The sequence below is a fragment of the Cajanus cajan genome, chromosome 5 (genome assembly GCF_000230855.2).
Source record: "Cajanus cajan strain Asha chromosome 5, NIPB_CcT2T_4, whole genome shotgun sequence".
NCBI lineage: Eukaryota > Viridiplantae > Streptophyta > Magnoliopsida > Fabales > Fabaceae > Cajanus > Cajanus cajan.
Genome location: NC_138521.1, coordinates 169,907 through 241,995, shown reverse-complemented (window position 1 = coordinate 241,995; position 72,089 = coordinate 169,907). Strand labels below are relative to the sequence as shown.

At 35.7% G+C, this 72,089-nt stretch overlaps 3 protein-coding genes across 4 annotated transcripts; 1 reads left to right on the top strand and 2 right to left on the bottom strand.

Annotated features, from left to right (window-relative positions):
- Nucleotides 1-19,611: 19,611 nt before the first annotated feature.
- Nucleotides 19,612-24,682, bottom strand: LOC109807669 (protein STRUBBELIG-RECEPTOR FAMILY 5). Of its 2 annotated transcripts, XM_029273308.2 has the most exons (16): nt 24,429-24,682; nt 24,212-24,344; nt 24,028-24,099; nt 23,860-23,925; nt 23,144-23,215; nt 22,985-23,056; nt 22,348-22,419; nt 22,201-22,266; nt 21,727-21,792; nt 21,366-21,643; nt 21,015-21,286; nt 20,678-20,946; nt 20,475-20,595; nt 20,253-20,389; nt 20,026-20,182; nt 19,612-19,941 (listed from the first exon to the last, which is right to left on the bottom strand). In XM_029273308.2, the coding sequence occupies exons 1-16, from the start codon at nt 24,517-24,519 to the stop codon at nt 19,813-19,815; spliced, it is 2,073 nt and encodes a 690-aa protein (XP_029129141.1). In that variant the 5' UTR covers nt 24,520-24,682; the 3' UTR covers nt 19,612-19,812. The 2 variants fall into 2 exon arrangements, with proteins under 2 accessions (XP_029129141.1, XP_082930787.1); XM_083074661.1 differs by lacking the exon at nt 24,429-24,682 and having other exon boundaries at nt 23,860-23,930; nt 24,212-24,244.
- Nucleotides 24,683-42,309: 17,627 nt separating this feature from the next.
- On the top strand, nt 42,310-45,130 carry LOC145957682 (uncharacterized). The gene is made up of 6 exons (XM_083074100.1): nt 42,310-42,945; nt 43,031-43,144; nt 43,328-43,420; nt 44,067-44,179; nt 44,380-44,875; nt 44,948-45,130. The coding sequence occupies exons 1-6, from the start codon at nt 42,310-42,312 to the stop codon at nt 45,128-45,130; spliced, it is 1,635 nt and encodes a 544-aa protein (XP_082930226.1).
- A 5,117-nt stretch (nt 45,131-50,247) lies between these two features.
- Nucleotides 50,248-70,073, bottom strand: LOC109807671 (uncharacterized). The gene is made up of 6 exons (XM_020370247.3): nt 69,831-70,073; nt 67,892-68,036; nt 67,139-67,399; nt 53,892-53,973; nt 52,026-52,222; nt 50,248-50,638 (listed from the first exon to the last, which is right to left on the bottom strand). Exons 1-6 carry the CDS (start codon nt 70,010-70,012, stop codon nt 50,375-50,377), a joined length of 1,131 nt encoding a protein of 376 aa, XP_020225836.2. The 5' UTR covers nt 70,013-70,073; the 3' UTR covers nt 50,248-50,374.
- Between the last annotated feature and the right edge of the window lie 2,016 nt (nt 70,074-72,089).

Below are 72,089 nucleotides of genomic sequence, written 5' to 3'. Positions count from 1 at the left end.
TGATTATGTTTATATATATAATTATGAAGTATGTGTATGTGGTTTGGAAAAGTAAATAGGACTGAGAGGAGTAAGGTTATGGATGGGAGGTCTCTTGGTGAGATCAGGGATATAATCTTTGGAGAAAATATGAAATTTCGGAATCCCATTGTGAGGATTTCCAATTTGGAACTTCTCCAAGGATTATATAGTAAACCACTTCAGATGTTAGGTGGATTCTGAAGTACTCCTCTAAGTATCTATTTGCTACCGGTATGGGTCTGGGTCGAGTCATACCGATGGATGAGGTGACCCCACCAGGGTTACGTGACGACGTAATCCAACTGTATACTTTCCATGAGAGGTTAGGCGTGACACATGGGTTGCTGACATGTTTCACCGTATCAACACTTGGTTTGGATAGGTGTTGAGGCCAACATTTGGTTTGGATGTGTTGGTTACATCATGGATTATACGGTGGTGTGACTTTGCTTTGGATGTGGATTATGTATACATATGGTATGGATTGTATACTAGGGTTATGGATTTCTTTAATTAATATGTATGCTATTGGTTTATATCTATCTTGGAAATACATGTTGGTTTGAACAAATAATTGTTAAATGATATTTATACTATGGTTGGTTTTATACGTGCTAACCCTTATGTTTCCATGTGGTGGAACTGTGATGATCTCACTATGTGGGGGAGCAGATCAGGTGTGAAGCCATAGGATAGCAAGGAGTCTTCTGGGTAGCTGCTTTGAGAAGTGGCTAGGCTTAGAGCTTGACCAGCACCTAGGGTGTTTTCTGTTAATGGTTAATGTTAATATATTTTGGATGACTGTATGATTTTACTGAGAATGACTAATATACTTATGTTTGCTATTATGAAAACAATTTTTACACTCTAGCGTAGCTGGCTTTTGCTCTATTTTTTTTATTATAAATGCTCTTTTATTTTGGTTGGTTATTGATGTGATGACCTAAGGTGGGTCGTTACAAATTACATCTAGTTCCTCATCCAAAGTAGGTAGAGCATGACTAATCACAATTTGTCATATATCATAAGGAAGATAATTTTTAAAAGCCACATCCATTGATTCTCATTCATTACTGTTATCTCCCTTGGCAAGTGTACCAAATCGTATAAGTAGTTCAATGAAAGTATGAGTATCGTCTCCAAAGAGACTTGCGCAACACTTTACAATTTCACTTATTATACTAACTAAGTTACCAAAAAGCAATAAGAGTTTGATTTGCTGCAGTAAATAATGTAAACAAGCAATAACAATTCTTTTTGGTATTTTGGTAAACACTTAGAGTGCAAAACTTGATTCTAATGCAATACTAATAAATTGTTGGGGTTTGACTTCACTAAACCTTCCTCTCATGCTTATCACTAAGTTCACAATAGTTATTATTCAGAATTTATCAATCACTCTCAAAAGTAACTAACCCTAATCTCTTACTGTCGCAACCCGAAAATTTCCGATCTTGCGACTAATGGTTTAAACATCCTTTTAAAGATCTCATCAATTAGGAATGTCCGGACACCAGACTAATCCTTAATCAATGGTTTTGAAAATAGGTTATATGGAGTCGCCACCAATGTTTTACTCAAAACATTGGAAAAAGAAAAGATTTTTAAAAGATCCAATAATGGCCTTGATAACCAGAATTGGGTTCGGGAGTCGGTTACGTGTAAGGAAGGTATTAAGCACCCTTACAACGCCCTAAATCGGTACCCTATGATGAAGTTAATGCGATAAGAAATAATAAATTAAATATTATATCCCCTTTTATTGATGATTATTTACATGATTTAAAATTTAAATTAACAATTGACTCTAAAATATCTACATGATTGCTCTTATTATAAACAATATTTATCAAATGTAAGAAATAAAATAGAGAGAAGAAAATTGATTTGAATACCTCTTGAACGAGCTCTATTAATCTTCAAAGATGGAGATTTGGGTGCTTTTTGGCAACCTTTCACACTACAATACCTCACAAAAATCTCAAGAAATACAAAAAGAGAGGGGAAGAGAGAAAAAGAGAGAAATTTCGAGCTATAGGAAGTCTGGACGAAATTTTGGAGTCCGAAAAAATGAGCCCCAGCTGTCTATTTATAGGCTTCGGGGAGGGGTCCAGAACGGCCCGTTCCAAAACCGGAACGGCCATTCTGGATATGGCCGTTGTGCCTAAATTTTGTACCCCAGAACGGCCCGTTCTGAAATCGGAACGGTCTGTTCCGGCAGGGACCAGAACGGCCCGTTCTGGATTCAGAACGGCCCGTTCTGGGGGCAGAACGACCCGTTCCAAAATCGGAACGTCCGTTCCGGGGTAACCAGAACGGCCCATTCTGAAATCAGAACGGCCCGTTCCGGGGGAACCAAAACGGCCTGTTCTGAATTCGGAACGGCCCGTTCCGGGCCCCAAAAAATCCATAATTTGTCTTTTGGGTCCCTGACATCCTATATTGTTGTTTTGTACCTCCCGGACGAAATTGGGTGTCTACAGCTGCCCCTCTTTACTTGTCCTTTGGAATAATTGTGTTACTTTTCCAAAGGCAAGTAAAGACGTAGACATTTTGTCCGGGTCTTCTCTTTGTCTCTTTGTGTGATGCTTCTACGTTGCTTCCCTTGGATAGATGTATTTGCTCGTATCATCACCCTTTAGAGCAGTTGCATACTCTTGGGTAACAAGGCTGACAAATTGTACACCTGATCTTCAGTCTTCGAGTAGAAGCTCCATTGTTTTTCTTGTGATAGTGAGGTGAAAATTCGGATCTTCACTCTTGCTTTGACAATGGATACCTTCACATTGTTTCCTTTGGGTAGACGGTGTTCCCTATATCCCTGCCCCTTGGAGCAACTAAGTGTTAGGTTGTATGCTCTGTTGGGTGTTAAGGATGGTAAACCGAAACATCTAGCCTTCAAGATCCATGTGAATGCCCCATGTCGCTTTCTGTGTCCGAGTCCTCTCCTTTACTTCAGCAGTGTAGATGCCCCCACATCATTCCTTTCGGGTAGATGGTGTTTACCTGTATCATTGTCCCTAAGAGTAACTGAGTGTTGGTTTATGCTCCGTCGGGTGATAAGGATGGTAAACCGAAACATCTAGGCTTCTGGTCTTGATATAGTCGCTTCCTACTACTTCTGCTTGTCTCATGGTAGTGTGTCTCTTTATTTGTGGCTTGTTAACGAGGGATTATATTCTGAGCTCAGCCTCTCCAAGCTAGACTGATATTTAGGGCTTCAGCCGGCCCACTCTAAGGTCAGGTAACCCACTTTGTTGTTGAAGTAGTTTTGTAGCTCAGCCTCTCCAAGCTGGACTGATATTCTAAGGCTTCAGCCGGCCTCCTCTAAGGTCAGGTAACCCACTTTGTTGTTGAAGTAGTTTTGTAGCTCAGCCTCTCCAAGCTGGACTGATATTCTATGGCTTCAGCCGGCCTCCTCTAAGGTCAGGTAACCCACTTTTTTGTTGAAGTAGTTTCGTAGCTCAGCCTCTCCAAGCTGGACTGATATTTAAGGCTTCAGCCGGCCTCCTCTAAGGTCAGGTAACTCACTTTGTTCTTGTACTAGTTTTAGGGATCTAGCAACCCTTTCACTAAGGTCAGGTAACCCACTTTGTACTAGTTTTGGGGATCTAGTAACCCTTTCACTAAGGTCAGGTAACCCAATTTGTACTAGTTTTGGGGATCTAGCAACCCTTTCGCTAAGGTCAGGTAACCCACTTTGTACTAGTTTTGGGGATCTAGCAACCCTTTCTGTGTTTGTACTTGATGTCTTCTTGTTGGTGTTGTGAGATGAAAGTCTGCCCCTAGGTGGATGGGTAGGAAATGTTTGATGTGCCCCTATGTTGGTGGGCAAAGATAGATGGATGACAAGGATTCTAGTGTTTCCCCTGCCATGTGAGTATTATGATGCCTCTCCAGGCGTCTTCATTGTGGGATGGTTGGTAGGAGTTTGGTTTTGTTCTTGTCAAGGTGAGTATTGTAATGCCTCTCCAGGCATCTTCTTGTTGTAGGTTTTTTCTTTTCATTTCTTTGTTTAGCTTCGGCTTTTTCACATTTGAAGCTTGCCTTTTTCTGCTATTTTCATAAATTGCTTCGGCTTTTTCAACATTTGTGAAGCTTGCCTTTTTTTGATGTTGTTTTTTTTTTTATTGTCATCATTGGTGGAGAGATCTATCCCCATGATGATGTTATCTGCTGAATCTTTATTGATGAGTATTATTTTGGAAGCCACTCCTGGCTTTGGTAAGGAAACCATTCCTAGTCTTGGCATTCTCTTGGATCATCCTTCATTTAGTTGAGGAGTATGGCGCGATGGCCTCTTCATGCTTACAGACTTGCTTGTTTGATCGATTCTATTCTATTCTACTGTTGATATGTCTTTGCTTAGTAGGCACATAGAATCACTTGGGGTTGCCATTTGACACCGCTTTGACTCATGCTTGGCTATTGAGCTTTTACGAGTGCTTTGTCCTGATAAGTCTTCTTGACCCATAGCAAGTATAATGCATGGATGCATGGATGCAAAGAAAATGCAAGACAAGAATGATTCTTTTATTTTTTTTTGTGTAATGCCCTTCCATATGCCCCTAACTCATGCATGCGATACAGTTTATGCTTGTGTTTGTTCCTAAAGATGCAATTCATTTTTTTTATATCGGGAAATTAACCTGTACGTGTTAAGGTTAATGATGACGATTCCTTTTCATTCATGTTGTTTATGATAATTGTTGGGATATGTTCTTTTGAACACGAGCTTCAGTGGCTCCTTGACTATCCAGTCGATGTGTGGTCAAGCGTCTCTAACCTCTGTTTGAGAACATCTCGGCCTTCCCTCTATGAGTATTCACTGTGCATTTTCCGTGTATCTTTTCAATGCTATTTTAATGCCATAAGGGTCAAGAGAAAAGAAGAAAAAGGATGTTTGTTTTTTTTTCAAAAGGTTATTAGAAGGGATTTTTTTTTCAAAAGGGGTTTTTAGAAGAATGGCTGGCCAAGGTAGGCTTTGGTGTTTAGGGTTATTAAACAAAACGTATTTGCTACAAAGAAGCTATCATTGTGTTTAGCCTTTTTGGAAAGTGAAGTGATGACTCGGGGTCGTACTTTAATTGGATGATTCTTCTGAGCCGCCTTTGAGTTTTCAACTCAGGTTGCTGTTTTAACGTCCTAACTTTTGCCTAGGTCACTTGAGATGTGTTTCCTAGCGGACATTTTTCTTTTAATCTTTTTCTTTTGCCTAGGTTACCCATTTTTACTTGTGGATTGCCTAGCAGATCTTGCCTTAACTTTTGCACAACCCCCTTAGTGGGTTTCCTGCCGGGCCTTCTTTTTCGCAGCATTTGTGTGGGACGACTTTATTTTTATTGAACCCTAGTCATGTTCGGTTTTCTGATTGTTCTTTTGTTATCCTTTCCATGCTATTTTCGAGTAACATCTTTGTCGCAAATATATTTTGTTTATTAAGGGTTGATGGATGAGGCCTAGAGTGAATATTTTAAAGGGAGAAGAGAAATGAAAGAATGTTATGGCATTTAAAACAGTACTTCCAATTTACACGTGCCCCTTTAGCAAAGCTCGGAGGCCCGGGCATGCCCCGAGTTCGTGATTCATACACAGAGAGATTAACCGAGGTTGCCCCCTAGAGAGGCATGGTTGACGATTGGTTGAACTGCATTATGAATGCATTCCCACTTGCTTGAATGTGGGTGTTTCGACTTCGGAGTAAAACCTTTATGAATTCTTTCTTTCTAAAGGGAATACTCAAGCCGCCTTTCATTTTTTAACTCAAGTAGGCATTACTTTTTATTATTTTTTTTTTTTATTTTTATGTATCCCTAACTTTTGCATAGGACGTATCCTATCGGGATTTTGATTTTTTTTCTTTACCCTAATTTTTGCCTAGGACACCCTTTACAGGTTTTCATCCTAGCGGGTTTTTGTCATGCAATGCCTTTATTCTTCAATTGAGTTTTGTTGTAATTCCCTAGAAGCAAGGATTCATTCATTCTTGATTGTTCCTCCTATCCCAACAGTTGTCATTTCCGCATGGGGAACTCTTGGTGTTTGAATCGTCAATTTGGGCGTGTTATGCCCCCCAGTTTTCTTGCACAATTACTGGTTTTTAAGTGCTTTCAATTTGATGTATCAAGTTTGAACTTGACTACCAGTGATCTCATTATTTGATTAACACGCACAGGTTAGATTTCCCTTTTTATTCTTATTTATTATTTACAAGGAAGACATATTATCTATATGAAGTGCAAAATAGGATGCAAAGATGATTGAGAAATTCAACAAATATCATTCTCATTGATTTATTTGTTTAGAGAACATTCTTTGTACAAATCTTTTGGTGCACTTTGATGATGTTGTTGAGGCTACAGAAGCTCATGCTTGAATGATGTCCCTATGGACATGCTTGCTCGTTCGTTAATTTGCAATTAGTTCTTGTTTCTTCTCAGATTCTCTTCTTGTTATTCCCATCAGAAGTAACCATCAATAGGATCTTCAAGTTCACCACTATTTTGGTGATTGCCAAAAATTTCATCTTTATTGACGAGGTTGATGAGTTAGAAAAGAAAGATGCAATTTGGAGTGATTTGATAACGAATTGGAGGATTAGGGGAGCTTATCATCAAATTTTTTTCGCTTCAATTTCTTCTTTTTTTTTGCGTGCCTTCTTTTCGAAATTTTAAATAATCTCCTATTTGAGTTGAGGAATGACATCTTTTTAAATCGGAAGAAGTCTGAGAAGATGTAGACTTTGCCTTCTATTGAAAGGATGACGAGAGTCCAAAGCCTAGTAGGCCTCTTTAGTGTATGCACACGATTCTTGTACTTTAGAATGTTCTCCTTTCTAAAAAATCTTTACATACTATGTGTCTTCCATTTTCTAATGAATGTATATGCTAAACTAAAAGATGCATGATATTTGTTTTCTGCCTAAACTTTATCATTCATTTTTTTTACTAAAAGGAAATGATGCATGATTTTTGCTATATATTTATCTTTTTTTTTTTTTTTGAAATAAACTATCTTATATGATGCTTTGAAGTTTGGGTATATAGAAGGGAGTTAAAATTTTATCATATTTTTTATTAATATTTATTTGTTTGTAATTCTTATCTATTTGAAATAAATAAACACAAACAAATGCAACACACATATGCTCAAACAAATGTACACCCGCGAACAATCACGTTTAAATTCTTGGTTTGTGGTCCCTACAAGAAAAGTGCATTGTATAGGATAGTTCTAATCTCGCTGGTCTTAAGGCCCCCAAGGTGCCCCCATTATAGGGACCCAGTATCTCTGTCGCCGTCACCTGGCAAACTCTAAGGTTTGTCGCAGTATTTCGGGCTAGAGTAACCGGTTATCACCTTGAGTGTGATTTCCGACAAGGCTCGCAGGCTCCAAGGCCAAACTTGGGCCGGTCGTACGTCAACCACTCCCTATGTTTATTACCCTCATGCCCCCGGGTGTAGGGAGAACTGTTGTGTGCAAAGGATTGTGTATAATTTTTATTTCAAACAAATGCTGAATTTAAACAGGCAAACAAATATTAAAGCCAAACAAATAAAGCAAACAAAGTAAAGGGGAAAATATTTAAATTATTATTTTTATTTTATTAACTTCATCAATTAAATGGGCCTGACCCTTTTTAAACGTCCCCAGTGGAGTCGCCATCTGTCGCAACCCGAAAATTTCCGATCTTGCGACTAATGGTTTAAACATCCTTTTAAAGATCTCATCAATTAAGGAATGCCCAGACACCAGACTAATCCTTAATCAATGGTTTTGAAAATAGGTTCTATGGAGTCGCCACCAATGTTTTACTCAAAACATTGGAAAAAAAAAAGATTTTTAAAAGATCCAATAATGGCCTTGATAACCAGAATTGGGTTCGGGGGTCGGTTACGTGTGAGGAAGGTATTAAGCACCCTTACAACGCCCTAAATCGGTACCCTATGATGAAGTTAATGCGATAAGAAATAATAAATTAAATATTATATCCCCTTTTATTGATGATTATTTACATGATTTAAAATTTAAATTTACAATTGACTCTAAAATATCTACATGATTGCTCTTATTATAAACAATATTTATCAAATGTAAGAAATAAAATAGAGAGAAGAAAATTGATTTGAATACCTCTTGAACAAGCTCTATTAATCTTCAAAGATGGAGATTTGGGTGCTTTTTGGCAACCTTTCACACTACAATACCTCACAAAAATCTCAAGAAATACAAAAAGAGAGGGGAAGAGAGAAAAAGAGAGAAATTTCGAGCTATAGGAAGTCTGGACGAAATTTCGGAGTCTGGAAAAATGAGCCCCAGCTGTCTATTTATAGGCTTCGGGGAGGGGGTCCAGAACGGCCCGTTCCAAAACCGGAACGGCCGTTCTGGATATGGCCGTTGTGCCTAAATTTTGTACCCCAGAACGGCCCATTCTGAAATCGGAACGGCCTGTTCCGGGGGGGACCAGAACGACCCGTTCTGGATTCAGAACGGCCCATTCTGGGGGCAGAACGACCCGTTCCAAAATCGGAACGTCCCGTTCCGGGGGTAACCAGAACGGCCCATTCTGAAATCAGAACGGCCCGTTCCGGGGGAACCAGAACGGCCCGTTCTGAATTCGAAACGGCCCATTCCGGGCCTCTAAAAATCCCTAATTTGTCTTTTGGGTCCGTGACATCCTATATTGTTGTTTTGTACCTCCCGGACGAAATTAGGTGTCTACACTTACAAGTTGGAATCTAAGTTGCTAACTTAAACTATCAATCTCTTGCATAGTTTAACCAAGAAACTAACTTTAAAAACAAGAGTTTAAGAAAGACCAATGGCATTTACTCTATCTCTAGCAATAAGCACCATTAGCTGCTCTATTTCATTTCAAAGGTTTAAAATCATTTCTCAATCTCTTAAAAACCTCAAGTTCAAGTTAAGGGTGATCAAGCCATAACAAGCATTATGCACAGAAATAAAGCAATAAAACTAAATAACAACTAACATTGATCACTTATAGTTTACACATGAGAATGGGTTTAGTTACATCAAACCCCAACAAGGGTGACTTTAGCTACACATAGACATGTAGAACTCTACAAAATGATGAAGAAAGGAAGAAGCTTGATCTTGAAGGTTCCAGAGCTCTCCAGTCGCCACACAAACTCCAAGAATGATCCTCCTTACTTCTCTCCTCGAAAATCCCACTTTTATGTCATAAATTTTTTTGTCTTATGTGAATAATGACATGTCAGCACAATCCATGCTAAGCGTGAGAATCCATGCTAAGCGTGAGAAGCCACGCTAAGTTTGAGGATAGGTCTGGAGTAAAACGAGGTTCTGGGACTCCCACGCTCAGCCTCAATTCCACGCTCAGCGTGAGGATTGAATTTTTGTTCCAGTAATTCTTTGCCAAGCTGAGGCTAAGCGTGGATCTGAGGCTTAGCCTGGGGACTTAACAAAAAATTCCTTCAACTTCGAATTCACCACTTTGTGCTTGACTTCCTTCCTTATTTCCTAGCTTTCTCCTAAACTACAAAACAACAACCAAATACTTGTAAGTTACCTAAAAACATGATTCAAAGACAAAATGTGATCACCCAACAATTTAGATATGTTTTGAGTTAAAAACAAGGTATAAAGCAAGGAAAATTGATATAAGTGCTTCAAACTAGGCCATAAACCTAATGAAATCATAGCACTTATCAATTACTCACATAATCTACTACTATATAATGAAGTTTTCCCTAAGGAATATCATTCATAGAAAGACTTGGTAGTGGTGGTAATCTAGTAATCCAATGATCAAGCCAAAATTTGACCTGCCTACCATCAACAATCCTCCATATCGGATTAGACTTAAAATTATACCATACAATGCACATTCTAACAAAGTTATGGAAAAAGAATCGTGTGTGTCATTCTATTGATCAATAGGTAATTATATACAAGTATATGACAACTACAGATCTTAAACTACAGGCTAAATTATCTCCCTCATATCCTTGATATGATTTGGCATTATTCTGCAATAAAGGAGAATTAAAACAAACAAAATGTAACGAACAAAATGTATGCCAAAATTAATTATTCCAATTGATGAAATAATCCCAAGAATTGTGCATGAGAGCATAACCCGTATAGTATATCCCATATTACCCCCCTCAAGGTGGAGCATGAGGATTACGAATGCCCAGCTTGTTAAGCAGAGTTTGAAATTGATGTCGTCCTAAGGCTTTTGTAAGGATGTCGGCAAGTTTCTCTGGTTGAATGGTGCCTTGGAGTATCTCATTACGAATGAAATGATAATCCACTTCAATATGCTTTGTCCGTTCATGGAAAACTGGATTTTTCGCTATATGTAAAGCAGCCTAACTATCACAGTGGAGGTGCATAGGTCCTTTATGAGAAATGCCTCAATCAGCCAGTAAACTACGAAGCCACTTAAGTTCACAACAAGTAGTAGCCATACAACGGTACTCTGCTTCTGCGGATGAACGAGATATAGTATGTTGTTTCTTGGTTTTCCAAGATATAGGAGAGTGACCCAAGAACAAAAACCACCCAGTAGTTGAACACCGAGTTAATGGACATCCGACCCAGTCAGAACCATCCATGCAGTTGGAAATCAGATGTGCTTTTAAGGAGAATTCCTTGCTCAGGACTTCCTTTGAGGTATCTCACAATTCGAATGACTGCATTCCAATGTTCTTCACGCGGTTGTTGCATGAATTGCAACATGGTATGGACACAGTAGGACAATTTTGGTCTGGTGAAGCACAAGTATATGAGGCGCCCAACAAGGCGTTGGTACCTGTTAGGTTGATCAATGTAGCGTCCAATGGCTAGTCCAAGTTGATGATTCTGGTCAAGAGGTGTAGCCACGGGTTGTGCACCAAGTAGGCCTGCTTCTTGAGTGATGTCTAATGCATATTTACGCTGACACAAAAATATTCCACTTGAATTCCTTGCAACTTCTACTCCCAAAAAATATTTTAAATGTCCCAAGTCTTTCATGTGAAAGCACTTACTAATATATTCTTTAAAGTGTTGAATTGCAACGGAATCGTTCTCACATATGATCAAATCGTCTACATATACCAGAACCATCATTTGCACTCCATGGACAAGAAGAGTAAAGAATGAGTGGTCACAACCCGATTGACGGAATCCAAAGTTTATCAAAGCAGATGATAATTTGGCAAACCAACAACGAGGAGCTTGCTTCAAAACGTATAAAGACTTTTTCAATTTACAAACATAGTTCGGTTGAGAAGCATGAAAGCCTGGAGGAAGCTTCATGTAGACATCTTCATGTAGATCACCATGAAGGAAAGCATTGTGGATGTCCATTTGATGCAATTCCCACTTCTTTGTCGCTGGAACAGCAAGAACAAGGCGAACTGTAACCATTTTGATAACAGGGACAAATGTCTCAGTATAGTCAACCCCTTCTTTTTGATGATTCCCGAGAATAACCAGTCTCGCCTTGTATCGCTCTATCGTGCCATCTGAATTATGCTTGATCTTGTATACCCATTTACAACCAAGAGGTTTCTTCCCATCCGGTAGAGTTTCTAGAGACCATGTTCCATTGGTTTCTAGTGCATGAGGTTCTTGCTGCATTGTAAGCCTCCATTTGGCATCTTGCACTCCTTCAGCATAATGAGTGGGTTCTCGGGCTAGAGTAATAGCAACAACAAACCTGCAATGCTTTTCAGAGAAATTTTCACAACTTATATAGTGAGATATAGGATAAGGAGTACTTGAAGAATACTGTGAAGTGGATTAACTTGGAGATGGACTTAACTTCTTTATGGTGTGAGTTACATACTCACGTAGCTTCACGGAAGGCAATTTGGTATGATTACCTCTTCCTAGTTCCTCCAAACTGCTTTGACGAACAAGTTCTAGTGAGTCAACATTAGGAGTTGAATTATTTCCTTTTTCTACGAGCTCATCACTTCTCTCACTGTCTAAGGCAACAGTTCCCCCCTCACTTTAGAACCTGCAACTACCTCAATGAGCGTATTTTCTCCCATCCTTGTGTCATTATCCAAATCATTATCATCATCATTATGCAATGCATCGTTCATTAACGATGAACCCACAGATAAATCATATTTGACCCAGCTGTATGTGTGAAAGGAAACTCTGTTTCAAAGAACTCAACATCACGAGACACAAAATAACATTGAGTATCTAAATCAAATAATTTCCAACCCTTCTTCCCATAAGGGTAACCCACAAAGATACACTTTCGACTTCGACTAGCAAACTTATCACCATGTCTATCCAAGTTGTGTGCGTAGCATAAAGAACCAAAAACTTTTAAATGATCATACATGGGGGCTTGACCATGCAACATCTGATATGGTATTTTTCCAGACAACACTGGAGTGGGGGTATGATTAATCAAGTATCCAGCTGTTAAGACACACTCACCCCAAAAAGAAATAGAGAGATTACCTTGAAATCGTAGAGCACGAGCAACATTAAGAATGTGTTTATGCTTTCTTTCTACTCTTCCATTTTGTTGTGGGGTTCCTGGACAAGATGTTTGAAATACTATTCCGTGTTCATGAAAGTAGTTTCTCAAACATGTAAATTCAGTACCATTATCGCTACGTAGAACTTTAATCTGTTTACCAAATTGTCTTTCTATTAATGCAAAGAAATTCAACAATGTACGTGACACTTCCCTTTTATCAGAAATCAAATAAATTCAAATAGCACGAGAAAAATCATCCATTATTGTCAAAAAAATATGAAACACCACAAGATGAGAGAGTTCTATAGGGCTCCCACAAATCACAGCGTATTAATTCAAAACTACCACCAACATTATTTTTACTTAATGGAAAGACATCTCTAGCTTGCTTAGCCCGTAAACATACATGGTTTGTTCTTCAAAATACCACTATCACACCTCATGTTAGAAGCCAATTTAGTGACCTTGAAAGAAGGGTGCCCCATGTGTTGATGCCACAGATTAAGTTCGCAAGTTCCATTAGCTTTGTGTGCTTTCTCACTTCGGATTCCTTTAAAGAAGTAAAGCCCATCTCGTTGTTCACTCACTCCAATAAGCATCTTCGAAGTGCAATCCTGCATAACACATAAGTTGTTAGTGAAATAGACAACACAATTTGTTTCATTTGTCAATTAAGAAATAGAAAACAGGTTGCAACTCAATGTTGGCACATAAAACACATTTTCCACATTCAATCCTCCATCAAGTGTCACTGTCCCTTTCCCTTCTTTATTTGCCATTAGTTGTTTTCCATCTGGAAGTCTCGCTAGACACCCAACTACGTCTCTCAGCCCACATAATAAACTCAAGTTTCTTGTCATGTGGCTAGAGACACCTGTGTCTATGATCCATTCACTATGTTTATCTGTTATTTTGTCACTTGTGGTTCTTTTGTGATTGTTCAACAAATTCTTTAGAGTTTGTCATTGCTCATAACTCAGTCCACTCAATGCATTTACATTAGTCCCATTTGTTTCTCCATTCACTTGCATGCAATCAAATTTCCTAAATTATCGTTTGCATGCAAGTCATATGGTGAAGGTATCTTTTTCACCAATTCGGTCTTCTTCTCGATCTCAGCTTTATCCATGAGGAGAGTTTTGTCACACATTCTCACCGAGACTTTGTACGCTCTGATACCATAACAAAGTTATAGAAAAAGAATCGTGTGTGTCATTCTATTGATCATATACAAGTATATGACACCTACAGATCTTAAACTACAGGCTAAATTATCTCCCTCGTGTTAGGCAACTGGCATTAAAAGAGAGAATAAAAGGATAGAAGAGAGAAATAAACAATACTAAGAGTATTTGTTTTTGGTGTATCTTAAACCTTACAAGGTGCCTCTAAATATATAGCATAAGGAAGAGGCAAGCATTACAAACTAAGTGATGTGGGACTTAATAAGTAAGTTAAACTAAACAATGTGGGACTACTTCAATTTTAGAACTTAGACTACACACTTAACAATTCTCCCACTTGGAGTCTAAGTTCTAGTTAGCTTCCTTGTAAGCATCGAGTTCATATGCTCCTTCGCCTAGTGCAGCTTTCTTTATCTTCAATTATCCCTGAAGACCAGCTGAGGTAATGCAGAGCCTCAGTTTGTCAGTTGTAACAGTCTTAGTTAGCATATCTGCTGGATTTTCTGATCCTGAAATCTTCAGCAGAGATAATTCTTCATCATTTATCAATTCTCTAATGAAATGATATCTTAATTAAATGTGCTTGCATCTAGAATGGAAGACAGGATTCTTCGCAAGACATATAGCACTCTGACTGTCACTGAACAATGGAGCGTTCTTTTGTTCTTTCCCTAATTCACTGAGAAAGTTCTTTAGCCAGATCATCTCCTTGGCTGCTTCTGAGATAGCTATGTACTCAGCTTCGGTAGTTGAGAGAGCAACTCTATTCTGAAGCTTAGACTTCCAACTCACTGCAGTTCTCCCCAAGGTGAAAATGTAACCAGTGGTGCTTTTTCTAGTGTCCAAATCTCCTCCCAAATCTGCATCAGAGAACCCTTGTAAAGTGAAATTACCTCTTTTGAAGAGCAAATTTATTCCTGAAGTACCCTTCAGATATCTTAATATCCACTTTACACCTTCCCAATGCTTCTTCCCGGGATTCGATAGGAATCGACTGACAACTCCAACAGCATGTGCTATGTCAGGTCTGGTGCACACCATGGCATACATTAAGCTCCCAACTGCTGATGCATATGGTACTCTTGACATGTGGTCCTTTTCTTCAACTGTCTCTGGAGATTGCTTCTTTGAGAGCTTCATGTGAGTTCCCAAAGGGGTGTTCCTGATTTTGGCATCTCCAACATTAAATCTGTCAAGAAGCTTTTCTATGTATTTCTCTTGAGACAACTTCAAGACTCCTTCTAGTCTGTTTCTAGAAATCCTCATGCCAAGAATTTGTTTAGCTGGACCAAGATCCTTCATCTCGAAGTGGTCTGTCAATTGCTGCTTTAGCCTGTTAATTTCTGTCATATTTGGCCCTGCAATTAGCATGTCATCAACATATAGAGCAAGGATAATATAACTGTTAACATATTTCTTAACATAACAGCAATGATCCATGTCACATCTGCTAAATCTTGAGTTTTGCATAAACTCATTAAATTTTTTGTACCACTACCTTGGTGCTTGTTTCAAGCCATACAAGCTTTTATGAAGCTTGCATACAAGATTTTCCTTGCCTGAAACTTTAAAACCTTCTGGCTGAGTCATATAAATATCTTCATCTAAATCTCCATGCAAGAATGCAGTTTTAACATCTAACTGCTCCAAATGAAGATTCTCTGCAGCAACAATGCTCAGTATGACTCTGATGGTAGTCATTTTTACAACTGGAGAGAAAATTTCTGTGAAGTCAATTCCTGGTTTCTGCTGAAATCCTTTGACCACAAGTCTCGCCTTGTATCTTTTTCTGCCATCAGATTCTTCCTTCAGCCTGTATACCCACTTGTTTTGTAGAGCCATCTTTCCTTCTGGCAATTCAGTTAACGACCAAGTACCATTCTTTTGAAGAGATGTCATCTCATCCTTCATTGCTAACTCCCACTTGACAGAATCATTCCCCTGTATAGCCTCATCGAAGTATTCTGGCTCACCAGCATCAGTCAACAATAAATAGTGCAATGAAGGAGAATACCTTTCTGGTGCAACTGAAACTCTGCAGGATCTTCTCAAAGGAGGAGATGCTGGTTCTGATTCAACCTCTATATTTGTACTCTGGCTTCTGTTGGTTATGTCGCTTTCTGAAATTTCTTCAAGTTCTACTTTCTCAGAAGGCTCTGGCAACTTGTCTGTATCAATAGATTCTGCAGAAAATCTATCCTTATAAAATAGATTCTCATTAAAAGTGACATTCCTGCTTCTGATGATTTTCTTGTTTTGGTCATCCCAAAATCTGTAGCCATACATGTCAGAACCATAACCAATAAAATAACACTTTTTGGCCTTGGGATCCAATTTGTCTATACTATCAGAGTCTATCAAAACATATGACACGCAGCCAAATACTCTTAAATGTGAAAGATTTACCTCCTTCCCAGACCATACCTCTTCAGGCAATTGATAACCCAAAGGAACTGATGGTCCTCTATTTATGAGATATGCTGCTGTGTTGATTGCATCTGCCCAAAACACCTTAGGCAAGCCCGATTGGATCCGCATGCACCTAGCCCTCTCGTTCAATGTTCTATTCATTCTTTCTGCAACACTGTTTTGTTCTGGTGTTCCTGGTATTGTCTTGATCATTCTGATCCCATGTTCTGAACAGAAGTTCTTGAATTCGTGGCTATTATACTCTCCACCATTGTCAGATTTCAGACTTTTCAACTTTAAACCTGTCTGATTTTCAACTTCTGTTTTCCATCTTTTAAACACAGAAAACATGTCAGATTTATTTTTGAGAAAATAAACCCATACCTTTCTCGTAGCATCATCGATAAAGGTGACATAATAGCATGAGCCTCCAAGAGATTTCACTGGAGCTGGCCCCCAAACATCTGTATGCACCAATTCAAGCCTTTCTGTTTTCAGTGTCTTTTCTTGCCTTGAGAAACTAATTTTTCTCTATTTTCCCAAGATACAGTGTTCACAAGTGCCGACATCTACGTGCTTTAGTTTTGATAACTTACCCTTTGTCGCCATTAGCTTCATTCCTTTCTCACTCATGTGCCCAAGTCTTTGGTGCCACAAGAATGAATTATTGGCAGTCTCAGTAACTGCTATCATGTTCTCATCTGCAACCATGTAAAGTGACCCTCGCTTCTTTCCACGAGCGACAATGAGATTGCCTTTCTTGACTTTCCATGCTCCATCTCCAAAAGTGGTTTCGTGCCCTTCATCATCCAGCTGCCCTACAGATATTAAATTTCTTTTTAAGGCAGGGATATGTCTGACATTTTTCAGTGTCCAATGGCTCCCACTTGAGGTCCTGATGGCAATATCTCCTTTTCCAACAATATTCAGAGGTTTGCCATCTGCAAGGTAAACCTTTCCAAACCTTCCAGAAACATAGTTAGTCAACAATTCATTAGAAGGAGTGGTGTGGAATGACGCACCTGAGTCCATAATCCATGACTCAATAGGACTATCTAGGCTGCAGATTAATGCATCGTCTATCTCGTCAGTTGCTGCATTTGCTGATTCATCATCGTCACGTTTCTTGTGATTCTTGTTTTTCTTCGGAGCTTTGCATTGATTGGTAAAGTGACCTCTCTTGTCACAATTCCAACAAACAATGTCATTCCGGAATTTTGGTTGACCTTTAGCTCTTGACTTTGATCTTCCTCGGTTGTTGTAACCTTTTTGAGTGGTTCTTCCTCTACTTTCAGTATTTAATGCTGAACTGGAAGTAGAACTGGAAGGTTCCTCGGAATCTCTCCTGCGAACATCTTCGCTCAAGATCAGGTCGCGAATGTCGTTGAGCTTCAACTTGTTATCCCTTGCAGAACTGCTGACTGCAGTAACAGTTGCAGCCCAACTTTCCGGTAATGATGACAATAGTATCAATGCCTTCACCTCATCTTCAAATTTGATTTGTACTGACTCTAACATAGCAAGAATAGTGTTAAAATCATTAATATGATTAATCACAAGGTTACCTTCTCCCATCTTAAGGTTGAACAACCGACGCATTATGTGTACTTTGTTGGCTGCAGATGGTTTCTCATACATGTCTGATAGTGTCTTCATCAGACTTGCAGTTGTCTTTTCATTGACGATGTTGAACGCGACATTCTTGGCCAATGTCAGCCTGATCACGCCAAGAGCCTGTCGATCTAGCAAGTTCCACTCTTCCTGTTTCATATCGTCTGGCTTCTCCCCTATTAAGGGTTGATATAACTTCTTTTGATACAGATAATCCTCTATCTGCATCTTCCAGAAGCCGAAGTCTTTACCATCAAACTTCTCTATCTTCACCTTCCCTTCTTCTAATACCATTGTTCTGCTGCTGAGAAAAGCTCTTGCTCTCTAAACTGAGACTCTCTCCTCTTAAACTGAGGAATTCTGAGAAAAGCTCTCACTCTCTAAACTGAAGATTATTCTTTTCTATTGTGGAAGATCAGATAAAACTGCAACCACAGAGCATACTAAGAATACTCTCCTCTCACTCTCTAAACTGAAGATTATTCTTTTCTGTTGTGGAAGATCAGATAAAACTGCAACCACAGAGCATACTAAGAATACTCTCCCGAACCTAGAGCTCTGATACCAGTTGTTAGGCAACTGGCATTAAAAGAGAGAATAAAAGGATAGAAGAGAGAAATAAACAATACTAAGAGTATTTGTTTTTGGTGTATCTTAAACCTTACAAGGTGCCTCTATATATATAGCATAAGGAAGAGGCAAGCATTACAAACTAAGTGATGTGGGACTTAATAAGTAAGTTAAACTAAACAATGTGGGACTACTTCAATTTTAGAACTTAGACTACACACTTAACACCTCGTATCCTTGATATGATTTGACATTATTCTGCAATAAAAGAGAATTAAAACGGACAAAATATACGCCAAATTAATTATTCCAATTGATGAAATAATCCCAAGAATTATGCATGAGGGCATAGTATATCCCATATTACATTCCTTTCCATATAGATCTCTAATTGTGTATTAACAACTAGATTAATCGTGAAATATAGTATCTTTAAAAATAGTTTCTAAAAGAATTAAATTTTATGATCTTATTATTTTTTTTCCATATATATATATATATATATATATATATATATATATTCTTTTGAGATAATATTATTCAAGATATAATTGGTAAAGGTAGACAACAATTTTAACGAACATTTAAACCTTCATTCACCATAAAAACTAATCCTTTAATTAGACTTGATTAACCCTAACAGAAAAGATTTTTGCTTATAAAAACTGGATCAAAACTAAAATTTTATTTCAATTATGTTAGGCTATAGTGACATTTCACTTTTGATCGCCTAATGTGCTTCTTATCCTATCTTAAGTGTGACATAAAATTTTGATAAACTGCGTTATAAAAAATAAATGAAAATTATAAACTAATGACAATATTTTGATTTTTAAATACATTAATTATTAGTCAATACTTGATACTAAATTTTACATTTAAATTAAAAAAAGTTAATGCCTTAAATATTTTTTTTTCAATTACGTTTTAAAACTAAATGTTTGACCGTGAAAGTCACACTCTTGAATGTAAATTAATTCATAATTATCAACTTTAGAATACTATGTGAATCATATTTATGTTTATGAAAAAAAAAGCACAAAATTGTGTATCTTTATCCACATAATTGTTTAGGCTTTTATTTCACAGTGAAAAATTATTTTTTGTACTTTTCAATAAATAAATTAAAAAAAAATGTTCCAATATAAATTTTATATTTGACATTATTTTAGACAGTAATATTAAACGAGTAAATTATTCCTGTTAAATTCAATAAACAGATTCTAAAAGTAGATCATAATTGATCATAATCTGTAAACGGATAAATTTTAAAATAAAGGTGGATAAATAACGTAATATAAACGGATATATTTGTGGTTAAAAATGAAGTTGGAGAAGGGAAGGTTGAAAATTTGAAATAGGAGTAATGGAACAGGAAGAAGAAGTGCGTATGCGAAAAGCATATTTTGGTGTAAAAGATAGACTAAACATTACAAAAGCTTTTGTTGTACAAGCTAGAACTAGAAGTTGAAAAGAGTGAAATTTCTACGAAAAGTACATTCTATGGTTATTAGCATAGTGAATTAATATATGTAAGAATTAATCATCAAAGTCATCGGTCCGACCAAAGGCTCCAAGATCCTCCTTCATTGTTATAGTTGAATGTTGAACTAATCGTACCAAAGCCTGGACTAACTCTGACACAGGTGGCCGAAATTCAGGCTCAGTCTGTAAGAATATGAAAAGGCATGTTATGTTATGTTATGTTACGTCAAGTTATGTTTAATGATATCGATCATAAGTATAAGTGACCTGGACACAGAGGGCGATGATATCAGCAAATCGGAAGAGTGACTTAGGAGGGTAAAGACCCCGCAAGGCAGGGTCAACCATTTTCTCCACCGCAATAACGTCATGAAGTAGTGGGGTGGCCCAACGAACCAGACATTGTTCTGCTTTTGGCTTTGAACTAACAACATACATGAAAACTCAGTTATGTTATCACTTATGGAATATATATTGCAATCGTCGTACAATACCTGTCAAAAGGCATTCGACCTGTCAAAAGCTCCAGCATTACTACCCCGAAACTGTATACATCACTCTTCTGGGTAAACGCTGAAGGTTGTGTGCATTCTGGTGCATTATATCCTGCCCCAAGATTTTGGCTAGTACGCTACCAACAAATAACACTCATTATCAACACCACAATAATCAATTGCATTAGTAAAGAGAAGGAGCCTAAATCAAGAAATTAAAACCTGGTGGAAGGATGCCAAACCATAATCTGCGAGACGAGGATTCAGATCCGTGTCAAGCAAAATATTGGAGGACTTAATATTCTTGTGCAATAAAGGAGGAGAGCAAATTTCATGTAGGTACCTGAAAATTAAGATTAAAAGAAAATTATACTACATATGTTGACTGCTGGTACTATGAGAAAATGCAAGAGATTCAGACTAACTCAACAGCCCGAGCTGTTCCCAATGCAATTCTGACTCTGGTGTTCCAAGTTAGTGGTTTGCTGAAGTCGTCTGATAAGTGTAAAAAGTGATGGAGAGAGCCATTTCTGAAATAATCATACATTAACATGTGCTCTTGTTCTGAACAATAACCGACAAGCTCAACAATATTTGGGTGGTGAATTCTGCTTATGTTTGTAACAATGTGAGAGAATTCCTCAGGAGGACCACCATTGAAAAGAGAAGATTTGATTTGTTTTACAGCCAATACCTGATAAACACCAACATAGGTATTTGCATTATGAAAATTTCATGCACATACAGAATGTACGTACGTACCTTTCCATCAGCATATTTAGCCCGATATACACGTCCTATGGATCCTTCACCAAGAAGTCGGCCTGAAGCAAAATTAGCAGTAGCAGCCTGCAACTCTTGCAGTGAAAAACTAGTAACACGGCTTGATGCACTTCTTTTAGAATTTAGACGAAGTGCAAACTCATTGTCATTAAAGGATTGCACACAATCCGAGACTGACGAACTCACACCAATTGATGGAGATTTTTGCAAAGCCTGTACGTCTATTGAAGTCGAATCCATTGACTTAAATCCTGTCACCAATATGCCAACTGAAATCAATTAATTGGAAAATCACTTCAACTTCAATAACACAAGCTATTGCAAAACCACCTTTGTTGACATCATCTCTTGGTAACTCCTGAGATGTAAAAGATTTATGCTTGCTACGCCCCTCTTCTTCGATATAATGTGAAGAAGGTCTTGATGACCTTCTCTTACAAAGAGCAACAGCAATTATAATTACTACTAGTATGCCAAAAGCTATGCCTGCTATAGCTACTCCACTGAGAACAGATTTTTTCTTCTTTTTCTCCGAATGCTTCTTCAGAGGGGGAGTACCAGGAGGCGGAGGAGGTGCTGAACCCTTTGACCAAGAATTTCCTCCAGTTCTTTGGAGTTAACAACGCAAAGTTAGAGAAACAACCTAAGTACCACAACATCCTTCAATAAATGAGTGCTAAAAAATACTTACTGCAAGTTATTTATATCCTTTAACTCCTCAGGGACCCAACCGGTAAATTTGTTGTTTTCAACGTTCCTGTTAAAATTAAAATAGCTACTATTTGTTACTATCTCGGTACAGTAAATCCAATTCACTGTCGAATTCAGGTACATCAGTTCTTCAGGTACTTCACTACTAATTCACTTTTTCAAAACTAAATAATTCATCATTAATATTTTTTGTCTTCACCAAAGTGATTCATAATTTTACTACACAGCGTTGACATTTTACTTCCTCATAATGAAAGGCATTGCTCATGGTATTTTGCAAATAACGGAAATGGAATGAATAGGTGACCACGTTGTCATATATAAATATGATATATATGCATATCTAGATGATCCTAGAAATAGTGCACTGCAAACATTGACACAAATATATTAAACATTTTATAAAGGGGATGGAAAATCTTTCCATGCGCAAGGTGGGCAAACATGAACTTACAAATCTTCAAGTGGAAGTTTGGCAAGGACATTTACTGAACCAGTGAATTGATTGTTTTGTAGATGCCTGTACAAGGACAAACAGAAGTTTACAGTGAAGATGCGTGTGTATATTATACCCTGATAGTGCTAATGATTGTGTTCTTACAACTTCTTGAGGTTTTTGAGTGATTTGAGACTCTGAGGTAGGTTTCCCGATAGTGAATTGAATGATACATCCCTGCATGTTATTCAATTATAAAAGGTTAATAAAATTTTGGCTTAATTGCTTTTTTATCAATGATAAAAGGTTAATAAAATCTTGACTTAATTACTTTTTTATCCTTTTAATATTATAGTTGTACGATTTTGGTTCCTAAGATTTTAAATAAGGAACTTTAGTATTTCAAGTATTATAATTATATGATTTTGTATTTCAAATTTTAATTAGGTAATTTTAATTTTTAAGTATTGTAATTATACTATTTTTTTAATGACTTGTTGCATCAACATAGAGGGGAGAAATCCTCAAAAGCTCAATATAACAATGGATTCAAATGAAAAAAATTGGAAATGAGAGGGGTTTCCATTACAGAACAATCTCTAAGTAAAAATTATCTGTCTCCCAAGCAAAGCATCAACGAACAGTTCACACTTAGTTTTTTACATGCCATATTTCACATACACAGCTGGAACTTGGTTCTTAATAATAGCTTCTAGCTTGACTCCAGTTAAATTCCAAAAACAACAATAGCATGAAAGTACATATTTAGATATTGGAAACCTTGCTGCATGTTCTCACTTACAGTTGTTTGAGTTTATTGAGCTTCTCAAACATATCACCCAACTGGTTTTTGAGCTGATTATGTGCAAGATTTCTGCATGCATAACATGTTGAGAAACAAAACAAAAGTTCCAAGAAAAATTATGAATAAAATAAAAAGAAATTAAGGCACTTTGCTTACAGATGGTTGAGATCACCCATCTGAGAAAAGGAATAAGGCATACTTCCACTGAAATGGTTCTTTGAAAGATCTCTGCATGACCAGATAACAAAATTATTGATGACAAACATATGTACCACTCAAATGCTGGTTACCTAGAAGAAGAAAGATTCTGAACATATTACATTTTTGAGCTTCCTTTAAAATAATGAATCCAATCATCTTTGATAAAGAATGTTATGAAGCACTACTTAATTTTTAACAATAATATAAAGCATATATTCAAACTTTGGAAACCTAAAATTATATTAATTAATATCTTAGCATGATGGAAATCCCAAATCTACCTAATTATGTTTTAGGTGAAAAGGCTCAATAACTCTCAAACAAGAACAATATATGGGAAGTTACTATATAGAACCAATTGCTCTAAAAGCTTGCGCTATTAGGTGTAAACCCATCCCATTAATAAATTATATATCTTCAACACACCATGACATGAAAATCTTAGGGCTTGAAGCTCACCATATCTTGTGCTGGAATAATAATTTAATTAGAAGAATGGGATGGTAAGTATCCAACTCCTAATCACTTGGTCATGTGGTTTCGAATACCAGTCATCCTAAAAGCTTAACTTATTAGGTGCAGCCAAAAGTATTATATTATGGGCTAATGAGATGGTAATGTTATATTTGGCACCATTTTATGCAAATGAATTTGTAACCGAGCTTACTTACATATAATGAGCATTTGGAGGAAGTTGATATGGTATTTCGCCCTTGAGGTTGTTGTTGCTCAAATCACTGTACTATGAAAAATTAATGCATGGCATATAAGTGATGTTCTCTTATCATTAAAGAAAATGAAAAAGAAAGGAAGTGTGTATTTGAAGATCAGGGCCTCACAAGTAGGTAACCGATGTTAAGCTGGACAACTGGTAGCCCATTGATCCAGTAAGTCCCAGATTAGATAAATTTCTATTGAAAGTAAAAATAGTTAGTATATATGTCTCAGCTTCATCGAACCAGTAGTTGATGAATTATTTACATATGCAGATGGATAAATGAAAAGAAACAAAGTCTATATTACATTTCTGTGACAGAAGAACCTGAGCATTTGATTCCTTCCCAGGAGTCGCCACAAGGATCACCTCCACCTGATTTCCAACCACTCAACTTTGAAGGGGAATTTAAGCTGCTATACATTGCATTAAGGGATGAAACTGCAAAAGTTGTTTCATCATTAAGCATAAGAATTTAAATTAGAAACGAGAACAATGAATGCAATCAATAAAGTTTTTGGATACCATCTTGGGAGTTAGTTTTGCAATGAACTGCGGTGGTTGAGACCGCAAGCAAAGCAATCCACAACCTTGCAAGGTTAAGGTTGTGGTGCATTTTCTAGCACAATGGAATGCAGAATAGAAAGGAAAAGAAGCAAGGTGGTGGTGTTTGTCTTTTGATCCAACAGGAGAGAAAAGAATACAACATTGAATTTGGAGCAAACATAACATTCCTTCAACACCAACACAATTTCAAAGACATTTGTTCCAATGCCTAAATTTAGGAGGGAGAAGGAAACGGGTATGAATTACACGCCTTAAAATGCCTGGTAGCGCACTCTTTTTGCAGAGTTGCATCCGCAGATTAAGAATTTTCATTCTTATGTCAAAGATATAAATTCAATTTTATATTCACCAAAATAAATTTTATATTGATGATCGACATGAATATTTTAATGCTCAAGAGTTATGCTTTTTTTTTTTTTTCTTTGATAAGATATTTTTAGTGTAATTTATAACACCAATCCCCCAAATTAGGTAAAACCTTTATATAAACCATTATTATATTTTTGGTTAATCATAGGAAAAAATGGAGAATACTGAATTTGAAAGCACTAATCCTTGACTAGGCTCTTTGAGAAAGTATAAGTTCTTATGATTAACCCTTCCTGTAGTATTCGCATAATATAGATCTATATAGGATTTCATTCTCATGATATGTTCTGACTTCCTCTTTAGTAACTGGGGCAATGAGAACAGCAGCACGAGTTGGGGAATATTTCTCAACAATAGATTTTGCCTTACCTTTACCTCATGAGCTCACAATATATAGTTTGAGTGAGTATGAAAAATCATGTTATTGAGATCTCTAAATTTCACCTCAAAGCTCCCCAAATTTCTAGAACCACAAAAATTCTTCCTGTTTTAAGTTACTCGGCCACTTTCCAATCTAAGGGCACACCTCTGGTTAGTGTGTTTGGATTATGAAATTTGCTTAGATTTAGTGGAATTTGATTTATGTTTAATTAATATTTTTATTTTAAAAAAATATATATTAAAATGAAATTTATTTACATAATATTAATTAAAAATACTTTTAAATGCTTAATTAGTAAAATAAGTATGAACTTTATGTCGTGACATTAATATTATTTATTTCATTATTTTTTAATATATTTGAATTCATAACATATTATTATTACATTTAAAAGTTTTGATGCTAACATTATAAAATATAAAATAAAAAATATAAAAAATATGTACATGAAAGATATAATTTTAATTAACCAAACGTAATATAAATATCTGATGATGGGTTGTCTCTTATTATTATTTTAAAAAACTTGCAACTAGAATAACAAATATTGAATGCAATTATTGAAGTTGAGAAACAAAATTTCAACCATTAGATAAAATAATTATATAGTCAATGGCTCAAATAATTTTTCTATTGTCATTTCCTATTTTTTTTTCCTGATTTACCCTTAGTGGTCTTCCTTCTCGCATGATCTTAAATCATGGCTAAGGGTGTCAATGGAACCCGTGGGGTAGGTAGTAGTATAATCGTCCTCGTCTTGTAGGACAAAAATTTGTCCCATATCCATGTGAATATCCGTTAAGCAGGTATCCATGAACTTTTTAAATATTTGCAGGTATCTATGGATATCTATAGATAATTATATTTTTTTTTTAAATTAAAAGATAAAAAATCATATTACAAATAATTTTAAGTTTGTATTTAATGTTATTGAAATGTTAAAAATAAAAAAATTGATGTTAACTTTTAAACTTGCATTTAACATTAATTCTGTTGATATTAAAAATAATAAAAAAATACAAGATAATTAATAACTTAAAATACATCAATCTCATAATTTAAGAAATTTATTGAATGTGTACCTGCAAGTATGGACACTATCATACCTGTCCCGTCTCATTTATAAATGGGTAGAAAAATACCCGTACCCATTACATGTGGAAATCCATTTAGATTATCTATTTATTATTCGTAGCGAATTTTATCCACGGATACATGCGGATACGAGTATTTTTTCCATCCTTAATCATGGCAGTGGTTATGTAGCTGCCATGGCCAACACTGCATCTCCCATCCAAATCTCCAAACCCAACACACTCACAAGATCTTCAAATTTTCAATCTAGTACCCCATCTCTTTAGTGGCAAAGCTTCTTGCGATATGCCTATCCTTGAGTCAAAGCTTTTAGATTCAACAAAATTTGTTTGTAGAGATTATCAAACACGATAAGGTTGAGGAAGCTTGTGAGAAATGGCAAAATGTGTGTGCTCTGATCTGACTTAGGATATTACGAGGAGCAACGACCATATGTGAGCGTGCGACAAAACATCTTGTGTACTAAAAATAGGCCCTAAATAAATTTGCTGAATAAATTTATTGTGGCGAACTAAATACTATTTTTATTCACAGTATTTATTCTAGTTTCTAGAATATAATAGGAACATCTCATAATAGAGTCAAGACTACAGAACTAACAAGAAAAAAATTTAGAATCTAGAGCAGAAAATGAAAAAATATATGCGAAAGAGTTTTGCTCAGTGTGTCTTTCCCCTTTATTAGAAACGGGGGCTAGGGCATCAGATAAAGAGAATAATGAATAATAAAATTCCAAAAAAATTAAAAAAATCATTAAAATGAGAAGAGAGTTTTGATTAATATGTCTTTCCCCTTGAGTAGATATGGAGACTAGGGGCATCATATAAAGAGAATAATGAGTAATAAAGTTTTGACAATTAGAAAATAAAAATAAAAATCATTAAAATGAGATATTATCAATTTCAGAAAATGTTAAAACTGTCACTATCTTAAGCACCTTGGCCCATGTACATGCACACGAGTCTCACCACTCTTGTTAACCTTTTTGTATGCCTATATATCACAACTTGATATATAAATCAATCTCCAAAGGCAATACTAGTTAATGTGGGACTTCTTCCTTTTCTAATACCTTATATACAACGATCTGAAACTCGACAATGTCAAATGGAAGCACCAACAATGTGTTGGGAAACAACTACGAGTTAGAAAGAGAGAGTGTGGTGGTGGGAGAGAATGTGGGGTTAGGGTTTAAGGAAAAATTTGGAAATATAAAAATAATTTAAAAAAAGTGGAAAAAGGTGAAAAATTTTCAATCTTCTATTTAAAGAATAAAAGATCAAAATGTGGTAGAACTTGTTCCCAAATAAGACAATGTAGTTTTTTTTATACTATTGTGGAGTTGTTTGTTAAACTCTTTACATAAATAAAGTTGTTTTGAAACAAAAATACACTTCTATGGGCTCGTACTGCCACTCCCCCCACATATCATTTCTTTTTTGAGCCATTGAAAGGTAGTTGAGCCTACAACAACTTTGGATGTCTCGCTGTAGGCTTGGCCACCTCTACTTTTTTCAACAAGTGGCACTATGGGCCATGTGATTACATAATTAATTTTTTTTAAGTGAGTGGTGTTGTGGACCTTCCCACTATTTAATTAATATTTATTTTATTTAGAAACATGTGATGTTGTAAAACTACATGTAATAAGTTAATTGTTTAGAGTTTAGTTTACTCTAGAGAAAAATGTATATAAAGTTTTCTCTAAGAACAAAGCCTCATAAGCTAATTATCAAAAAATTGTAGAAAGAAGTTTTAGAAAGAAGGACTTTAGGTCCGTGAGCTCATTTCTCTCCCAAATTTCTCTATTTGATTCCTCTACTCTTCTAGATCACTAATCTCTTTTGTCTTTTCTTGGAATTCAGATTGGGAAGCTTGGTTTTGGTGGATTGAAGTCTACGGGTCAACAGTTCGAAATTCTTTTCCTTCTTCATCTTTCTTGGTTGATTTTGAGCCAATCTCAGGTAAGAGAAGCTAGAATGTTGTTAGATTGGTAGCATCTGAGTTTATAAACTCAGTTGATGCATGATTGGTGGGTGAATTTACTAAATCAAGGGTTTAGCATCTTTGGGGTTTTCGGGCCATTTGTAGGGTTTTGGCTGATTCTGATGCATTGGATGGATTCATGTTGAATCCGGGATCGTTTTTGGATTGTATGGAGTCTATTTGTTGTTTTGTATGGATTGCATGTGGTTGGGATTTTCGGATTTGCAGGTTTCTGTTCAAATCTCGGAGTGCCAACTTTTGATATTGGTGGCAGACACATCTTCATAGCGTTGGGTGAGCATTCATTAGATGCCCAAATTTCATATTCGTGTCAGACGCAAAGATAAGTGTGTCGGGCGTGAAGTGAAATTGGGGGTTTCTGGATGAATGGCGTCGAGCGTGATATCAAAAATTGGAATCAATGAGTCTCTGCTAAGATGGGGTCAGGCGTCAGGTAGGTTACGCCAGGCATGAATGTATTGGGGTCAGGCGTTAAGTAGGTTGCGTCAAGCTTGAGTGCACTAGAGAGTCCTTTGACTCTTTGGGGTCGGGTGCCAGGTGGGTTACACTAGGCATGAGTGCACCAGGGAGTTCTTTGACTCTTTGGGGTCGGGCGTCAGGTGAGTTATGTCAAGCGTGAACGCACTGGTGTTGGGTGTGAGTTGAGTTGGGTCGGGCGCAAATTGTACTTTAGTGTTCGATTTGAGTTATGATGCTTTGCATGGGATAGTGTTTAATGTTGGTTCATATATGTTTGATATATGATGTAAATTGGTGTTTGTTTCATATATATGCTTGGTAATGATATACATGAATGTTAAATATGAAGGATTATGTTTGTATGCTCCTATGAGGATGATATTGATCATGATGGTGGATTGACCATGTATGATGTATGATGCATTATTGCATGTGATGTCTTATGACATGTGTCTAGCCTAGGACTTGAGGAAAGGGAAAAATGTTTTTGAATTGGAAGAGCTCACATAGAGTCTCTTGAGAGTGGTGCTTGGATAGGCTACTGGTTTGGGTGAGTCTTCTCTAATTCCTTAGCTAGTGTTGGAGCAGGGTATCAGGTCGAGGGTTATTCTCTTAACCAAGTACCAGGGAAGGTTGCATGATTCCTAGCAGATAGGCAGTGGGCGAAATCCATAAGTGACTTAGTAATGCATGTCAAGGTCGTGGTAAGCCTATACCCAGTTGTACTATTCCAGATAGTGGAACCGAACTTCCAAGTGTGTAAGTGACACTATCCGAATAAACACTTGGGGGATTTGATATCCCAGTTTGTTGTTGACTCAGTAGGACGCTTCGAGCGTAAAAGCGGCCAAGGTGATTTGGGTAGGATGAAATATCACTTATATTGCTCTGTTGTTAGGGAGATCTCCTAGGTGAATGCGTGACGACGCATTAGATGATTGATATGCATTGATATCTTTCATGTGTTGCTTTATTGCATGATTGTTGTATGATAGAGTGCATGGTTTAATTCTATGAAAATGATTGGTGATTTGATGATTGTGTAGCATAGATGTTGATCATTGTGCTTGTATGGTTGTTTATTGAACTCTAGTTTACCCTTCTATTTTTATGTGGATGGACTGTGATGATCATATTGTGTATAGGAGCAGGTCAGGATTAAGTTAGAGCTAATTACTGTGACTGGTGTTGGATGTTGGAGTTTTGTCCAAATGTTAGAGTTACCGTCTCAAGTAACTGGTAGGATATGCTTGACCGGCACTAGGAGGGTATTGTTATTTTGGATGATCCCTTTCGTACATAGTGGTGTGGTTTTATTATAGCTTTTACATACATACATATATATATATATATATATATATATATATATATATATATATATATATATATATATTATCCAGTTTAATAGATTCTCTTAGTTAGCTAGTAAAGTTAATACAATTTTACTAAGTCTTAAACCCTAAACACGGAATTACGCAAACTTGTACGATGCACGTAATGTCCAAATTAGGATTCGCTTCCTTATTACAACAAAAATATCCTATAAGTAATAACATTCAAGGCAATTTTTTATTTTCCTCCAATCATAAAATAACTATGGCAATTTTTTGGATTCTAACTAGGACAATTGGCTTCATATATCACTGCCAGGAAACAAATTAAAATGCACGAAATTTTGGAGAAAGTCAAATGTAGATACAGCTTTTGAGCCATGAATTAATTGGCACTTATTACATGTTTTTTTATAAATCATTTGTAAAATTCATGTTAATTTTGTTTCATGTTAAAATACTTAAAATATATTAGGGTCTCTCTCACGCGACTTTTTTTAAATATATATATATATATATATATTAATAATTTAGGCCAATTTTTATTTACGTATATGACCTGTTTTCAAGCCTAGATGAATAATCGGTTACTGGATAACCAATTTCTCAATAGGATTAAATTTTTTTTCTTTCAAAATCCTATTGAGAAATTGGTTACCCAATGGGCCTTTTTTTTTCATTTTTTGTTTTCTAATTTTTAAAAATTAAAAAATTAATTTATTTTAATTTTCAGAATATAAAAAATATATTTAATATTTAAATTAAATAATTTTTAAAGAATAATATTTAATAATGAAATTAATATTATACTTATTTTCAAATAAATGATAATATTATTTTATTAAATATTAGAAATGGTAAAAAAAAAGTACAAATTTATTAGAAAAATTAAAATTACAGAATATGATATTTTTGAAAGACATAAAACAACCGAAATTTAGATGTAGATCATGAAAAAATATCAATGTTTGTTGACTTGAACTCCTTGATGGTAAGGACATTTTTTCTTGGAGTGACCTACATTCCTGCATAGAGAACATATTTTTAGTTGTCTTGGTTCAACCATATCCATTTCAGTGAGTATTCTAGATGACTTTGAACGACCTTTTTTATTTCTAATCTTTTCCGGATTTGGTATGATTTGCAGTTCTTCACAATCCGACCAATAAGATTTGTTGGACAATTTACCAAATAATTTGTTATACACATTTGAAACATACTCTATTGTGTATGCATGATCTTTGTAAGATTTGTAATTGTGGTGAACAAGCTTACATGCAACAACAACATGAGAGCATGGCATGTGTAGCTTTTGGAATTTCCCACAGTCACACCACTTGTCATGTAGTCTAACTGTGAAATTTTCAGTCGGTCGTGTTTCCCTTTGGTTAATTGTCTCTTGCACCAAAAAAACGTGAGCTGTGACAATCAAATTCGAGGACGTGATGACTATTAGCCTTCGATTCTGCATCTCTCATGGCCCTATTGATTATTTCAGTATAAACTTGGCTAGCCCTAAGTTTAGCATTGTCTTCCTTCTCTCTTTGGATGAATAAGGCATTACATCTGTTATAAGTCAACATGATAATTGCAGAAATTAGCAAATTTCTTTTTTTTCTAAGAATGAATTTATTGCCTCTGCCAAGTTGGTAGTCATGTGTCCCCATCGTCAGCCACCGTCCCATGCAAGAGTCCATTGTTCTTTTGGTATAGTGTTGAGCTATTCAATTACACCTTCAATTTTTGGTTCGCTCCTCAGTGTGTTGTGAAGTTAGACATGAAAACACATAGAAGGGGGGGTTGAATATGCGTGTGTGTGTGAACAAAGAGAATTTTTAACTCGTTTTCGCAAGAAGACTTTTGTTCGTCCAATATGAATATGTTTTATGCATTTGACGATTCCGCGTAAATTGCTTAGCAAAGGGTGTTTGCGTCGAGAGTTTTATCGTCTGCTTTAGGAAGATGTTTCTTAAAGTAATAAGTTAAAAGTGTGCATCTTCCGTTTAAGGATAGTTGCGTTTTGGAAACAAGCAACAGACGAAACTTTCAGTTTAATAAGTAATCTAAACAAGGTTTGCGTTTGAGTCTGAAAATTGGTTTCAATGAAGAATAAACGCTGGACGAAGATTCATAAGATGATTTGATAGTTAAGTAAGATTTTCGTTTGAAACATAAATAAGTAGTGCAAGTGTATTTATACTAGTTCGCTCAAACTGAGCTACGTCCAGTCTCCTTCAACTGAAGGGTTCCACTAGATAAATAATTCAATACAAAAGTATTGTCGACCACTTCTAGCCCGTTGACTTCACTCATCAATGCTAGTATCTTCTTATCAACCTCTTCAGGCTAACATTGAGTATTATGGACCACCCAGGTCAGAACTACTCCTAGTCCAAGTATTCTCGACCTCTCCAAACCCTAAGTATTCTAGACCATCCCAGTCATGGCCACTCCTGGTCACGAATATTCTCAACCACTCCTAGTTGGCTAGCTTCACTCACCAACTCTAGTATTCTTAAACTACTTCTGGTTCCCCAAGTATTCTTGACCACTCTTGGCCCGCCAGCTTCACTCACTAGCGCTGGTATATTTTTATCAGCCACTTCTGGCTAGCAGTGACTATTCTTTGACTAGCCTCTCGAGGCTCTACAAGTATTCTTTCCCTAGCCTCTTCAGGCTTTACAATATTAGCTAGACAGGTTTGGTTTGAGTGTATGGTTTACTCTCATAGAGAGGATACATAGGTTTCTTCACTCACTAAGGTATGCTTTGACTTCCTTTGCTTTGGTTAATTTGGATATGAACAGACTTTCTTTTTTACCTTTGACCACTTTTCGTTTGTGTTCTTTTGCTTTGACTTGTATTTGTTCGATGCTTGAAGCTTTGTTTTGACTTGTTTATATGAAGCTTTCGACTATCGTCTTGTATCGTCTGATGCATATGCTTGTTTTGTTGGATCCTTGTTTTGCTTGACCTTGCTTCATACTTTAGGTTTCCCTGCTCTTATACATATCTGAAACAATACTACGCTTCTTGTTAGAAATTACAACATGCATCATATTTGTCTCATTCAAAACCTTGTTGGGAATTGCTTCATCTGACTTAACATGTTGTACTAGTAATTGAATCTTGGCTCAGTCATCCCATAAGCTGTGAAATTAGATGAGCAAAAAATGAACAATTTAGTATTGTTGAAATATGGTCAAATAAAAAAAATAATTAATGATAAGAAGTACATACTCATGTTGATGATTAATTTTTTTCGTTTTGCATTCTTGAATGTCTCATGAAGTTTTGGGCAATATGGCGAATACAAAACATATGCACTAAATTCTCTGGTGTCCAACCACTGCCTTGTCTAGCATAGGCATTTTTTATGGACTCGTGCTTGTCGAAAATTAAGCAAAGGCCATATTGAGGGAAAACATGTCTTTTGAGGTAATGTAGAAAGAAAAACCATGCATCTGTTGTTTCACCCTCAATAATTACAAAGGCAATTGGAAAGATTTTGTTGTTACCATCTTGAGCCACGGCCACGAGGAGATTTCCTTTGTATTTTCCATACAAGAATATGCCATCAACTTGAACAATGGGCTTGCAGTATTTGAACCCATGGATACAAGGTTTAAATGTCCAAAATACTCTATGGAATTGAACATAGTCATGAACCATCTCACCTTGTTAGTTGTATAGTGGCCTTGTTTGTTTCTCAACAACAAATCCATTAAGAAATATTGTCATGACATGAGAAACTTGGGTAAATCATGGTAAGATTTTTCCTAATTGCCATGTAAGTCTTCAATTACCTTTTGCTTTGTCATCCATGCTTTGCAGTATGAGATTGTGTACCCTTAAGCACTTGTGATGTGTGCTATTATTGTTGGAATTGAAATTGATAGATCACTCTCCACCGATACAAGAATACTTTTGCTAATATATACATAGCCAAGGTTGACATGATGTTGTGTTATAATAGGGGATGAACAAGAATGTTCACCTGATAGCTTACAAACCTCCCATTTTTGGCTTCTATTAATGAAAGTCATTCTGCACCTCCAATCGCATGCAGTGTTAACACACCGTGCAACAATTAATGTTGGTTACGATTTCTCCACCTTGTAATACAGACTTTTCTTTATATGGTGTGCATCTAAAACATGTTGGACTTCCTCCTTTGTGTTGAAAGTCATGCCTTGAAATAGGGTGTCAAGAGTGTACTTGACGTCAACATGGTCAAGTGCATGTCTATACTCTGGGTCGGTGAAATCTATTTGTAAGTCAACATTATGCATGTGTGATGAGAAATTGAATGTGGTTGGTGGAGGATTATTATTTATTAGTATGAGATCCGCATATAGTTAAGTAGAAGTAAGAAGTTTAAGGCCACGAATCATACCATGAACGTCTTTATCGTTGGTAAGCTTGATAGCTCGAAAATTAAGCATTCATCCGCCTACCACTTGTGGATATCGAAAGTAAAGTTGATCAACTGAATGTGGTTGTGGTAAGTTGAGTCTTCTTTGGATCTTAGCTTTCAATGTATCAAGTGTGATATGTGGATTAATTGATAAAAACATTGGGTCAGAGGATACAAAAGTATCCCCTTTGTTTGTTTGAGTGATTTCACTATTGAAGAAGACCAACACACAGAAGGAAGAGGAAGACATTGTTGTAGACAAAGAGTTTGTATATCTAGATTTGAAAACAAGAATACTTTGCTCAATTGCACTCTGCATTTGAATCTAAGAATGGTCTCATTTAAATAGAAGGTGGAGATAGGGTTCAGTCAATTAACTCATGACTAAAGCATTAGATTCTTGAGACGTGTAAATCAATGATACTCTGTATCAATGAAACTCATGACTAAAGCATTAAATTCCTTACGTGCGTAAATCAATGACATTCTGCATCAGTGACACTCATGACTAAAACATTAGATTCCTGATGCACATAAATCAATGACACTCTACATCAATGACACTTTACATCAATGACACTCTGCATCAATGACACTCATGACTAAAGCATTAGATTCTTTACGCACGTAAATCAGTGACATTCTTAATTAATAACATTATATATCAAGTACAATAATTATATGATTACATCATTAAAATGAAAATAACTAAAAAAAAACAACTTAAACAATATTTTACATATTTATAATTTTAACAAATGATTTACTAAATTATAATATTAAATTTTGTATATCTTAAAAATATAATTTCATTATTAAAAAAATATTATTCTTTATATTTTATTTGTGAATTTTAAATTAAATTATCTCTATTTTTTAAATAAATTTATTTTTTAATAAAATAAATAAGCTTTCATATTATCTTTATTTTTAACATAAATTTAAAATATTATACATAATTTTTAAATTTTATATATAATTATAATATTAATTATTTCAAATATATATAATTTAATTATAATAAATCATTTCCAAATTTGGAAAATTAAAATTAATTATATTTTTTTAAAAAAATTAAAATTAGAAAATAAAAAATGAAAAAAATAAAATAAAAAGGCCCATTGAAAAATTAGTTATCCACTAACTGATTTTTCAATGGGATTTAACAAAAAAATTCAAATCCTATTGAGAATTCGATTACCTAATAACCGATTTTTCACCTGGACCTAGAAACAAATCATTTAGGTAAATAAAAACTGGTCTAGGTTATTAAAATAAATAAAAAATAAAAAATAAAAATAAATATTTAAAAAGAAAGTCCCCTCACGCACGCCGAACCAATTTAAATCAGATTTGTGTAATAAAATGTTGATAAGAACATTCCTATATCCTCCGAATTCAGAGCAAAAATACAGTCCTAAATTTTAAAATATTAATATTTTTTTAATAAATTTATTATTAAATAATTATTTAATTTAATATTTTATAATTTAAATTTTTTAAACGTTCGGAGAATATGTTTCGGACAATTCAGTCGAAGGATGAAGAATTTCTTTTGATAAGGGTCCGTTGACGTTAAATCTTTGTGTAGTCTTTGTTTGTTCGAGAAGAGCGTGAGTACAAATCCTTATCGGCTGCTATTTGCTTTTGGGCATTTAGTTACTGTGCGTCTAGAAGATCACCACAGCAACTAACATCATTTACAATAATTATTCTGCAAGTAATTATGTTGTTTAAAATATGTAATCAGGTATTCAATTTTTACAAATTCGTATATAAGAAAAAGCATATTGATTTAGGCAGAAAATTAAAAAACAATTTTATTACAAGAAAATTAAGGTGAATTTACCCTGCCTTCAATCTAACCACATCCTAAATAATCTTTGAAAGTGGATTATTAGCTTAAATCTTATTTATAAAATTAATTTATAAGATTATTAGGATTATTCCTCCACTTATATATATATATATGATCTACTTATTTTAGGTGTAAGTTTATCTAAACTTATTTCATTCAATAATTCATGTTTTACATCAAATTTTAACGATTCAATTGTTGAACTTAAAGTTTTTAATGTATAGATCAAATCTACAAATTTTAAAAACATTTTAAAGTCATTTGATACTTTGTTTTATTAATTCAAATCAATGTATAAAATAATTTTATAATTATTTGTTAATTTGATGAATTAATGAAATGCGGTATCAAATGATTTTTAAATTTTTTTAAAAATTTACAGACTTGATCTATACATTAAGAACTTTAAATTCAACTGTTGGATCGTTATATAGGGCATGAGTTATTGAACAGAATAAGTTTAGATAGATTTACCTATAAAATAAACAGATTTATCCTCATATGTATGTATATATATATATATATATATATATATATATATATATATATATAGACTTGAATTTTATTTTCATATATTATTTTATGTTTATCAATCATCACTGTTGAGATTGTGTGTGGATAAATGGTAAGTAACCATTTTTAATAGATTTAGTAGAGCTGTTAAAGTGGGCTCCAACTTATGGGTCAATCCGGCCCACCTTGAAAACGGGTCGGGTCAGGCCAAAAAATGGGGGAAAATTATGATAGGTCAAAAAATGTGACCCGACCCACTTTTGACCCGGCCCACCCGGGTTGAACCCGTGGTGGGCCGGGCTGCCCACCTAACCCACTTATCAACCCATCAACCTAACCCACTAACAACTCATTGACAACCCACTAACAACTCATTTAACTATTTATTATTATATATGTATTATTTTAATAAGATATTATTTGCTTATAGATAAAGATAAAATTAATGTTAAACAATATAAAATTGCTATAAATTTATTTACCTAAACCTCCAATAAGTTTTAATATTGATGAATAATCACTCATGAAAGGATTTTTATTTTTTTTGTTTTGATTTTTTAAAATTATACACTTTTAAATTTAAGTTTAATGTTGTATCCATGATACTTAGGGAGGTGTATTGGATTAAGATTTTAAAGGACTTTTTTAGTTAAAAAAAATCCTGCGGATTTTAAAAGACTTTGCAGGATTTTCATGACTTTTAAGATTTTGCAGGATTCTACAAGACTTAAAATCAAGATTTTAATGGATTTTGCAAGACTTTTAAATCAAGATTTTAATGGATTTTGTGAGATTTTGTGGATTTTGTAGAATTTTCATGGATTTTTTACATTTAATAAAATTTCAAAAAAATTTTCATACATTCAAATTTAAAAAGAGTCAAATAAAATTTCAAATTTAAAAATTTCAAATAAAGTTTGATAATTTTTACTTTAGATTAGAGATTATTTTATATTAAAATTTATTTTAAATTAAAATAATTTTAAAAAAAGATTAAGTGGGTTGGTGGGTCGGCCTGTTTAGTCTTATTTATACTTTTAAAAGTTATATATAAAATTTTTAATATTATAAATATATAAATAATTATTGCCTCCACTATCTAAAATTTTTGGATCCGTCACTATATATATATATATATAAGGAGGAATACTTTTACTCTAAGAGTAAGTTTTAAGACTTATTCTAGTTAATAATTTAAATTTTATATCAAATTTTAATAATTCAATCATTGTATTAAATTTTTTTAATACATAGATCAAGTCTATAAATTTAAAAAAATTTAAAAATTATTTAATATTCTATTTCGTTAATTCAAATTAACAGATAATCATAAAAATATTTTATCAAACAATTTTTAAATTTTTTAAAATTTGTATAAAAAGTTTTAAATTAACGATTAAATCATTAAAATTTGATATAGATTATGAATTATAAAATGGAATAAGTCTACTACGATTTACTTTCAGACTAAGTAGATTTCATATATATATATATATATATATATATATATATATATAGCATATCAAGTGAGAGGGAATTTATTATGAGAGATGATCGGGTTAAAATATAACTCTTAGATTAATTTCCTCTCACTTGATTAAACCCCAAAATTTCTTTCACTTGATTAATCTAAGAGTTATATTTTAACCCTCTCATCTATCATAATAAATTCTCTCTCACTTGATATATTTCTTATATATATATATATATATATATTAATTAAATAAATAAATAAATAAAAGAAAATATGAGGAGAAACTAATTTGAGGCGCCTCCTTGCTTTTTAATAATGACTAGAGGCATTTGGGAGAGGCAAAGATTTGTAATATTGGGCAGTCTATGTCACCAAAAAGTGTGAAACAAGAGAGCCCACGTTTTGTTCTTATTGAGTGCTCTCTGATGTGAGATGCCCTTCGAGCTGTGCTTTTATTTTAGGATCAAACTTAGAAACAAATTTGGAAGCCTCCTTTTGTTTCAAGCTCTATGGAGAGGAAGCAGCCTCTGGATTTTTCTTCCTACTTTTATTTTGAAGCCTCTGGTGACTCTGAACAAGATGATTGTGACCCTCCCACCATGGGTGGCTACGCTTGTGACATATCCATGGCAGTTGGTGGCTATCATGATGATAACGATGATGCTCTATCATGCAACTACGATGGATCCGCTGCTGAATTGGATCAGGATGAGGGTCACTCTTATTGCGATGAAGAACATGATGATGATGAGAAGAGAAGTGATATCTATGGAATGTCGTATTGTGATGATGATGGGATGCAAGAAGAACAGATGAAGTCCTATGTGTCTTTCGATTCAAGGCAGGAGTTTGTGGATGAGATGGAAAAGAACAAGCTGTTCTGGGAAGTTTGTTTGGCATCTTAAGTGATTATTGTGCTAATTTGTTGTTGTTGTTGTTTTTTTTTTATCAGCATTAAGGGGCAAAATGCCTTAATTAGCTCAATTTTTTTTATATGTGTTGCTTAGAAAAATCTTGTAATGCTGTGTATATGTTTATGCAAACGATTTGCTCAAGTACGTAAAAGGTTTATCTGATTTTCATGAATGCATTTGTTGATTGAATGTGAAAAAGAGATGAACACGCGGCACCAACCAGTAAAGGGAGAAAGACGGGTAAGGTAGTAGACGAAAGCAATGTAGAGTATTGTATTTGGGTTGGATATTGGCTGCTGGCCTGCTGTAAAATATGTGTTTCCAACGTTTGACCCATGTTTCTTAATTTGTCTGCTCCCCCTTTCATTCGGTGCTGGGACTGGGACGGCTCAATTTCTTCCTGTAATCATTTCTATTACCTCAAATCACATGTGCTTCTTAAAATAAACATGCTCACTTTTACTTTATTTAATTATTTAAAGGCTAAGTTACTTTTTTATCCCTCTTCTATTTAACTATCTTCTCTGTATATATAAATTAGAACAACAATTTTAGGAATTTACTTTAACAAGCACGTTTTTCGATTTGTTTTTTCTTTTCAGACGATAGTCTTTTTTAAGATATTTTTTCCAATTTCCAATTACTTTCAATTTATTATTTTTTATTACACATAAATTGTTTAATATAAATCTAATTGTTAAATTATACCTTTATCCCTTCATAATATTAAATTTATAATTTTAGTTACTCCTCTTTATTTTGAAGGTTTTTGATCTTAATGTTGTTTTCGATGATTGGATTGAAATTATTCTATATTTTGCAAGACTCTCTTTTGGTATTAACGCTTCTTCTATAGATACATTACTTGTAAGAGAGGGATCCATCTAGGGGATCCGTTACCCATGTTATTATAATGCCTAATGGAGGATGTTCTAAGTCGAGGGATAACATGCTTGGTTGAACAGGGCCTTTTGTTGCCAATGGTCGGACCTCATGGTTCATAACACTGTCTCATGCCCTTTTATGTCGATGATACCATGATTTTTTGTATGGGTATTATGTAAGGAAAATGAATGCAACGGAGACCAGAGGGAATAATTACAAATGGACACGTTGTGGAAGGCACGGAAAGCATGATGAGAGGCAAAGGTGCACGATCCAAGAGCGTAAGTACAAGGCTAAAGGACTATGAGTGGATTAGTCACTAGTATAAATGTAATAACCATTTAGTGAGGGAGTGTGGATGATGTTGTTGGAATTCCTTCTCTCTAATTCAATTTCTCTATCCTCCTTGGTCCTTCCATTTCCATTTATGCATTTCTATATTGCAAAGTACTATTTTCATTGTCTCTGTACGTTCAACCATTTCCGTTAATAGAGAGCAAATCTTCTTGCTCCATTTTCTGCTTCCTTTTTGAGTGCTACATTACAATTGGTGCTTTCATCACCTCATGGCGGAGAACACTCGCCTAAAGGAGATTTCAACAGAGCTATCACGTTCGAAGGATGTTGTCGTTGACGTTAAGCAACTTTCCGAGTCAATTTCTACAACGGATCGTGACTTATAGGCTTTAATTGCAACCTTAAATGATCGTCATAAAGATGACTCTACTCGATTTGAGACGTTGGAAACTACCATGGACAACATGTTGAAGTCCATTGTTGCTCTAGAATCTAGACCTCGTCTTTCTGCTCAGTCTTCATCATTCCAGGTTCGAAATGTTAAAATAGATTTTCCTCGCTTTGATGGTTCGGATGTTTTGTAGTGGATTTTCAAAGCTGAACAGTTCTTCGATTACTATAAAACGCCAGATGCACAGTGATTACTCATTGCTTCAGTTCACATGGACAAGGATGTTGTTCCTTAGTACCAAATGCAGTCTAGAACTAATGTTTTTCCCACATGGATTGCTTTTACTCGTGCTTTGGACTTGAATTTGGCCTTTCACCATATGAATGTCCTCGATCATATTTGTTTAAGTTGACTCAGGATGTCTCAATTCATGATTATTATGTGAAATTCACTGCTCTTGCAAACTGTGTGCAAGGGGTTACAGGTGATGCCTTGTTAGACTATTTTGCTGGAGGCTTACAACAGGATATTCGTCGTGATGTTTTAGCTCAGGCTCCTACCATATTAATGCGATGTGTTTCATTAGCCAAACTATATGAGGAGAAATATGCCACCAAACCAAACACAAGCTACAAATATCATACTAAAACCCAAACACAGCCTACAAATATTAGCCAATCCTCCTCCCAGTCCCTTAAGTCCAATAACCTACCACCTTTACTTCCCAAACCTACCACAACACCTCTATCCAGAAATGCTACTGTCAAAAAAATGTCCCTTGCTGAAATGCAATTACGAAGGGAAAAAGGCCTTTGTTTCACTTGTGATGAGAAATTCACTCCCTCTTATAGGTGCCCTAATAAACAGTATCTATGGCTACGGTTAGATGAGGAAGATGACTTTAGTGACCAGGCAAACATTTTTGTTAAATCTGCAGTTGAAGATACTCAACCTGTTTGTGAACCTCATTTGTCATTTAATGCCTTAAAGGGCTCTACTGGTGTTGGAATAATGGGATTTCAGGGACTAATCAATGGTTTACCTATTCAAATTCTTTTGGATAGTGGAAGTTCAGATAATTTACTCCAACTAAGGATTGCCAATTATCTGAAGTTACCTATAGAACCAATATATAATTTCAATGTCCTAGTAGGAAATGGCAGTACCTTAGTAGTTGAAGGATTCATCAAAGATCTAGAGGTCACCATCCAATCACACTCATTAATTCTGCCAGTATACTTACTTCCCATATCAGGAGCTGATTTAGTCCTTGGTGCTTCCTGGCTTGCCACTTTGGTAGCCCATATTTCTGATTATAGTACCCTGACCTTGAAAGTTTTTGTTGAATGGTCAATTTGTTACTCTACATGGAGATCATCTCAAGCTTCCTACTCAGGCCCAATTTCATCATTTTAAAAGAATGCATACCACTAATTCCATAGCTGAAATGTATTCCTTACATATTCAGTCTCAAAGAGTCCCTCAAGATCAATTTCTCGAGTTGCCTGTTGATATGGATGGAGAAATAGCCTTATTGCTACACACATATCAGCAAGTGTTTGTTGTGCCATCTGGTTTACCTCCTCCTCGATCTCATAATCATGCCATACCCCTCATACATGGTGTTGATCCTGTTAAAGTCAAAACATATTGGTACGCTTTTAGTCAGAAACAACAAATTGAAAAAATGGTCCAAGATATGCTGCAGGAAGGTATTATTGTTCCAAGCAATAGTCTTTTCTCTTCCCCTATCATTTTGGTGAAAAAGAAAGATGGAACTTGGAGGTTTTGCACTGATTATAGGGCCTTAAATGCTATAACAGTGAAACATAGCTTTCCTATTCCCACAGTTAATGAACTCATGGATGAGCTTCAAGGAGCTCAATATTTTTCCAAATTGGATCTTAGGTCAAGCTATCATCAAATTTTAGTCAAGGAGGAAGATAGGCATAAAACAACCTTCAGAACTCATCAGGGTCTATATGAATGGCTAGTTATGCCATTTGGGTTGACAAATGCCCCTGCAACTTTTCAATCTTTGATGAATGAAGTGTTTAACAAGCTGTTCAGAAAATGTGTTTTGGTGTTTTTTTGATGATATATTAGTCTATAGCCCTTCGTGGTTGACCCACTTACAACATCTTGAGATGGTATTATAGTTACTGTAGGAAAATAAGCTTAATGCCAAGTTGTCCAAGTGTTCATTTGATCAACAACAAGTGGAATATTTAGGACACACGGTTTATGGGAACGACATTTCTATGAAGGACAGCAAGATACAAGTTATTCTGGCTTGATCAATTCCTACAAATTTGAAACAATTGAGAGGCTTTCTCGGGCTTACAGACTATTATAGGAGATTTATAAAGGGGTATGCATCTCTTGCAGGACCATTGACTAAGTTGTTAAAGAATGATAATTTTCATTGGCAAGATGGAGCTTCGCTGACTTTTACAAAATTGAAGGAGGCTTTAACTCAAGCTCCTGTACTTGCTTTGCCTGATTTTGCCTTGCCTTTCCAATTGGAAACTGATGCATCAAGTGTGGGCATTGGAGCTGTTTTGAGTCAGAACTCACATCTTATTGCCTTTTTCTCAAAGAAAATATCCTTTTCCATGTAGAAACAATCGACTTATGTTAGGGAACTTTATGCAGTAACTGAAGCAATAGCCAAATTTCGTCACTATCTGTTGGGTCATAAATTTGTGGTCAAAACTGATCAGAAAAGTTTGAGGTCTATTATGGATCAGAGTTTGCAAACTCCTGAGCAGCAAAAATGGCTTCATAAATTACTTGGGTATGAATTCACTATTGAGTACAAACTAGGAACAGAGAATGCTGCATCTGATTCTTTTTCTAGATCATTTCACATGGCGTGGTCCCAACCAATTTCTCAGTTGTTAACCTCATGAAGCTCAACAACAAGACCCTCAATTAAAAATACTCTTTGATTCTTGTTCTAACAATACAAACAACAAACCTCATTATTCCATCCATCAAGGCTTGTTACTTTTGAAGAATAAAATTGTGGTACTTAAGGGCCATGCTCTTTTACAGGATATCTTACAAGAGTTTCATAGCTCTTTGATTGGGGGACATGCTGGGTTTTCTAGAACTCTAGCTAGAATTGCTGCTCAATTTTATTAGTAGGGTATGCATAAGGACATTAAGTCTTTTGTTCAACAATGTTTGATTTGTCAACAGGCTAAAGTTGCTAATACTTTACCTTTGGGTTTGTTACAGCCCTTACCTATTCCTCATGCAATTTGGGAAGAATTAGCCATGGATTTCATTACTGGCTTGCCTTCATCTCATGGGTTCACGTGATCTATGTTGTGATTGATAGATTGTTTAAGGAAACTCATTTCATGCCATTGAAGAGTGACTATACTAGCAAAGTGGTAGCTGAGAATTTTTTTAAAAATATAGTGAAATTACATGGATTTCCTAAGTCCATTGTCTCTGATAGAGATAAAATGTTCACCAGTCAGTTTTGGAAATATTTGTGGTAACTCAGTGGCACAACATTGAAAATTTCATATGCATATCACCCTCAATCGGATGGCCAATCCGAGGTTCTCAACAAGTGTTTGGAACTATATCTCAGATGTTTCACTTTTGACTCTCCAAGGGAATGGTCCAAGTTTCTTCCTTGGGCAGAATATTGGTATAACACAGCCTACCATACAAGTGCTGGCATGACACCCTTCAAAGCTGTGTATAGTCGTGATCCTCCCCAGCTATTAAAATATGTCCCTCATGATAAGGATCCCATTCTTGTGAAAGAGCAATTGTTGACAAGAGATGCTATATTGCAAAAGTTGAAAAAAAATTTGCAAAGGCCACAACAGATTCAAAAGAAGTATGCTGATAAGAAAAGACAGGATGTGCAGTTTGATGTGGGTGATTTGGTGTTGGTTAAATTGCAACCATATCGACAACATTCATTAGCTATGAGGAAGAATCAGAAGTTTGGCCTGAGATATTTTGGTCCCTTTGAAGTCATCCAGAAAGTTGGCTAGGTTGCTTATAAATTGAAGCTTCCGGATTCAGCTAGAATTCATCTAGTATTCCATGTTTCTCAGCTTAAATTGTGTCGTGAAAATCATGATCAACCTTATGTGCCCTTGCCAATTTGTGACTCAGATTTATCTCCTATCATTCAACCTGTTGTTGTCTTGAAGTCTCGTGTGATACTCAAAAGGAATCAGAAAGTTCCACAATCTTTGATTCAATGGGAAGATGGTTTCGCCGAAGGTGCTACCTAGGAAGATAATTCAGTGCTTGCTCAAGCTTTTCCTCACTTCCACCTTGAGGACAAGGTCGATTTTGATGGAGGGAGAATTGTAAGGAAAATGAATGCAACGACCCAGCAGGTTGACTGTGTGGGACCAGAGGGAATAATCACAGATGGACACGTTGCGAAAGGCACGTAAAGCATGATGAGAGGCAAAGGCGCACGATCCAAAAGCATAAGCACAAGGCTGAAGGACTATGAGTGGGTTATTCGCTAGTATAAATATAATAATCGTTTAGTGAGAGAGTGTGAATGGTGTTGTTGGAATTCCTTCTCTCTGATTCAATTTCTCTGTCCTTCTTGGTCCTTCCATTTCCATTTCTGCATTTTTGCATTGCAAAGTACTATTTTCATTGTCTCTATAAGTTCAGTCATTTCGTTAATAGAGAGAAAATCTTCCTTCTCCATTTTTTGCTTCCTTTTTGAGTGCTACATTACATATTGCTTCAAATTTTAAAGCACTTAAAATACCTTCTTCAGGTGTGTAATGAAGCCTCAAGGCAATTCATTAATCTTGAAAAGTGTAGGTTTTTATCACAGCTTGGTATATAATGCTAGAGTTGATAAAATTCAAGTTATTTTTTGATGTTTGTGGCTGATCAAGCTCCTTTTGTTTATCTTGGTGTTTCTATTTTCAAAAGAAAGCCTAGAGCTAGACACTTTCAAGGAATCTTGAACAAGGAGAAGGCTAAATTAGCTTCATGGAAAGGTATTTTATTCTCTATGATGGGTCGAGTTCAACTAGTAAATGTAGTCATCTCTAGGATGCTACTTTATTGCTTTTATATATGCTCCTAGCCCAAAGCCATATTGAAACAAGTGGAGAGACTAATTAGAAACTTTAATTGGTTATGGGACTTGAATGTCTCTAAGATTGTTACTGTTGCATGGAAACAAGTCTGCAAAGCTATCTATGAAGGTGGTCTAAGTCTTATGTTATTAGTCGGTCTTAATGAAGCAACCACACTAAAGTTAGCATGGAACTTCTTACACATTGATGGCAATTGGGAAGCCCTAATGCGAGCACGTTTTATCAAAAACAAAGTCCCCATGGTGCCTTGCATCATTAAAGAATAATGATATCACAACAACTTTGAACACTTCAAAATCTAACAATCATTAGCAACATATCAATATATATAAAAAGGAAAAAAAATAGAAGGAAAACAATATCAGAGGGTAGGTCAAAATTCATAAACATAAATTAATAAAACCTAAAAAAATATAAGACTATAACAATTATGGAAAAAAACTCATCATTGGTAAAGTTCGGGAGAGAATTCCACCACCTATATATTAGCCTATGATGAAGCTGATAACTAGTTAATCTATCTGCACACAAAAATAAAATTCTCGATAAATGTGAGAAGCAAAAAAAAAAACATAATAAAACAAAGTTAATAACAATGCAACCATCTACTCCAAATTTTCCAAGAAAATAAAGATACATCCTTAATTGTTTATAAAAATAAGGGTAGAATCATATTCTAACTAAAAATTAGACTAGTGCATCTCATAAGCCTTTTTAATGGCCAAAAGTTAGATATATGTCTTATGTAAAATTTTTTATAAAATGTGATCAATGTATAATTATAATTTGGTTTAAATATGTTTTTAATCCCTTAAATTTAAGACAAATTTGTTTTTGGTCCCTCAAATTTAAAACTATTGTTTTTAGTCCCTATAATTTTTAAAAATTTTGTTTTAGTCCCTTAGGTTATCAATAACATATTTGAAAGTGACTAATTAAGACAGTTATGCAATATGAACCGGATTTAATGTGATATTTTCACTAATAGGGACATCAATAGGTAGATTTTATGCAATAATGTTTGATAAATTTCTCAACAAAATTTGAATATAATGACTAAAATAAGATTTTTTAAAATTATAAGGACTAAAAACAATAATTTTAAATTTGAGGGACCAAAAATAGATTTATCCTAAATTTGAGGGACTAAAAACATATTTAAGTATTATAATTTTGATTAAAATTCATAAATATAATAAATACATAATTGTTATTTTGCAAATTGAAAATAAAATATATTTCTTGTACATTACTAAAAATAAAATATAAAAAAACTTACTATATCTATAAGCCATTTCATCATAAATTGCTTTCTATTATTTAGAAATAAAAATAATACTATCAATTTCATTTCTTTCTTAAAATCATCCATTAAGAGGATAATTTTCTATGTCCTAGTTTAAGGCATTTCTTGCGCTTTTAATTAGGTTTTGAATAAATTTTGTGCTACTCAAAAAAAAATTAAGAGAAAAATTTTAGTTCATAAAGAGACAATATTTTTATATTAAACATGTTTATAATTTTTTTACTCAAACATATTTATATATCTTATTTAAGTATATTATATTTTTGTAATTTTCTAAAGCCTTGGATACTTCTCTAATACGCATCATTCATAACTATCAATAAAAATCTTAGAATATCAAGAACAACTAATTTTTATAATGTTTTCAAAGTTTAAGATACTTTATTGATATGTATTAGTGAAATACTTGAGAGTTACGATATCAGATACAAATATATGAAACAAAATGATGTTTATTTGCTTCCTATGCTACAATTATGTCCATCTTCTTCCAGATTCAAACATTGAAGAACATACATCAACATCTTCATCCATGGGAATGGAGTTAAGTTGCTTTTCACATCAGAATATGCTGCTCCTATCGGTCCATTGCTCGTACGAGCCAAAATCATTGCTTAATTAATTATTTATTTGATTAATAAAATATTAACTATTTTATATAGATATTTTTTTGGTTGAAAGTGAATGAAAAGAAGGGGATGAAGTTTTTTTTAATATCTTGTTTGGTTCAAATTTTAAGAGAAAAATATAGTAAAATTTCTCGAATCTCTATTTTAACTTCCTTCTAATATTGGAAAATTTGAAAGGAAAGATAGGGATTTTAAAATGTTTGTAATATAATGTTTGAAATATCCATATTTTTGTTTTTAAATTTAAAATTACAAAGATGTAAAGGTAAATTAATTTTTAAATTTTTCCTCTTCCTTTGTAAACTAAATAAAAAAAAATAGTTATCTTTATTCTATTTCTTTTACCGAACAAAATTTTTAACTCTTTATCTCCCTCACCCTCCATGAAACTTTCACCTCTCTCCTCCTTCCTTTTGAACCAATATAGCCTTATATTTGTCTTTTTTTTTACTTTAAAATGATTTCCTTACTGATTTAAAACATCAATTAATTATAAAAAAAAAATATAAGTCAAAATTAGTTAAACAAAAATGTCTAAAAGAACATGAGAAAAAAAAAGGTAAATGAACAATAAAAAAAGTTAAATTTTATTACTAAAAATACCAAAATAGATACTTAAAAAAGAATTTAATATAATTTTAGTCTTTAAATTTTTATCAATTTTCATTTTTATGTTTTATTTAGTGTAGTTGAAGAGGGAAGGAGGAGAGAGAAAAGATGAGAAGCGTGTAAAAGTTGGATTTGAAAGTGCATTTAGAAGAGTAGAAGTGTGTGAAAATGGAGGAGTTTTGTGAATTCTATACCAAAAACTTCCACCCAAATTAAGAAGAGGGAGGGAAGTTACTATTCATGCACTTTGTTACACAATTTAATTCTCATAAGTATCACATTTTGTAACTGTAAACTATTTCTCATGTTAAATTTATAATTAATGAAACTATTAATTGAAACAAAAGTGCCTGTATGTGACGCTAAGTATGTGTAACTAGGGATGGTAAAGTGGGTCGTGGCCTGCGGGTCGGGCTCATCATTTCAACCCGCCAACCCGTTAAGCTCGCCCTGTCAACCCCGGCAACCCGTCGGGCCAAATAGCGGGCCGACCCGCTACAACCCGCCGGCCCGCATATTTTTTTTTAATTTAATTATTTTTATGTTTATTTTATTTTGATGTAGAAGATGAGGATGAAGATGATAAAAAAAAGTAGAGACAACTTCTTCCAAGAGAGCTTCTAATATTCTTAAAATAAAAATTCAAAGTTAATTAATTGTATTTGAACTTGTTTTGTGGACTATCAAAAAATTTAGTTTATAAGTAATTTGTAAGGTTATAATTTGGTTTTGATTTTTGGTGTAAATGGACTAATTTCTATTTGATTTTGTTCTAAGTTTATAATTTGCTTTTGTTGAACATATATTATGTACAATATGTATGTATTTTTAATTTCATATGATTATATTTATTTATTTGTAGCAAATTTTTTTATTTGAACATAAAATATTTTTTTTTTCATTTTTTTTGTATGCGGGCTGGCCCGCCAACCCACTAGCCAGTCCTTAGGCTGGGCGGGCCAACATCCCCAACTCGTTTTACATTGGTGGGCCGGCCCGGCCCGGTCCATTTTGCCATTCCTATGTGTAACAATTATGTGTGAAATATATTTTAAATGCATTTTCACTTTTATTATATTTATTATTATATAAAATGTATCTTAAATCAAATATCTTGCGCGAATAGACATAATAATGCATTTGAATCGAGAATTTTAATAATGTAATTTAATTTTTTTTAAAAATTCAAATGCTTTAGTGTAAAATATTTTATTTTATTGAAGAATTTATAAAAGAAATTGAAATTTAATTATTTGTGAAAATTTTTAAAATGTGAAATTTTAAATTCTCAAAAAAATATAAGATTTTGAAATTCTTTCTCTATTTTCCCCTACTACCCTCTTCTCTCTTTTAAGGTTGACATAATATATATTTTTTTAATTATTGAATATTTAAAATTATTTTTAAATTATTAAATATTATCTAAATAATTTTTAAAACTATTAGTTTTATAAAATTGATTAATATTTAATTTTATAAAATTAAACATAAGAATTTAGTTTTATCTATGGTAGAAATTAAGTTGATCTATCTAAACTGAGAATTAAAAATTTTAAAAATTTAAATTGACTTATTCATACAAAATATTAAAAAAAATATTTTTTAAATTGACTTATTCATACAAAATATTAAAAATATATATTAAAGAACGAGAAAAATTAAAATTAAAATAATTCATATTCTTTAAATTTCTAAAATTTTTCATTCAAACACGCTAGCGTACTATAATAGAATTTATGAAAGTCTAAATAATCTATATTGTAAGGATTATTCACATTATATAAGGTTATATATAGTCTTGATTATTCAATTTTTACATTGGTGATCAATGTTAATATTAAAATAGAATCAATCTTACATTCAAGTCTGTTTGACTTGGTTTGATCTAGCACCACGCTTACCAAGTTTTGTTAAGATGTATGCCATGGCAACTTTAGCACCTAGGCTAGAGTGACCACGAGACAAGCAAATAGCACCCCCAAGAAGCAGCAAACTATTGGCTACCAATTTTCTTGATGGCCTTCGGAACATACGCAGTCGAGGTTCATCAGTAATTTGATCATGGAAGACAGTAGGATGTGCTGGAGATACGTTGTTCGTGATAGGGTCCAAGCAATCAGGTACCTGTACACACAAGGGAAGGGATTATTAATCACACACTTGCCTACTTTGAATTCCGCAACTAAGAGAGAAAGAGAAAAGAAAGAGAAGTATGAAATGTGATAACAAAAAGAGATAGACCAAAAGAAAAAAGATATATAAATTGTTGTTTGTATATTCCATCTCATTGGGAAAATGATGCGATAAAAAACCCCACCTTGAACACGGATGCGTGACCATGAGATGCCATTAAGCTACATGGCCATTACCAGCTAGTTCTAATATTTGAATGAATTTCACTCACGACTTCTGAGAAGACACTACCTACATTACTTTTGCCAAAAATGACTCGATGATTCAAATCAAATTAATGGCTTTATCCGATACAACCTGATATCATGTTCCCATAAAATATAAAATCTAATATGTTCTCCCCGTATATTTTACTACAAAATTTCCATGGCTTGAGCTGCATCCAGTCCATAAAACTAATTTAATTTAAATGAAATCCTATGGTTTCCCTGCACTTGAATTGAAAGAAAACAGTATCTCTTTCAGAATAAAATACAGGATAAATGTATTGAGTGATGTAGAACGTAAAAAGAAAGTAATATCACTTTGTTTAAACTTTAAAATTAGGGATATTTTAATGTGGGAAATTAAGAAATTGATATCCGAGCCAATCAGTGCTGTATTAGGGGAAAAAGAAAGGCAGAAGACAAAAAGACAAAATTGCTTCATTGACAAGTGATAGAGAATAACCGTTATTCTCATACTGCTAGGGATCCCAGAATGCATCAAGAACTATTAACCTACCATTTGCTAAGTTTTGAGACATTAATTGCATCCAAAGATAAAATTGGTTACTGCAGAAGAGCTGACAGAAATGTATGGTTCCCCCCAAGAAACAAACCTACTGGGACTTGGAAGAAAAGCTACATTCAACTCTAATAAGAAAAAAAAACATTAATATGCCCAAAGAACTGGGTGTAAAGATAGGAAATTGAAGCTCAACTAAACCTAAAATGACGCAATATAGCTGCCAATAGAAACCTGCGAATGGTACCACTAAGTTGACGAGAATAATATCATAAACAATGTCACTACCCAAAAATTTAACTCCTGAAGAAACATACTTCCTCATCATCCTGAAAATAAGTGCATGATTTTATAAATCTTTTCATTTTTGTCCCGGTTAGAGTTGACTTTAAAATTAAACCATCAGTAGGAACCTATCACATCGTAGGAATTATTTAATAGGTCAACAATGTTATAATTTGTCATCAAGAACCAATTTGAAGTTTAAGTCAAATCTTCCATCAAGCAACGTTCTGGAAATTATGATAAAAGGAACCAGCAATCCAATCAGGAAAGAAATTAAATGATTATATGAGAAACTAACAGCACTAACCTTCTGCATTAAATTGACTGAAGTGGTAACTGAACTTGATAAACGATAGCTTAAATCAGAGTATCTTCTAAGTGCATTATCCATCTTGCAAACATAGTTCCATATGCCCTTGCGGAAAGCCAGCTTAGCCATCTCTATATTTAAACCAGCATCTTCTTGATGAAACATTGTGATCTCACAGGCATTACTACCAGGTACTGTAATTATTATAAATGCCAGTCATAAAACAGTCTTTTCAGAGCTATAAATCATTAACTCATTGTTGAGGCAATGAAATATAAATTAAGAGGGGGCACAAAAATACCACTGGGTGCAAATGCAAAGAAAGATTTTCAACAGTATCAAACTCCAAATAAATGTGCAGAGTTAAATAGATTGTGATGGTATATATTCAACTTAGTACATTAAATGACATGGAATAAAGAGATCTCCACCATTTTTGTCAGGATTATTAAGAAGAAAATAATTGAGAAAATTGCTTGACTGAAAATCACCCTCAACAGCTCCACCTGCTGTTGACTTGACTTTGAAAATGGCTGCAAAACATGCCATACAAGGAGTGTCATAAGAACCTTGGGAAAACCACACCACAAAGCTAGCTATTGTAATTGGAGAGCCCAATGCCTTACAAACCCCATACAAGAATCTCATATTTCTAATGTGGGACTCACATCTCATACCTTGCAATTGAATCATAACATCCCAATTGGACTGGTTATGCATTAGCCCCTTTGACTAGTCCTGGACAAACACTGCAATGCTGGCATCACCACCCACGCTACCCGTTTGCAGTTGGAAGACATGGTGGAAGGCACTGAATACCAATTGATAAGAACCTTGGGAGAAGCACACCACAAAAGCCAATTGTAGTTGGAGAGCCAAAGGCCTTATACATTCTTCACTCACTAGAATCTCATATTTTTTATGAGACTAGAGTCCCATACCTTGCAATTGGATCCTGACAGAGTGGCAGGGTGGTCACTCTAACCCGATAACCCACAATCCCAGTACTATCATGTGCAATTCACAACTATGATCTTGTATATATTATCATAGATAGACTCTTCTTAATAGAAGACCTCTTCCCAAAGTGACATTTAAATACTGAATATTCTATTTACAATTTGAAAGTGTTTCTCCCTTAGATCGTACATGAAGTGACTAACCACAATCATTGCATATGCCAGATCAGGTCTAACGTGGGATGGATAAATGACCTTTCCCACAAGTCTTCGTTACTGGGATTTTTCCACCCTTGGGCTTTCTTTACCATCATCAGTGATTTAATTTGGTTCCATGGGTAATCCAATAGTCTTACAACTCCCCAAGATTGGGAGCTCTAGTACCAACTTGAAAACTAGAAAGATTTAAAAGAAGGAAACTAAAAAATAATTTATTTCTAATATGGTGATTACTAAATGAAAGACATCACTCATATATATAAACTTTATCACATTTAAGTTAGCAACCTCGAGACAAGAGTTTTAGTTATCAATAGCATGTGAATCTGTACATGCTAATTAAAGATAAAAAATTAAATTCTAACAATTACAATAATTATACTCCACAACATTTAACGAAGGGAAAAATAATCGAGTATATGAGGAAATTGCTTGAGTAAAAAACACACTCAACCTAACAACTTACATAGAGAATTACATAGAAAAATGAATACACAAAATTAGGTTAATAATTCTAACTCTATTTCCTAAGTTGCAATGAATCTAGGCAACTTTGAACGTAGAGTAGGTTTATTATATTATACTTTCCAACAACATTAAAAAAAGGAAAAGTTGCCACCCCCACCACCAAGGAAAAAAAATGTTTCATTGTTTAATGAAAAAAAACTTGGAATAAATAACCTACCTTCTCTTATTCGCCAGCCAGATCTGTAGTACTCAACTCGTACATACTTTTTCTGTCGTGGTGTCAAAGGATGTTCACATTCCTAACAAGTTTCATGATTAAAATGAGAAGAGAATAATCATTGCATAGAAAAGAGAACACCAGTTCGCTATAACAAATAAAAACAATTCTTTGTATGCATCCTCAAATACATTTGCAAGAAATCTCCCAAATTACCACATTCTTCCACAAATAGGGATGTCTATAATGAGAGAAAAGGGATGCATTAGACATGCTGAACTGTTTGCCAATAGTGACAAGGCATACCAAAAAACTTTCTACCAAAACAAGTATGCAGGGCTGGCACTGGTTAACAGCTTCTATTTAAATGTATACAACGAGAAACCGGAATAATTTGATGTTACATGTCAGTATATATTATAGAGTACAAATCCCAACAAATAAATCTCCAAATAGGCAAAGATATTGATAATTACTAATGGATAGTATTACATGACTTGAATATGAATAACTTCTTAATCTGAATTGATGGGTACAATCAAATAAATAGACATGTAACAAAAACAATTCCTAAAGTTTTGGGATTAAGATAAACTATAAATTAGGAAGATAAACTAATATATCTAAACTATATCTCAGAATATCATAGAATACCTTAACGGTCCCCCTCAAGCTGGAGCATATATATCATATGCATCTAGCTTGTTACATATATATGCTATCCTAGGACCTCGTAAAGATTTAGTAAAGATATTTGCAAGTTGATCCTTGGAGCAAATTGAGGAGGTCTTGATGATATCGGAGAGGATCTTTTCTCTGATGAAATGGCAGACAACCTCTATATGCTTTGTTCTCTTATGAAAAACTGGATTAGAGGAGAGGTATAAAGCTGATTGGTTATCACAAGTTAGTTCCATATGACCAACCTTGCAAAACTGCAACTCTTGAATTAAGAATTTTATCCACAGGAGCACACATGTGGTGTGAGCCATAGCATGATATTCTGTTTCTGTACTTGATCGTGCAACAACACTTTGCTTTTTACTCTTCCATGAGACAAGATTACCACCCATGAAGACCCAATAGCCTGATGTTGATCGTCTATCACTTGCATCACCTGCCCAATCTGCATCTGAATATCCAACAATGTCTGTATGTCCTCTATCATTGTAAACAAGTCCCTTTCCTAGTGATCTTTTGATGTATCTAAGGATCCGAAGAACCGCATGCCAATGACTCTCATAGGGAGAGTTAAGAAACTGACTACCAACACTGACGAGAAAGGATATATCAGGTATGGTCATGGTGAGATAACTCAATTTTCCCACTAATCTCTGATATCTCCCTGGGTCAGGATAAGGCTCCCCTTGATTAGGCATAAGCTTCACATTGGGATCCATGGGAGTGTCAACTGGCTTACAATCTATAAGTCCGGTCTCTTCTAGAATGTCAAGCGTACATTTTCTCTGAGAAATAGCAATACCGGACTTTGACTGAGCGACCTCACAAGGAAATAACGCAGGGGACCTAAATCTTTAGTTTGAAAATTGAAAGTGTTTAAATAAATGTTGCTTCAGAGCCTTGATGCCCTCCTGATCATCACCTGTAATCACAATATCATCTACATAAACCACAAGACATACAAATCATTGTGTCAGTGAGTGTCTAAAGAAGACAGAGTCGCCTGCCTCGCAGGGGATCATTCCAAATTCTTGTATAACTTTGCTTAAACCGACCAAACCAAGCGCGAGGTGATTGTTTGAGGCCATACAAGGACTTCTATAATTTACACAAAAGACCAGACCTCCCTTGAGCAACAAACCCAGGAGGTTGCTCCATATAAATCTCTTCCTCCAAATCACCATGTAAGAAGGCATTCTTGATGTCTAATTGAAACAAAGGTCAATGCCTCATAGCAGCCATGGCTAATGTTGAGAGTAATGGTGAATGGAGAGAACATATTCCTTGTGTATTGCAAAGCACAAGATGTGTTTAAATACAAAGTAGTGGGCCTAGGCCCATAAGATAAAAACTATAACATAAAATTATATCTAACACTCCCCCTCAAGCTGGTGTATATAGATCATATGCACCAAGCTTGTTACAAATATAATCAATCCTAGGACCCCGTAATGATTTGGTGAAGACATCTGCCAACTGATCAGTAGAGTTAACAAACTGAGTAGTAATGTCCCCAGATAAAATCTTCTCACAAATGAAGTGACAATCTATCTCAATGTGTTTGGTCCTCTCGTGAAATACTGGATTTGAGGCAATATGAAGGGCAGCTTGGTTATCACATATGAGAGTCATTTGTGTAACTTCGCCAAATCTCAGTTCTTTAAGCAACTGTTTGAGCCAAATAAGCTCACACGTAGCAGAGGCCATGGTACGGTATTCTGCTTCTGCACTAGATCTTGCCACTACATTCTGCTTCTTACTTTTCCACGAAATCAAGTTATCGCCAATAAAGACACAATAACCTGAGGTGGATCTCCTGTCAGAGGGAGAGTCTGCCCAATCTGCATCTGAGTATCCCACAACTTGGGTATGATTGTTGTAGCCATATAATAAACCTTTTCCTAGAGCACCTTTGATATACTTCAGAATGCGGATGACTGCATTCCAATGTCCTGCACATGGAGAATTGAGAAATTGACTCACCACACTAACCGCAAAAGAGATGTCAGGACGAGTTACTGTGAGATAATTCAATTTTCCAACCAGTCTTCTGTATCTCTCGGGATCTGAGAAAGGCTCCCCCTGACTCGGTAGAAGTTTGGTATTAGGATCCATAGGTGTATCAATGGGCTTGGAATTCATTAGCCCAGTTTCCTCTAAAATATCCAATGCATACTTTCTTTGAGATATTACAATTCCATCTGTAGATTGCGCTACCTCAATCCCCAAGAAATACCAAAGTTTACCAAGGTCTTTTGTCTGAAAGTGATGGCAAAGATGTTTTATCTGAGAAATGTCATGATGATCACTACCGGTAAGAACAATATCATCAACATACACTATCAAGTAGATACACCCAGCAGGGGAATGTTGATAAAATACCGAATGATCAGCTTCGCTTCGAGTCATACCAAACTGTTGGACTACAGTACTGAATCTACCAAACCATGCCCTTGGAGACTGCTTAAGACCATAAAGTGATTTGCGGAGACGACATACCAAACCGGAAGACTCCCCCTGAGCAACAAACCCAGGAGGTTGCTCCATATAAATTTCCTCAAGCAAATCCCCATGAAGAAAGGCATTTTTAACATCCAGTTGATAGAGAGGCCAACGGCGAAGAGCAGCCATGGCTAAGAATAATCTGACAGAGGTCATCTTGGCAACAGGGGAGAAAGTGTCACCATAGTCTAATCCAAAAATTTGAGTATAACCTTTGGCGACCAAACGAGCTTTGAGTCGATCAATGGTGCCATCAGGACCAACCTTGACTATGAAGATCCATCGACATCCAACCACAGACTTCCCAGGAGGCAAAGAAACAAGATCCCAAGTACCATTGTTCTGAAGAGCACACAGTTCATCAAGCATGGCTTGTCTCCAACCAGGGTGGGCCAAGGCATCACCTACATTTTTAGGAATAGACACAGAGGAAAGAGAAGAGAGACAAGTATATTGGGAGGGGGATAACCGGTTATAACTCAGAGTAATATAATGAGGAGAAGGATTACGAGTAGAACGATTACCTTTCCGGAGGGCAATAGGGAGGTCAGACTCAAGTGGTGGGGCCGGAGGAGACGAAGGAGGTGGCACCAAAGTAGAGTCGGGTGGGAGTCCAATGGGAAGGCTAGAGCGTTGTCGACGATGATAAACTTGAAGTGGAGGCGGAGGCGGAGGTGGGGGGTCGGGTGACATAGCAGACACAGGAGGAGTATCAAAAATAAGAGGTAAGGGTGAAGGGGCAATGACAGGTGTAGGAGAAGAGGAAGAAGATGAAAAGTAGAGGGAAGACTCAAGAAAGGTGACATCAGCTGAAATTAAGTAGCGACGAAGGGAGGGTGAGAAACATTTATACCCTTTTTGAGACCTAGGATACCCTAAAAAGACACATTTGTGAGACCGAGCGGATAGTTTGTCAAGACCAGGACTGTGATTATGGACAAAACATGTAGATCCAAAGACGCGAGGTGGTAGACGGTGGAGAGGTTGAGTGGGAAATAAAATAGAGTGAGGTATTTGGTTGTTGAGGACAGTAGATGGCATTCAATTGATGAGGTAGCAAGCAGTGAGGACAGCATCACCCCAAAAAGGTTGAGGAACGTTACCATGAAGTAAGAGGGTGCGAGTGGTCTCAATTAGGTGTCTATTTTTACGCTCAGCCACCCCATTTTGTTGAGGGGTATATGCACAAGAAGTCTGATGAAGAATGCCATGGGAAGCCATGAAGGCTTTAAAGGAGTGAGAGAGGTATTCACGAGCATTATCACTACGAAAAGTACGAATAGAAACACCAAATTGAGTTTGAATTTCATTATAAAAGGATTGAAATATGGGAAATAATTCGGAACGAGATTTCATTAAAAATAACCAAGTACATCGAGAGTAATCATCAATAAAAGTGACAAAATACTGAAATCCTAAAGTGGACTTGACCCGACTCGGCCCCCAAATATCAGAATGAACTAAAGCAAAAGGAGACAACGCTCGGTTGGGGACACTCGGAGAAAAAGAACTACGACTATGTTTGCCTAATTGACACGACTCACACGACAAATGAGACAACTTAGACAGACGTGGTACAAGTTGTTGAAGCTTGGCAAGGCTAGGATGACCTAATTGAGCATGGATGAGGGAAGGGGAATCTGCCACCAAACCAACAGGAGCAGAGGTGCGTAGGTGATAAAGGCCATGAGACTCACATCCGGTGCCAATCATCCGTCCCGAACTCCGGTCCTGTAAGAAAACAGAATCTTTAGTAAAAGAGATAAGACAATCAAGAGAGCGAGTAAGACGACTAAGGGATAATAGATTAAAGGGAGACTCTGGGACATAAAGGACATTGTCAATGGAGAGAGAAGGAGAAAGGTGGACAGTACCAACACCATGAGATGTGGCGCGAGAACCATTAGCCATAGTGATAGAGGGTAAAGAAGCAGAGGTAAAAAGAGATGAGAAAAGAGACCGATTACTAGAAATATGATCGGTTGCACCAGAATCTAGGACCCAAGGGCCAAGAGAGGTGGAGTGAGTGAGACCAACAAACGAAGGACCTGTGTGCGCAACAGAAGCAGTGGAATTGGAAGCTTGACGTTCTTCATACCATTTAAGGAAGTCATTGAAGAGAGCTGGGGGCCCAGAGCCAGAACTATCAGAGGGGGTAGCACTAGATGCAGTAGAGACAGGAGAGGCAGTGTGGGCAACAGCAGTAGTAGGGCGAGGGGGACGACCATGTAAGACATAGCAACGGTCAATTGTGTGGCCCAGTTTGTGACAGTGATCACACTTGGGACGACCATTGCCCGGTTTGCGAGAACGCTGACGATCATCACGTTGAGAAACCAAAGCAGAGGAGTCGCTAGTGGGAGCTGAAGAAGGTATGTCAGGGGAAAACTTGCAGGGCACACGCAACAGAGTGGACCAAGCCGAGTTCAAGGTAGGCACGGTCAGAGATCCCAAAATCTGATCACGAATGGAAGAGTACTCATCAGGAAGCCCATACAATGCCATCAACATAAAGAATGTTTGGCGTTGCTCTAGTTCCTTGGCAGGAGTGTCAGCAGGAGGCAAAAGTTCATTGAAGTCATGTAGGAGGCCATGAACTTTGCCCAAATACTCAGCCATGGAGCCATCAAGACGTCGTGGGGAGATGATATTCTGGAGGTTTTGACACACGTCATAGAGACGTTGAGTATCATTGGTGTATAACACTCGGGCTTGTTCCCATACATCAACACATGTCTCATAGGCACGAAAAATTTGCTTTAAGGAGGGATGAATAGTCAACTTAAGGACACTACAAATTTGAGCGTCAATTTTCAACCAACGAGGACGATCCTTCTCATCAAGAGAAGCAGCTGTTTGGGTAAGGTGAGCAACATAATCCTGTCCCTTAAGCCAAAGTTTGATATCCGAAGCCCAAGTATCATAATTGGTGCCATCTAACTTGTCAATGGAAAGAGGGACATTGACATAATTAGTGAAAATAGCAGAGTCAGGCCGATCAGCAGAAGAGGAAGCCATAGATACTGTAACAGGAGAGAGAAACAGCAACAGGAGAGAGAAAAACGGCCCGAGAAGGAAGAGATCCGGGACAAACGATGGCCGATCACAAAACAAATCACAGATCTGGGTAGAGGGGGTCTGGGCGAGTCCGGCGCCGGTGATCGCCGCCGGAAAAGTCGTCGGACACGCCGCCACGCGCGGCAGCCGACGGAGAGGAGAGAGAAACTGCGCGAGCACGGAACCAGAGCGTGGGGGCGCGTGCGGCCTCCGTTTGCCACGCGACTGGCGGCGTTGGGTTCGCCGGAGGAAGGCGAGTTGGGTGGGAGGGTCGCCGGTCGGAAAGGCGGCGGCAGCGGCGGCGGACGACCGCGGCAGCGAAGAAAAAACCCTTAAAAAAATAGGAAAAAAATTGCCGGAAGGAGACACGAAAGGGTGGGTAGTTGGAAAACGGAATGAGACACGTTCTCCGGGCACCGATGAACAGTGGGTCCATGAACAGTGGGTCCACCGGGAGGTCAAGGATTAGGCTCTAGATACCATGTTGAGAGTAATGGTGAATGGAGAGAACATATTCCTTGTGTATTGCAAAGCACAAGATGTGTTTAAATACAAAGTAGTGGGCCTAGGCCCATAAGATAAAAACTATAAGATAAAAACTATAAGATAAAATTATATCTAACAGCTAAGAAGAGATGAACTGAGGCCATCTTCGCAACTAGAGAGAAAGTGTCACTATAGTCCAAACCATATACTTGCGTGTATCCCTTAGCCACAAGACGGGCTTTCAATCTATCCACAAGACGGGCTTTCAATCTATCCACCTATCCATCAAGGCCCACTTTAACATTAAAGACCCACTGACAACCAACAACAGATTTCCCAAGCGGAGGTGAGACAAGTACCCAAGTGTGGTTGGAATCTAAAGCTGTCTTCTCATCAATCATTGCTTGTCGCCATCTTGGATGGGTTAATGCCTTATGCACTGTCTTGGGAATGGCAACAGAAGAAATAGTTGAGACAAAAGCATAATAGATAGGAGACAAACGATGGTATGAAAGAAAGTTATAAATAGGATGAGGATTACAAGTAGAACGGCTACCTTTACAAAGAGCAATGGGCAAGCCAACTAAGGTAGATGGGGCCGGAGTAGGTGAGGAGACCAGAGCAGGGGCAGAATCCCATGGCTCAATTGTAGAAGCACTGGGAGGAACAACAGTATGTGACCGATGCTCAGAAGTTATCCTAAATCGGTGTAGAGGACGGCCAAACCCTGATGGTGTGGGAGGAATCTCTGGTGCCACTAAAGTAGTAGGTGTAGGAGGCACACCAGGATCAAAATGAGGAATAGGCAATACCTGAGAAAGGAGATCTGAGTCAACCGGAGAGACATTTGTAGCAACAAAATATGGTGTATTATCAAAGAAAATGACATCTGCACTAGTGTAAAACCGATGCATAGCAGGAGAGTAACAGCGGTACCCCTTTTGAACACGGGAATATCCTAAGAACACACATTTGATAGCTCGAGCAAACAACTTAGCACGTCCTGAGAAAAGATCATGGACAAAATAATTACAACCAAAGACACGAGGATGAATAGAGTAAGGGGATCCAATGGGTATAATAGGGAATGAGGTACTTGATCATTAAAGACAGAGGATAGCATTTGATATATTAAATACCCTGCAGTAAGTATAGCATCGCCCCATAACTTTGGGGGTGCATTGGTATTCAATAAAAGAGTACGAGCAGTGTCCACAATATGTCTATGTTTTCGCTCAGCTACACCATTTTGTTGACGTGTATGAGGGCAATTAGATTGCTGCAGAATGCCATGGGAAGTCATAAATGATTTAAAGCAATCTTAAAAATATTCTTTAGCATTGTCACTTCGTAAAATCCGAATTACTTTGTCAAATTGAGTTTTGATCTCCGAATAAAAACTTTGAAAAATATTGAATAACTCATAACGATTTTTCATTAAAAATATCCAAGTACATCTAGAAAAATCATCAATAAAGGTGACGCAATACCTATGCCCTAAAAGAGAAGGAACACGACTAGGACCCCAAACATCAGAATGAATGACATCAAAAGGAGACACAACTCAACTATTAGTATTATTAGGAAAAGAAGTTCTAACATGCTTCCCTAATTGACACGACTCACACTCTAAGGACTCCAACCGTGAGAGAAGACGTACCATTTTCTTTAATTTATTCAAGCTTAGATGACCCAGGCGACGATGGATTAAACTAGGAGACTCAACAGATGCACATATGGTAGAGGTAGAAAGCTGAAGGTAGTAGAGACCATGTGATTCAAATTTGACTCCAATCGTCTGTCCCGTACTCCGGTCTTGTATCAAGAAAGAATCAGAAGTGAAGGTTATGACACAATTCAGTGACCGAGTCAACTTACTTATAGAAATCAAATTAAATGGACATCCAGGAACTAGTAAAACAAATTTTAATGGTAGTGAAGGGATAGGTGATATTTGGCCAATACTAGTGGCTTGGACTTTTGACCCATCTGCAAGAGTGATATGATGTGGAGTTTTAGGTGATGATAGGCTAGGGAAAAGGGAGACATTACCAGTTAGGTGATCAGAAGCACCGGAGTCCAAAACCCAAGGTCCAATAGACGTAGAATGAGAGAGACAGACTGTAGAATTACCAGTGTGAGCAACAGTGACAGAAGAAGGGGCTTGTTGAGCTGCCTTCAATTGAAGATACTCTTTGTAATCATCGACAGATAATGAGATTGGATGATTGCCCTCAGATTCAATCTTGGGCTCTAGAGCCGAAGTCAGGGATTGAGCCACATTACTTGTCTTACTCGGAAAGCCATGCAAGGAATAACACCTGTCTCGTGTATGTCCATCTCTCTGACAGTAGGTACAATGGAGGTTTCCTCTACCCCTTTTACCACGACCTTGACCACGCCCTCAACTTCCACGGTTAGCTGTACTAGAGATAAAAGAAGAGGACTCAGATTTTGTGTCAGGATCTGTCTCCGATGAAGGGACCCGAATCAATTGATCTATGAGCTCTTCCACTGTAGGAATGACAGGATTTGTCAAAATTTGATCTCGAACAGATCCGTAATCTTTGTGAAGGCCTTGAAGGATAAACACCATAAACATATTATCAAGTTTGTTTAATATTTGCTAAGGATCATCACTAACCAACATTAGCTTGAGCTCATCAATAGTGGATTGAGCATGATTCAAATACATCGGCAAATTATTATCAACCATACGAAGGGTTGCCAAACCGCGAACAGATTCATACAATCTCTGGATATCATTGGCATAGACATTTCGGGCCTTCTTCCAAATATCATAGCATGTCTTGTACGGACGGAAATGCACCATTAATTTAGGCTCAATGGACTGTCATAATAGAGATACAAGTTGATAATCTATTCGCTGCCATTCATCTCTCACCTCTTTATCAACCTCGGACGCCTTCTTAGTAAGATGATCATAAAGAACCTGGCCTAAAAACCACATCTCAACAGCAATGGACCAATCCAAATAATTTTTACCATTCAACTTTTCAGATGTAATAGTAGGTGATCCAGAAAAGGTAAAGGAGACCAACCCCCTTTAGGAAGATTCAATTTTTGGATTCTCCTTGGGAATCTCTTCCATGAAGAGAAAAAGGAGAAAAAACAGCAAAAGAAAAACTCAATCAAAAATCCTTCGAGACAGCAACCAATCAACCACAACTCCGAGGAGTAACCAAACGACCACGGAACTCTAAGGCAACAACCAAACGACCACAAAACTCCAAGGCAACAACCAAATGACCACGAAACTTCGAGGCAGCAACCAAACGACAACAGAACTAAGGCAGCAACCAAATGACCACTGAACTTCGAGGCAGCAACCGAACAACCACGGAACTTTGAGACAGCAACCAAACGACCACGAAACTCCGAGGCAGCAACCAAACGACCACCAATAGACCACCTAGAGTGTGACCCACAACCTGAAAAGGGTCAAAAGGAGAAGAGGGAGGGCCGACGAGTCCAATGGAGTGAAAAGCGTTGCAAACGGAGGCCTGAAGGGCAGCGCGTGAACCCCATGCGCCGACGAGCTTCCTCAACAAAAACCGCGCGTGAGACACTGGCTGGAGGTGGCTCGCGACGGAGAGGCCGATCGGCGACCTCTGAATACGCAGGCGGCGTCAACTCCGGCAACCGCTAACAAAAGTCGAAAACCCTAGATGTTGGCACCTGGATTAGGGTTCCTGGACCAGAATGCTCTGGTACCAACTTGAATATGAATAATTTCTTATTAATCTGAATTGATGGGTACAATCAAATAAATAGACATGTAACAGAAACAATCCCTAAAGTTTTGGGATTAAGATAAACTATAAATCAGGAAGATAAACTAATATATCTAAACTATATCTTAGAATATCATAGAATATCTTAACCATAGTAGTCAATCCCGGATAGCGGCGCGGAGCGGTCGACCCTAAAACTGGGATAGCGGGATGACGCGGAGCGGGATAACCGCTATTTTAATATTAATTTATATATATTAAATAGAATCAGAATGGCGTAGGAGTACCTTAATCCCTATTTATAAGAACAAGGGGGATATTCAAGATTTTGCAAACTATAGAGGGATTAAGCTTATGAGCCATACTATGAAACTTTGGGAGAGGGTGATTGAGCGAAGGTTAAGACAAGAGACACAAGTTACGGAGAACCAATTTGGTTTTATGCCAGGGAGATCGACTATGGAGGCAATATATTTACTACGACGATTGATGGAGCAATATCGGACACAACAAAAGGATTTACACATGGTGTTCGTAGACCTGGAGAAGGCCTATGATAGAGTACCTCGACAAGTATTGTGGGAGGCACTAGAGAAGAAAGGGGTGCGTATTGCTTATATCAGGGCGATTAAAGACATGTATGAAGGGGCCAAGACTAGCGTGAGAACACAGAGTGGGGTGTCTGAGGATTTTCCTATTACCATAGGACTTCATCAGGGGTCTACTTTAAGTCCTTACCTTTTTACACTAGTTATGGACGCGCTTACTGAGCATGTCCAAGAGCCAGTGCCCCGATGCATGCTTTTTGCCGATGATATTGTTCTTACGGGAGACTCTAGGGAAGAGATAAATGAGAAGATCGAAAGATGGAGACAAGCCCTGGAAGAACATGGCTTGCGGATAAGCCGAAGTAAGACGGAATATATGGAGGGTAAGTTTAGCATGCGGAACACAAGGGCAATTCAGGAGGTGAAGATTGGAGAGCAAGCAATAACAAAAGTCCCAAGGTTTAAGTATTTGGGATCTATTGTTCAGCAAGATGCAGAGTTGGAAGGCGATGTGCATCATAGGATCCAAGCGGGTTGGCTGAAATGGAGGAGGGCGTCCAGGGTGCTATGTGATAAAAAGGTGCCTCTTAAGCTTAAAGGAAAGTTCTACCGTACTGCTGTTAGGCCGGCTATATTATATGGGACCGAGTGTTGGGCCGCAAAGGGGCAACACGAGAATAAACTTCATGTAGCCGAGATGAGGATGTTACGGTGGATGTGCGGACACACGATAAAAGATCGGATTAGAAATGAATGCATCCGAGAAAGTGTGGGGGTTGCACTTATTGTGGAGAAGTTGGTTGAGTCCCGTCTTAGATGGTTTGGGCATGTGTGGAGGAGACCGGCTGACGCACCGGTGAGGAGGGTCGATGAAATGGAGACTACTGTTGGAGCTAGAAGGAGAGGAAGGCCTCGGAAAACTATAGGGGAAACAGTGCTAAAGGACATGGAGATCAATGCCTTATCAAGAGAGATGATTTATGATAGATCCCTATGGCGTCGTTTGATCCATATAGCCGACCCCACCTAGTGGGATAAAGGCTTGGTTGTTGTTGTTGTTGTTGTTGAATTATATTTAATCAGAAAACAAATCTGATAAATTAAATTTAATCAAAAATTAAAAATACAATTTTCTGAAATTAAAAATAAAATTTTCTGAATTAAATTTAATCAGAAATTAAAAATAAAATCAGCTGAATTAAATTTAATCAGAAATTAAAAATAAAATTTACTGAATTAAATTTAATTAGAAATTAAAAATAAAATTTGCTGAATTAAATTTAATCAGAAACTAAAAATAAAATTTGTTGAATTAAATTTAATCAGAATTTAAAAATAAAATTTGTTGAATTAAATTTAATCAAAAATTAAAAAAATTATAATAATTTAATAAAAAATTAAAAAACAAATTATGTTGCAATGTACATAAAGGAGAGAATACTCGAAGGAGAAGACGAACTAAGGGAGGCGCGTCGGAGCTTGCGGCCACGTCGGAGCTGGAGGCGCGTCGGACGGGGAGGCGCGTCGGAGCTGAAGGCGCGTGGCGACGGAGGTGCGTCGGAGCCGGAGTTCGTCGGAGCTGCACGCACGATCGCCAGAGAAGAAGAAACAATCTGAGAGGGAGAGACGAGAGAGGGCTGCGACAATTGAAATCGCGAGAGGGAAAGGGAGACTTAGGGCAAACAAAGCCCCATTGAAAAGACTGACTTACCCTTAATGAAGGGTAAGTCGAAATCGTGCCCGCGATTCCGCAATTTGTGCCGCTCCGCTCCTCCTCCGACGCGGCCGCTCCGGCCGCTACACAAATCCGCCACGCGACAGCAGCGAGATTGCGGGGTGAGGCCGCTCCGCTCCGGAGCGCCGCGATAGCGGCCGCTGCGGCCGCTATTGACTACTATGATCTTAACAACATGCAAACAACAGTGTCCTGTGAGTTACAATCTGAATCTCTAATTTCTTAACAAATATAGTTTCTAAATCTAAGAACTTTATCGTCATTGTTTTTTCCTACATAGAATCTTCCTCTCAAATGATAGGGGAAAAAATGAAGAAACAGAGGAAGGGAGAGATATAGCTGCAACAAAAATATATATTAACGCAACCACAATTCACGGATATATGGGGCATAACAAAGTGCATTAACAGTTTAACTCTAATAAGTAGACAAAAGCAATTATTCACATTATTACTATGTAAAAAACCATGATTGGTGTATTACCTTCATAAAACAGTAAAATGTTTTATCACTTCCCTCCCACAACTTCCAAGCTAACACATATTCTCTAGGCTTTAGAAAAGGGAACTTTTTAATTGTCTGACCAACTTCAGTACCATCAGATTTGTCCACCTGCAGTTGATTATGCTCAACCAGTGTTTTATCCCACTGCTTTCTGTAATCATTATCCATGTAGAAGTTTCTTAGCATCTCAGATGAAATATTATTGAACACAGTCTTGCTCACATATCTCAGGGGACCATTCTGCAAAATCAGTGGAGAAAAAACTAGGTAGTTTATAGATTATTTTCAAAACCACTATGTTAAATATGCATATTATAGAAGTTACTGAATTAGAAGCTATCAAAATTAAGATTACACACTGGAAGAACGGAACAAGAACTAGATGGAACCTCCTGACATTAATATCATTTAACAGAAAAAATGATTTGGGCAAGAGAAGTAGAAATTTATAGTCAATAGTTTTTCATGCTCAAATCAGAGATGGTTTAACTCTGCACTTATGTCTGTACCTGGGCATTCCTGCACAATGTGTGAGAGAGAAAAGGCCAAAACACAGAGATGCTTTATTCATTATATAACAATTAAAGCTTCATAAACTTCAGACAACGGGCACACAACATTTATGAAAAGAATCACTTTATTATAATTAAAACAAACAAGTTATGTTTTCACATTCCCAGAAAACCCATATCAATTCAAGTCTGAATCCAGTTTAAAAATCAAATTAGTAACCTTAGGCTTGCAGCATTTCACATTGTAGCATAGATGATCAATCCTTCTATCCAGAACATCCTCCCATTTATCACTCTCATTGAGCTTCTCATCCAAAATCTCCATTAAAAATTTCAAATCAGCATCTGTCACAAAATTTGAGGTTCTGCAAGAGTAGACAAAAAACTTCCACATCATCAAATCATCTTATACACCTGCCTCAACACTAGCTAATAACCACAGAAACAACTATGAATATGACTCAAAGCATTAGGGCATCTGGGTATGTCTGTTTAAACTGAAATTCAATGCTAAACTTTTCAGTGATAAAAATAATAGCACTGAAAGTTCTATCATGTATGCTTGAAAAATCCTCACTTTAAAGTGCTGGACTGAATGTGAATCAAAAGGGAAATATTTGCTAGTAACATTAAAAGCAAAGTAATATCACTTAATTACTTTAAAAAAATTAGCTGCTGAATTTACAATGCAGCCTTCTATGCGCTTAATTCTTTCAATACTTCACGTAACTATAATCTTGGTATGTGTCACAGAATCATCAAAACATCTTCAGTGCTGAAGCTTTTTCTTAAATCCAAAATTGAGCTTTCAAAAAAGCACCGTAGTTAAGATTCCAAAACCTTATACGAGAATTAAGTACTAGATTATCAAATGTTTCTGATTTACAATTACAATTCTATTTTTCACCTTGAATGACTCCTTGCATCCTTCTAAGCAAACAAATGCATCAAAACTACTGATCAGGAATTCTAAATCAAGGCCAGAAACTGTTGAAATATAACAGACCATTACTTTAATAATCCATGTATAATTAGAGAAAAAAGGTAAACCATCAAGAGGAAAAAAAATTTCAATACAATAGCAAGCAATCCGTGTTCCTTATGTTTACGTTAAGGCCTTATTTATACTTGTTTCGAGACAAGACACAAATATTTGGGTAAAATCTTGCTTGAGAGTGAGCCTGTCAACCAATCAATAATATAGAAAACAATGTACACAAGGGTTCTTAATATTGAGGAAAAAACATCACATGATCAGCAAACTATTCTAACCTAATTATGTGCAGTTAATAAAAGGAAAATTTTACAACAAATATTCTAACACAATCTCAGCTTATATCAAGCATAACCTCAGCATATCACATAATCTTAAGAATAATCTCAACACTCCCCCTCAAGCTAATATTACAAGTCAAATGTATCCAGCTTGAGGGGTCATCAAGAGACTTAGGCCAAACAATTCCAAGTATTATTTCAACTAACCCTTTTGCCATTCTTTCGATAGAGGACAGTATACATGAGTCATCTTGCGTAAATATACCACAACAAAATGGAAGAACAATGAGGAAAAATGGATATCTTCTTGAAATTACTGTTTCAGCCAAAATCTAACCTGACATACATACTAGGAACAACCTCATTTCTGGAATTTTTGGGTACGTGTCTTTTTCCATATTTACAGTGACAACAAGAGGAAAGTAAATCCAAGGGATCTAGAATGCGTCTTTGAAGGCTATTCTTCCACCCAAAAGAGTACAAATGATATCACCCTACATGAATGTTACTGTTTCTGAAGAGAAGCCTTACTCCCTAAGTCCTTATCTTCTAGGGGAGCAATTGATCAAGGAAGAATCCAATCCCAGAACAAACTCAACAAATAACATATTCTGCACTTGAGAATGTAAGGTTTGAAAACGACACAAGGAGGAAGATGAGTGATCCTAAAGCTATGCAAGTTCAGGAATCCAACTCGAAACCTTTGGTAAAAGTGCAAGGCTAGAAAACCATAAATTCTAAATTCCTAATTTCGCCGGTATTATTCAAAGCCCCAAACGAAACAGCCTCAATTACACTATAAAGTAAGTTGGATTGTAAAATGAAAATATGAATAAAGAGCTACAGCATAAGATGATTAGATTAGAGTGGAATTTATTTAAGACCTGGAGTTTGAAGTGATAGAATCGGAGACGAAAAAGGAAGTGGATGGAGATGGAGATGGAGATGCAGCAAAGAACAATCTGTTACGCTGCCAAAGCAACAATATAAGGAACACAACAACAGCCGCAACGATGCCATACATGTCTAACACACTCGTCGTCGTCGTCGTCGTCGTCATATTCATTTTCTTTTTCCCCTCAATTCTCTCCCACGCTCTCCTTTATCTCTTCTCTTTTCATCCCCCACCCTTTTAAATTCATATAATGTCTCAATTATTTATTAATATACAAAAATAAACTAAAATATTATCGATCGAATTTAAAACAATTTTGTTTCTTTATACATTACTTAAGTTATATATTACTTATACTTTTAAGGTTAAAATATTTTTTAATTTTATAATATTATTTATTTTATTTTAGTTTCTACAATTTAAAATATATATTTTTTATTCTTTATATTTATATAGATATATATATATTAATTATTATAGATTAAGATAGATTTTTTTTTTGTTTTTTATAATGTGATTTCTATATTGATGTGATAGATATATTAATTTTACTTTTTGAATTAAAGTCAAATTTATTTTTATAAAAGTTACTCTATATTAGAGGTTCTAGAAAACATAAACTCTTAAAAATAATGATAAATATTAAAAAGATTAAAAATTATAAGTATAAAACTAAAAAATTTATCTTTAAACTATAAGATTCAATTATATATTATTTATTTTAAGTGGTTATATACTATTTATTTTAAGTGATTTGTATAATAATCTAACTAGTTGATTGAGTAGAGTGTGTGAATGTTGTAAAAATTTTTTACACTTGAGTTTAATTTTCATGAATCAAAAAAGTAATTGGTGTATGTAATGTACTAAAAAAAATTCAATTTATTACTCAATGCATATAAAGCGAGTATTCTTTTCTAAAAATATCAAATTTTTGTATCGTATAATGAATATTTTTCTTTGAAGATAGTTTATTTCATTTTTAATACTCAAATTCAAAAGTTGAATAATTTAATTAAAAAATATGACCCATTATAATTTGTGCTAATCAATATTAGTGTTCAAGATCTCTAATTAAGTTCAAATGTCATCAAACTCTTAAATTCATGTCACATGGTTAGTTGTTAATTATATATATAAACCATTAAATAATAACTTTCATTACTTAGGTGGGTACATACCACAAAACATTTTTTAAAAAAATAAAATAAAAGAAACTGAGTACTTAATGTAAATACACTTTTTGTGTACATATCACATATGTATTCACGTCTAAAAAGTAAAACATATATGTCAACAAAAATTTAAAAATTAAAATTAAAGTATTGGTGAGTCATGTATGGTGTAGGAATTCCTAAACTTGAATCTGTTGCCCAAAAACTTCTCTCACAACTATTATCATCTTTTTGTTGTAAGAGAAATTAGAGTACATATTATTTTGTCCATTTTATAAATAAAAAAAAATTCTAAAAGAGTTAAAGATTTAGTCTTTATAGATACAAATCTTCATCTCATCTTTAGAAAAAAGTGTTATAAAAATAGTTAGAACAAAATGTGGAATATTAATAAAGATAAATGAGATTTACTTGAAAAGTTGAAAAATAGACAACTGTTAAAGTATGAAATATCACAATTAAAATATATTATATTTCAAGTGTGATATTATAATCATGTTTTAGATATTAAAATTTTTATTTTTGATATTATATTTCAAGTAGCAAGTGTCTTATTTATTTGTGATTTTCTTTTTTTATCGTTTATACAATTTACTTAAGTTTATATAATTAAAAAAGAATATTTTAGAGTTACATTAATGTATTCCTACCCTAGATTATTGAAATTTCACATATCCACTGTCCATACCCAATACTGTACCCGTATCCATGCCACAAGTTTGTGTAGTTCTTGGAATGCCAGAGCATGAACATGTTGCAATACACTGAAATAAATGCGTTATTATAGAGAAACAAATGGTTTTATCCATACTGTTTTCTCTTAAATAAAATAAAGACAATCACATGTTATATTTGGAATCTTTGTTTTCAAACAAGTAATGGTTTAAATGATTTAAAATTACATTAACCTGGTCATTTGATTTCATTATTTGTAAATATTACACTTCCATAACATTTAAAAGCGTCTAATTTAAATGTAAAATCAAAGCTAAATTACATTTTTATCCTTCTATTTATTTTTAAATTTTAATTTAGTCTTATCATTTTTAAATAGTTCAATTTGATTATATAAA

What these genes read in the sequence shown, in the direction of transcription:
- LOC109807669 (XM_029273308.2), bottom strand. Translation starts at nt 24,519, where the DNA reads ATGCACCACAACCTTAACCTTGCAAGGTTGTGGATTGCTTTGCTTGCG. An exon ending in AAGGATATAAATAACTTGCA is followed by an intron (nt 21,644 to 21,726) that starts GTAAGTATTTTT and finishes TTAACTCCAAAG; the next exon opens with AACTGGAGGAAATTCTTGGT. An exon ending in GGAACAGCTCGGGCTGTTGA is followed by an intron (nt 20,596 to 20,677) that starts GTTAGTCTGAAT and finishes CTTAATTTTCAG; the next exon opens with GTACCTACATGAAATTTGCT.
- LOC145957682 (XM_083074100.1), top strand. Translation starts at nt 42,310, where the DNA reads ATGTATTCCTTACATATTCAGTCTCAAAGAGTCCCTCAAGATCAATTT. An exon ending in GGCTTGCCTTCATCTCATGG is followed by an intron (nt 44,180 to 44,379) that starts GTTCACGTGATC and finishes GTGGTAACTCAG; the next exon opens with TGGCACAACATTGAAAATTT. An exon ending in CCTTTGAAGTCATCCAGAAA is followed by an intron (nt 44,876 to 44,947) that starts GTTGGCTAGGTT and finishes CATGTTTCTCAG; the next exon opens with CTTAAATTGTGTCGTGAAAA.
- LOC109807671 (XM_020370247.3), bottom strand. Translation starts at nt 70,012, where the DNA reads ATGAATATGACGACGACGACGACGACGACGAGTGTGTTAGACATGTAT. An exon ending in CATTTTACTGTTTTATGAAG is followed by an intron (nt 53,974 to 67,138) that starts GTAATACACCAA and finishes GAAACTTGTTAG; the next exon opens with GAATGTGAACATCCTTTGAC. An exon ending in TGGCTGGCGAATAAGAGAAG is followed by an intron (nt 52,223 to 53,891) that starts GTAGGTTATTTA and finishes TAATAATTACAG; the next exon opens with TACCTGGTAGTAATGCCTGT.